This window comes from Pyrus communis, chromosome 11 (assembly GCF_963583255.1).
Source record: "Pyrus communis chromosome 11, drPyrComm1.1, whole genome shotgun sequence".
NCBI classification, from domain to species: domain Eukaryota; kingdom Viridiplantae; phylum Streptophyta; class Magnoliopsida; order Rosales; family Rosaceae; genus Pyrus; species Pyrus communis.
The window spans coordinates 14,763,483-14,831,775 of NC_084813.1; the positions used below are offsets into that span (position 1 = coordinate 14,763,483).

At 37.1% G+C, this 68,293-nt stretch overlaps 5 protein-coding genes and 1 pseudogene across 8 annotated transcripts; 1 reads left to right on the top strand and 5 right to left on the bottom strand.

Annotated features, from left to right (window-relative positions):
* Positions 1 to 4,253: 4,253 nt before the first annotated feature.
* Positions 4,254 to 10,382, top strand: LOC137708529 (uncharacterized). Its single transcript, XM_068447625.1, has 12 exons — positions 4,254 to 4,532; positions 4,648 to 4,750; positions 5,370 to 5,459; positions 5,960 to 6,073; positions 6,569 to 6,754; positions 7,562 to 7,690; positions 7,813 to 8,318; positions 8,802 to 8,901; positions 9,005 to 9,064; positions 9,212 to 9,304; positions 9,403 to 9,522; positions 9,632 to 10,382. The coding sequence occupies exons 1-12, from the start codon at positions 4,495 to 4,497 to the stop codon at positions 9,947 to 9,949; spliced, it is 1,857 nt and encodes a 618-aa protein (XP_068303726.1). The 5' UTR covers positions 4,254 to 4,494; the 3' UTR covers positions 9,950 to 10,382.
* A 9,973-nt stretch (positions 10,383 to 20,355) lies between these two features.
* On the bottom strand, positions 20,356 to 23,370 carry LOC137708530 (coniferyl alcohol acyltransferase-like). Its single transcript, XM_068447626.1, has 2 exons — positions 22,921 to 23,370; positions 20,356 to 21,490 (listed from the first exon to the last, which is right to left on the bottom strand). The coding sequence occupies exons 1-2, from the start codon at positions 23,326 to 23,328 to the stop codon at positions 20,522 to 20,524; spliced, it is 1,377 nt and encodes a 458-aa protein (XP_068303727.1). The 5' UTR covers positions 23,329 to 23,370; the 3' UTR covers positions 20,356 to 20,521.
* A 5,843-nt stretch (positions 23,371 to 29,213) lies between these two features.
* On the bottom strand, positions 29,214 to 31,609 carry LOC137708531 (uncharacterized). Of its 2 annotated transcripts, none has more exons than XM_068447629.1 (5): positions 31,469 to 31,609; positions 31,188 to 31,255; positions 30,853 to 30,975; positions 29,557 to 29,691; positions 29,214 to 29,355 (listed from the first exon to the last, which is right to left on the bottom strand). In XM_068447629.1, the coding sequence occupies exons 2-4, from the start codon at positions 31,196 to 31,198 to the stop codon at positions 29,595 to 29,597; spliced, it is 231 nt and encodes a 76-aa protein (XP_068303730.1). In that variant the 5' UTR covers positions 31,199 to 31,255; positions 31,469 to 31,609; the 3' UTR covers positions 29,214 to 29,355; positions 29,557 to 29,594. The 2 variants fall into 2 exon arrangements, with proteins under 2 accessions (XP_068303730.1, XP_068303728.1); XM_068447627.1 differs by having other exon boundaries at positions 29,236 to 29,370.
* Positions 31,610 to 34,352: 2,743 nt separating this feature from the next.
* On the bottom strand, positions 34,353 to 37,270 carry LOC137709446 (protein HIGH CHLOROPHYLL FLUORESCENCE PHENOTYPE 173, chloroplastic-like; annotated as a pseudogene).
* Positions 37,271 to 43,873: 6,603 nt separating this feature from the next.
* LOC137709434 (histone acetyltransferase HAC1-like) lies at positions 43,874 to 54,616 on the bottom strand. 2 transcript variants are annotated; one of them, XM_068448522.1, is made up of 17 exons: positions 54,308 to 54,616; positions 53,356 to 53,576; positions 52,697 to 52,805; positions 52,084 to 52,378; positions 51,513 to 51,995; positions 49,503 to 51,337; positions 48,212 to 48,508; positions 47,840 to 48,118; positions 47,536 to 47,664; positions 47,230 to 47,430; positions 46,979 to 47,121; positions 46,574 to 46,886; positions 46,135 to 46,274; positions 45,640 to 45,718; positions 45,139 to 45,531; positions 44,795 to 45,012; positions 43,874 to 44,664 (listed from the first exon to the last, which is right to left on the bottom strand). In XM_068448522.1, exons 2-17 carry the CDS (start codon positions 53,550 to 53,552, stop codon positions 44,550 to 44,552), a joined length of 5,226 nt encoding a protein of 1,741 aa, XP_068304623.1. In that variant the 5' UTR covers positions 53,553 to 53,576; positions 54,308 to 54,616; the 3' UTR covers positions 43,874 to 44,549. The 2 variants fall into 2 exon arrangements, with proteins under 2 accessions (XP_068304623.1, XP_068304622.1); XM_068448521.1 differs by having other exon boundaries at positions 53,356 to 53,667.
* A 4,988-nt stretch (positions 54,617 to 59,604) lies between these two features.
* On the bottom strand, positions 59,605 to 62,724 carry LOC137709435 (histone acetyltransferase HAC12). Of its 2 annotated transcripts, none has more exons than XM_068448523.1 (5): positions 62,320 to 62,724; positions 61,368 to 61,679; positions 60,749 to 60,857; positions 60,136 to 60,430; positions 59,605 to 60,047 (listed from the first exon to the last, which is right to left on the bottom strand). In XM_068448523.1, the coding sequence occupies exons 2-5, from the start codon at positions 61,562 to 61,564 to the stop codon at positions 59,989 to 59,991; spliced, it is 660 nt and encodes a 219-aa protein (XP_068304624.1). In that variant the 5' UTR covers positions 61,565 to 61,679; positions 62,320 to 62,724; the 3' UTR covers positions 59,605 to 59,988. The 2 variants fall into 2 exon arrangements, with proteins under 2 accessions (XP_068304624.1, XP_068304626.1); XM_068448525.1 differs by having other exon boundaries at positions 61,368 to 61,588; positions 62,320 to 62,723.
* Between the last annotated feature and the right edge of the window lie 5,569 nt (positions 62,725 to 68,293).

Consider the following 68,293-nt stretch of genomic DNA (forward strand, 5'->3'; position numbering starts at 1 on the left):
TTTTTTTTTAGTTTTTTAATTTTTGAATATTTAATTATTAAAAATATTTTTTATTATCTTTTTAATCCAGTTGGATTAGCGAGTGAGTCCTATCTTTGGCCACGTCAACATTTAACAAAGAAACTAACAGAAAAACTGACGGAAGTATGACATTGTCATTTTAAAAAGATGAGATATGAAAGTGTCGTAAGACCAATAGTTGAGGTAGTTTTTTTGTACTTTACCCAAAATAATATCTCAAAGGAAGGCAAAATAACCCAAATACATTGGGGAAACAGACACACAACAGCCCTGCCGAATCAAATAAACAAAAACAAAAGCCTTAATCACTAATCTCCAACTAGAAAAAGCAGCGCCTACCGCGGTCACCGCCACAAAAAGTCTTGCTAGTAGCCACTTAGGCAATTCCATTAGAGAAAACGACTGAGTGGTCAATTCGACCAAGACATCGCAGCACAACAGTAACAAACCTACAATCAAAAGCACTCACATCTAGATTTTGTCACCCAAAACGCATAACCAAGAGATAGTCACTGAATCCAAATCTCATTCACCAATCCCTGAAACATATACATAGTAATACATGGATAGAAGGTGAGGCTAAGGAGTTATGTAAAATAGCCTAACTTTGGCTGAAGCCACAAAACATTTGCCCTCGAGGGAATTCCGGCATGCCTGTAAAGGGAGGGAAAGTGAGGGAGGGTAATGAATCTAGCAACCATTTTCACTTGAGCCCGCAAATTAGAGCAAAGGATGAATGTGGGGATGGATTATGAGGAAGAAAGGCAAAAGGAAAAAGCACGAGGAGATGGATTTTTGGGTTTGGAAGGGTGAGAGGGAGGGAATGAGAGAAAGGACATGAGGCCCAAATCTAAGACAAGCTCAGGAGAAAATCTAAGACAAAGCTTAAGGAATCTGAGATAAAACTTAGGGAAAAATTGAAAAAAAGAAAAGGGGAAAAGGAGAAGGATGGAAAGAGTGAGAACAAAGAGGTGAGAGGGGGTAGCCACAGGCACCCAAGCCTAAGGCTAGGGCCGGTGGCAAGGGTGTTTGCAATGTTTAGAAAACCAAAGAGAGAGCGCTCTTGCGGCTAGGGTATTTCCTTGCCCAATTTGGTGGCTATTTTACACATGAAGACGCAATGATTAATACTATTTGGTGTCTTATATGAGCTGCCAAACGATGCTTAAGTCAAAACATATGGCAAATTTTTTTCGTGGTCCTTTTGGTGACACAACACCTTCAATGTGACCCTTGTGGTGAAAAAATTGTTAACTAAACTCCTGTAGTGAGTCTTCTTGGCGATTGAAGTCCAAACCCAAACTTCGGTTAGTCTTTTGCAAAACAAACTCACGTGACAAGTATGTAGAGGGGTCAAATTCATCATTCAATTCAAATTACATCTTATGTTTGATTTGGTGATTGATCCCGTGAAAATTTGGTTGATGACCTCTTTTTTCTCCTCCATCACCTGGCGATAGTTGCTTCCTTTTGTTCTTGAAGTTGAAATATTGAGTATTTAAATGGTGAATGTGTTTGTATCGAAAATGAAGGTGTCGTTTTATATTTTAGTAAAAGGAAGGTGTATTTCCTAAAAATAAAAAAATTTGCTACACCAATGAAACTTATTTTAATATTAAAAAAGAAAAAACTGAATTACATACATGTTTAAATCTAGGAGATACAATTGTCCTGTGGGATCCATCGCCAAGTGAAGGAGGAGAAGATATGGGTCGTCCACCAAATTTCTAAGGAATCAATCACCACATCAACATAAGATGTAATTAACCACAACAAGTGGTTTAATGGTAAGAGTGCATACTGCGACCTTCAATAAGCAAAAAAATATGGAAGGTTATGGATTTGATGCTTCGGGCTGGTGAGTTTGCTTAATTGTGGTCATCGGCATGGTGAAATTTCCCATAACATCTCTACACTCAGAATGGTAGATAATCATGGTTTGCCACTAGTTGTCCCCCTTTTGGTAAAAAAAAAAAAAAATGTAAATAGGATTGAAATGACGAATTTGATCCGTTCACGTTATAGTCAAGTCTTTTTGTTTAATAGAAGACTAACAAAAGTTTGTATTTGGGCTTCAGTTGCTAACCGAGCTCACCGTGAAAGTTTTTTCACCATAAAAGTCGTATTAAAAATGTTGTGTAAGAAAAAAAAACCACTAAAAATGGGGAATTGTTATTGACACTCTAAATTCCTTATTCTACACTTCAAATTTTCTATATTTCGAAAGAAAAATACACCTATGAAAGTGTAAAATGAGATTTTTGAAGTGCCAATAACACTTCCCCTTAAAAAAATTCAACCCTAAACTTTTAAATGAGAATTTTAATTACCCATTATGCCCATGCCTCCCTTTATTATGGGAAACTTTAACGAAAAACTTCCCGTATTGTTTACTTTAACGAAAAATCATATTTTTACATTAAAAAGTCAATTATAATATTATTCACTTTACCTTTTATTTTATAAAATTATATTTTTACATTAAAAAGTCAATCCTAATATTATTCACTTTATCTTTTATTTTATCTTTACCGTTAGAACTTAAAATTTCAAATTATTTTTCATTAGTTTTTTTTTTTTTTATTATATTCTTGGTGCCGTGGTAACTGTGACTGCAAATCTGTTACTGCTGTCAAGTATCAAACAAATGCTTTTACTTCACACATCTCCAGATACATGGAGGATGCGATTTCACTCAACACAACCAGCCCATGTACCCATGTGGCCAGTAACATAATCAGCATCGTTTTCTGGCAACTGGGTTTCTTCTGGAAATTTCAAATTTCAAAAGCACTTCTGAAAAAAGCAAATTTTTTGGAAGATCAAATTAAACCGAAGTGTCAAACCCTTGGCTCCACTGTTAGTCAAGGGGCAGCTACTATTTTAGTGCTTTGCTGTTTGGAGGTATTTTTCTCTGATCTCCAAACATTTTGTTTCTATATTTGCACAAAATCCTTGTTACTTATCAAGTCTTAATCTGCCCAGCCGCATCCTTGTCACTTTTGAGGTGCACAAAGCTTTGAGTTTCAGGAGGGAGAATTGGTTGAAGTTCTAGAGAGAGAGAGAGAGAGAGAGAGAGAGAGAGAGGGGTCTTTACAGTTGCAGGAAATTTGGGTCAGTTGGTGAAATCTTGCTCTAGGTTATATGTATGCATCTTTCTGCTTTTCTGCTTATTTTTTGAGCTAACAAGTAACAGGTAACAGCCCCTTTTAATTTCCGGTCCTATTTTTTGGTTTTTGATATCAATTTGCATCTGCATGTTCTTGTTTTGTTGTGCTTGTAATCTTACTGAGCACTCAGAAAAGGAGGGATCTTTTAATTTTTTATAGGTCGGTTGTGAAAAATTGAGAGGGTCTTTTGGGCTAATGGGGGACCACTGGGATCTGTCCTCTGGATTTGTATCTTGTGCTGCTTATTGCTTTGACTAATTTAGTTCATGACGTATAGATTGGAATCTTTTGCAAGGCAAAGTAAACACCTTCGCCTTTATTGACCTGCACTTTTGAATCTCAGTCAGACTATGATATAAGTGAAATCTCGCTGAGTTTGTTGTTGCATTATTAGTCTAGGATGTCACGGTAAAGATTTTTCTTTCATTACAGGGCTTCTATTAAAAAGATTTTTTATTATTTTTTAAAATTCCATGGAAATGAAGGTAATGGGGGCAAAAAGCAACCAATTTCCTCTCCAAAAAGAACTTTGGAAGACTCTCAGAGGGTTTGACGATTGCAGTCCTATTAATTCACCATGGAATTACTTTTGTCTCCCACGAGGGTTTAGGAAGTGCCCCCACTTTTGTTCTTTAGCAATTTTGTGTTTTTGCATTTGGTGTCCTACCACCACCCACTGTGCAAAAAACCCTTTACTCTGATGATCTAAAACCTAATCATTCTGCCTTTTCCTTTTTGTAGAATATCATACCGTCATGATTTTTCCAAATTGACTGCTATTTTTGGAAGCCCTGAATTTGATGGAATGTGAACAGTGAATTTGTAATTGATTGCTGTATGATGGAAGTGCAGAAGGTGGTTTACAAAATTTCCCTTTTATTATTGCAATGATTTGGGGTAGTTGTGTCTTAATTTGAAACCGAATTTGGGTTAACGCATCTGGTCCTGATAGTGTTTGTATGGTTGTGTTGAAAATGACTGGTAGCTGTGGCATTCATGAGTTTGTTTGTCCTCATATGGTTCACAGGTGCCCAGTGCCTTGTTTCTAATCTATACATCTCATTCGCGCTTGTTTCTGAGATATACTGAGGTTGTCTTCCACAAAACATCCTGAAACTCTTCATTAAAAATTGGAAAAAAAGACAGGTGTTTTACATTTGAAGTGGGATTTGCAGGATGTTGTGATACTTGTTTGTATGTGTGGGAACTGGGAAGGCATAGCTTCTATTACCAGAAACCAATCTGTTTTCGGTGATTTCAGGATGTGCTTTAAGTGGTAAAATCCAAACTCCATGATCGCAAGATGTGTGACTCACCGTTTGTGCAAACTGCCTTGAGCCAGTGAGTGTGCATTCATGTTCTTCGTTGTTACTCTACGGTTTTTTGGTATATGAAGTGGGTCTTTAAGATATTTCATTGATAATGATTTCTTGTTTTGTTTGGTTGCAATTTCCAGAAGCGTTTCGTTTTGTAAATATTCGCATTCTAGCATCACTAGTTATTCGGAAATTCAGTCATATTCTGCAAAAGAGCTTCAGAGTGAGAGCTCATTTTCACAGGTAAGAAAATCTTCCATAAACTTGATTTGTGTTTCAGCAAATTTAGACCTTTTCGAAAACTATATTAGTTGAATTATGCTCTATGGTTGAAGTCACTTGTTTCATATTCATGTTTCAATGATTGTTAAGAGTATAATTTTATGATCTTTATTGAATCTGTGAATTAAGTTCAATATTATGTTAGTAACGAAAATACTTAGGAACCAGCCCAACAGTAAACATTTAGACTAGGAGATGCTTGATTATGCAAGGAAAATATATTTTCGTCTCTTAAATTCATTTTCTAGATAGGTTTGATTGCAAATGCCTTCAAATTTATTGTTTTTCAGATCAAATGCTGCATTTTGGAATCAAATAGATTATTTCGTACATTTAGGAACAAAGTATCGAATTGCACAAATCCAGAGTTCATTATTTCCTACATTACAGTTCCCTCTCTTTAAGAATGATAACACTCCCAGGTTAGCTTTGTAATATAAATTGAAATCTTTGCACAAACAAAGTATATATTGAAATCTTTACAACTTATGAATTCATTCGGGTCAAAAAAGTCTGTTGTTTATGTGGTGGTTAAGTCACTTCCTATTGATTGTAATTTTGATAATTTGTTTATCTTTAGGTGACCAATCCCGATGAAGGTATTGGAAGATTTGGGTCGTGCTCTAAAAGTAGTGATACTTACCAGTACAGATTCCAGCTTGAACAGGATGTAAGTTTCCTTCTTACCTGAAAACAAGAAGCAACTATTTGTGTGTTTGTAATACTATACGTATGCATCTTCTTTCTTTCCAAAAGTTGGGGGATTGTAGTAGTTAACAAAAAATTTCCTTTCAACTTTCAATAAGATTTCTGACTTAGCAGCCATTGCTATAACATTGTCAACCAGAGAGCATGCTGTAAATTTGCTTGTCATTTCCTGGATGCTTCATCATCCATTCTCTATGTCCGTTTTGATCTCAAGGGATTTATTTTTAATCGCAGTAAATAGCATCTGTTCAAATCTTGCTAAATTCCTAGTTTGGGTTATGCTAGAGAACATGCCATAGTTCCAGTATAATGGTAAAGACATTTCCTGGGACATGCTAGGGACCATCTCATTGTTCAAAACTCTTGCAACAGAGTCTAAAGAGCTAATATATATGTTTATTAAAGGACATATTTGTCATTGTCACAAATTACAATTGACCTATGTAAGTGCTTCCACTACAGGTACAAAGGTTGCAACTGCAGCTGCGACAAGAAGTAGAGCTGCATACTATCCTGGAAAATGCAATTGAGAAAAATGCTGTTAAATTTTCCAGTCCGTCATGCCTCCCTTTCTATGTATGTTTCCTTTATCCTGTTTTGTTTATTTTGTTTTCATAATTAACTTCATCCCTTCATAAATCATTATCTGGGCATCCTTGTGATGGTTCTAAATTAACTTCTGTGAGACATTTCGATCATGGAGTTCAGGCTAGTTTAATGCAAACCACATTTCCTCTATTCTATATACTATTGATTTGTCTGCTGCCTAGTCGTGGCTCTGATAACTTCTATAAGGTCCCCAAGATTGTCACGAAAGCAGTGTATTGGAAAGGGGCAACATCAAACTCATATTCCATACTATGGCACGGCTTTTGTGCGTTTAGGATTTACACTGAATGTTTGAAAGATTGTAACCCATTAAGTTGAACCTTGCGTTTGTCTTCCCTTGAGTTCGAACACTTTTTTTAACTACTCTTTTCCATATTCCACCTCTGTTCCCATATTAAGTATCATCCAGGTTTCAAATTGGGATTTTAGGTAGTGATGTAGTCTTCTGTCCCATTTCTACAGGCTCAAGAGCTCCTGAGCAATATTTCTGCCCTGGAGGTTACAGTTTCAAAACTTGAACAAGAGTTGGTTGCTTTGCAATTCCAACTTAGTCAAGAAAGAAATGAACGAAGGCTTGCTGAATATCGTCTGAGGCATCCATCTCCTCAGTCCATGTCTCCTCACTCCTCTGACATTATGAAACTAATGGTATGCTGTTTTTGTCATTATTCCATGCCGTTGTTTTCTTTTGATGTCTTCTTAAATTGTTTCAATATTTTTTAGTGTCTTGAAAGTAGAGTGAAAACTGACAATGTTGCTGATGTCAATGTCTCGAAACGGTTTTTACTATTTTATAGATTTTGTTCTAATAACATAAGTAAAAGGTAGAGCTATTTCCAATTCCTGAAATGATGGTTTGAAAAGGTGAACTCTATGGGCCATTTGCAGGTTCATTTTTTTTAAGCACCAAAAATTTTTTCTACAAGATATATCTGTTGAGATTTGAGTAGTCTTTCATTGATGAACTCTTGGATTACGAAGGGAGCAACAGAATGCAGAGAGAGAGTGAAAAGCTAGAGTGAGAAATGGAATAATCCCTGCAACATTCTAACCGTTGCAGAATGATGCATTTCATTCAGATAGATCATTTTCTTACATCAGTCTTCACAGCCATTCAAATACATGAGCCATTGTGATTATGACACATGGCACTTACAAGGCATGTGAGCCATTGAAAATAAAAACTGATCTAAGACCCTACACTTGGCATATGAGCACAAGTTATCACAACAGAAAACAGTTATACAATAGGACAGAGGTAAATTGAATAAGTAAATCATTTACTAACAAGAAATTAGTAAGCAATTTACTTTTCAACAATATCTGGGTGATCGAACACCCTTTAGAAACTTTTTGTTTCAGGCAGTTGGAAACCTGCAGTAATAAGTGATGGCATAACATATCGTCTTTACCAAATTTGTTGTAGTGTATTTAACTTCGTTTAATCTCATCCAGATTTCATCTTCTTTGAGGACTTCAGAGCACTCCAATCGTAAATTACATCATTCCTCTGAAGATGACTCATATCAGGAGCCAAGGGATCAACAATCAGATGGCGGAACATCTTTACAGTCGGTAACTGAGGTATCTGTTAGTTTTTCATGCTCAGATTTTGCCCTCTCTTGATTGATTATTTGCGGAGTAATGTTCAGCAAGCTTAAGCTGTAACCCATGGGATAACATTTTTTCTTTTGACTCATTATCAGAATGTAGTGGACTCCATTGCAATTCACCATGATATGAAAATGTCTAGGAAGATGGATTCTGAATCTTTTCAACCTGCTGAGTTCGGGAAGCTTCCTAAAGGGATGCCCCCCAAGGGCCTTTGGGATCATCCAAACCAACTGTCAGAGGAGATGGTTAGATGTATGAAAAATATATTCATATCTTTGGCTGATGCAGCTACCCCATCAAAATCTTCAGCACAAGAGAACCAATGCTTGTCTATGTCTCCCCGTGGACATCTTTCCAATTCCTCTTGGTGGTCATCATCTGAACGGTCGATGATCTCATCATGGGTGCAGAGCCCACAGGTTGATATACAGAGTAACTCTGAAGTATTAGCTTCAGAGAATGCCTGTGATCCCTACAAAGTTCGTGGAAAACTGAGTTGGGCGGACATTGGGAACTATGGATTAGCGACTGAAGTTTCTTGGATGTCAGTTGGGAAGAAGCAATTAGAATATGCTGCAGGGGCCTTGAGGAGGTTCAGGTAATACTCTTGTTTTGTCTCTCTTTGGCAAACTATACTTGATGTTGTGCATCAAGAAAATTCTCTTGTGAAAAATATAAAATATACTACAAACAGTCTGAATTCAAAAAATCTTCTAGGAATTTTGCAGCCTTTAACTCATTGTGCCTTTTTCTTTACTTTGTTGTTTTCCCTTCGATTGGATAAAGTCTTAATTCGGAACAATACCGACATTGTTGATAGATTCCATATAACTCTCAAAAGAGTTTACATCTAAATATGAAGTAATAAATATGTTGGTTCGTAATTTCAAAAGAGTTTACTTGCACTTGATGTGGGCATCTAAGCCTATCATTTTGTAAAATAGGTCAGACAAGTATAAACTATCGTTGCACGTTTAAATTCTTACCGTTTGTCTTGGAATTTCTAAAATTGTTGTTTGAATATAAAGCTCATCACAAAACTTTTTCTTTTCTTCCTTTCTATTTTCCCGAAACTGAACAGAGTACTTGTCGAGCAATTGGCAAAAGTAAACCCTATCCATCTGAGTTACAATGAGAAGCTAGCTTTCTGGATTAACTTGTACAATGCACTGATTATGCATGTAAGTTTCCTTCATTTTTCTTAAACGTGTAGTATAGCATTGGTCAACTTTGCAAAGCATCCATGCAAAACTTGTGGAGTTAAATGTTTACTACTGTGAACAGGCTTACTTGGCTTATGGAGTCCCTAGAAGTGACTTGAAGCTCTTCTCTTTGATGCAAAAGGTCTGATTTCTTTGATAGTTCTCTCTATAATTTTGCATTTCTTAAGTTCTGGATGACAGTGGAAAAATAATGCTGAATTTTGGTTGCATTTACTACTTGACAAAGAATTACCAGCCAAGTGTATTGATTGGTGTTGTACTTTTGCAGGCAGCTTATACTGTCGGCGGTTATTCTTTCAGTGCAGCTGCTATTGAGTATGCAATTCTGAAGATGAAGCCACCACTCCATAGACCACAAATTGTATGAACTTTTGCCTAATGATAGCTGTGAAGTAATTTTGATTTTATTCCATTAATATATTTCATTCCCTGACTGACAATTGTAGTGAAAAATATCAGGCTTTGCTTCTTGCCCTTCACAAGCTGAAGGTGTCAGATGAGCAACGGAAGTCTGCAATCGATACCTATGAACCACTTGCAACATTTGCTTTGAGCTGTGGAATGTACTCTTCACCAGCGGTAATCTTTACACTTCTTCTGTGTGCTGAAGGATTAATTTTTGTTTCCTCTTGGAAGTTGAGGACTCGAGCTGTATTTTTATGTTTTGACATGAAGTATATAAATGCAGGTAAGAATCTACACTGCTAAAAATGTGAGGGAAGAGCTTCAGGAAGCCCAGCGTGATTTTGTTCGAGCTTCGGTTGGGGTTAGCAGCAGGGGGAGGTTGTTGGTGCCAAAAATGGTGCACTGCTTTGCCAAGGGCATTGTGGATGATTCAAATTTAGCTGTGTGGATATCAAATTACCTTCCGCCCCACCAAGCTGCCTTTGTTGAACAATGCATGTCACAGAGGCGACAAAAACTGCTTGGTTCACGCAACTGTGGGATTCTTCCATTTGATTCGCACTTCCGGTACCTCTTCCTGCCTGACAAAATTCCTTTATGATCTGGTTATACTCTACTGCTAGTTAAATACCTCGGATTATCTTGACGCCCTAAATGGTGTGATGGTATAAAAGATCGGATTAGTTGACAATACGGTGGCAGTTAGGGTCTTTCACCTCAGAGACCTCATATATACCCTCAATGGGGTGCTGTACATTTTGTTCATGGATAAGTTAACAGGAGTTGAGATACAACGTTTGTAGGCGACTGACGTCTGTATTTGCTTGTATTCTACGATTGCATAAATAAGAGATGGTTATAATCCGGTTCCCACGTTACATATGAATCATAAGCCTTGAGAGGGATTTTGGTTGTTCAAGTTCTTGTGTAGAGTTGGTTTACAATGTTATGTGATGCGTTAAGACACAACTTCCCAGGTTTGCTTAAGATGTTTGAGGATGGAAGCTAAGTTGGAATTTTGATAGGGTGATGATGATTCAAGGAGATGATTTCGGGCTGGTTTGGTATTGCTGTGCTTTGAAAAAAAGCTGATTCTGCTGTGCTGTGAGAATAAGCGGCTGTGAAATAAAGCAGCAGAGTGTTTGGTAAACTTTTTTGTAAAAGTGCTTTTGAAAAAAAAAAAAACAGTATTATAGTGTTTGGTAAACTTTTATATAAAACAGATGTGAAAAAAAGCCGATTTTTCAAAGCTGGGTTTTGCAGCTTCTTGTTTTTGACTTTTTTTCACCCAAAACTGTGAAAAAAAGCTGAAACTGAATGTTTACCAAACACAAAAACAGCTTCCAGTTTTTTTTGATACCAGCTTTTTTCAGAATCACTTCAGTACCAAACCAGGTCTTCATATGTTTTTTTCATGCCATTCTTATGCACATGTATTTGTCCGTCAAATAAGCTCCTCCGTCCTTCAGAAGAGGTTCGATGGGAGATGCAAACGAGATTTTATCATTAATAGCCAAAACTTGACCCCCCATTTTCATAAATGTCAGCTTTTTTAAAAAACTTCAAATATGACAGAACACTCATGCAAAAGTACCCAAATACCCTCAAAATTTGACCCTCAACTGCAGAAGCTGCTATCTGTGTTGTGTCATTGAATGCAAAGCCATTGTTCTAAGGGAAGAACTTCATGCGAAAAAAAAAAAACCCAGAACCTTGTAGGATTCATAATATTCTTATTTATTCTTAAGAACGGTTAAAATACAAACTACAGTTGAGCCAAAATTGTGAAAAGGATATGGATTTTTTATCAGATGAAAAGTTCTTCATGGGTGTTGCTCAAATCAAAATAGTGTTTGATGTCTTGAGATGAAATTGACTTTATAAAAGGAGAATCAATGATCTTGATTAAGAGTATATTATTAGTAAAAATAATTACAATTGAAAAAAAAAAAAAAGGAATTTTGAGAGAGAGAAGTTGAAGACAATTCAATAAATGTGAGCAAAGCATCGCTTGATAAAATTGTATCCATGGTAATTTCGAGAAGACGACCTTTGAATTTGGAAGTTTGCTTGGCAATTGGTGTGCGGCTCCACTGTTTTTTGCTCCCTCTTTGGGTTTTGGTTTTGGGTGTAATTGAGTTAAATTATGAGGGTGTTTGTGTCTATTTAAATGAATTTTTTGGTATATTAGAATGTTTTGATAAAAACTGACATTTTTGAAATTAAGTGTTAAATTTTGGCTATTAATGATAATAACTCGATGCAAGCGGTCTTGGGGAAGGCATTTTGTACTTTTTGTTGATCATAAATCTCTTTAATGGACAAGTTTTAAGGAGATGTGAAATGCCTATTTTGGACAGAAAATATAAATTAAAATTATAAAAAAGTTAATTTTGTTGTAGTTCTAATTTAATTAGGAATGTGATTGTATAAATTTTAAATTGTATATAGAATTGTGTTATAGACCTTTCCTAGTGGACCTTGTATTACTTGTAGGCAAGGAAGCATGCCATGTTTATTATAAGTAAAGATAAGAGTGGTGAGAAAGAACACCACGGAAATTTCTCAACTCTCTATGTGCCACACCTTCTCCCTATTTTCTTACTAAAATAGGCTTACAACATGTTATCAACATGCTCCTGATGTTGAGTTATAGATTTGGAGAAGGATCTTCTACAACCAAGCTCACAAGTAGGGCTGGAAAAAAAATCCTTAATTACCTGAACTCGACCGAAAAAATCTGGAGACTTCGGTATTGGAATTGGGAACTGGATCCCCTTCGGACTCAAAAAATCTGAGCCTAAGGATCAAATGATCCGGGCCATTGAAATTTGATCCAACGGCTACAAACAGGGGGCCCCTTTAAAAGTTATAATAATTGTAGCCGTTGGATCAAATTTCAATGGCCCGGATCATTTGATCTTTGGGCTCAGTTCCTTTAGATCCGGAGGGAATCTGGTTCCCGGGATTTGGGATTGGGGTTGCCAAATGTTCGGTAATCTCGAACTGATATATATAAATACACACACACACACACACACACACACACATATATTTGAATAAACCGTAAGCATTGAATTTGGTTGAGATTAAATCTCAACCGTTAGCTAAAAGACCTTTCTCTTATCTCTCAAATGACTATGTGCTATCTCTTTCTCTCTCTCTCACTCAGACAGACCTGCACTATCTCTAACCTCTCGAGTCTCTCTGCACTCTCTCATCTCCTCATTCGCTATCTCAACAGACTCGGACTCATCACTCTCTCTAATCCCTTGAATCTCTGCACTCTTTGCTCTCCCTCTCCTCCCTCTGTCAACAGATTCTACACGTCGACCGTCGAGCCTGAGTCATCGGCCACTACACCATATTCCAGATCCAGACTTCCACGATTCCACTCCAACGACCTCCAAATCGAAGCTTCTCTAATCTAAAGGTGCCAAACTTCATGAAATTATTGTCCTTTGATTTCGATTTGGATTCTGAAATTGTGGATTAGGGTTTTGAACTTTCAATTTGTGGATTTAGAATTAAAATTAGGATTTTTGTTTTGAAAATCCCCTAATTTCAGTTACTGCTTGATTTCTTTGTATTTTTCTGCTTTTCAATTTTGATCGACGACTTCTTTGATCCTTGACTGTTTGATTTTTTAGGGGTTGTCTGCAAATTTGGGATTAGGGGATTGGAAAATTTTTATTTGGGGACTGCATTCATTCAATCTTCTTAAATTAGGTTGATATCATCTGACTGCATCCATTCCCGATCCCGAATCGAAATACCAAAATAGTTTTGGGAATACCAAAATTTTGGTTTAGTTTCGGGTTTTAGAATCCTATCCCGAAGGGAGTTGGTTTGGGATTCGGGCTTTGTGTTTCGGTTTGGGATCCTGACCCGAACCAACCTTACTCAAAAGTCTTCCTAGTTTCATTAATCAAGTACATTCTAAAACATGATTTCAATTTCGATATTATAATCAGCCTTGATAGCATGCAACATTCACCATGATGCATAAATCTCAAATTTCCATGGTGAAACGAGATTCTCAATGAATATCCAACAGTTTTGAGTTTCAAACCCCCATTAACCCGCAATTGAACTATCCACACCCGCAGACGTTGACCACCCACCGCGTGAGACTTTACAGACCTTCGACGACCTGCATGTCGTTGATTTTGAAGCCACGACAGTCTAATTTGACGAATTTCGCAAAATTCGAATGAATCTCATAGGGTTTTGCCCCTTCCACTGTGACTCTGAGTCGAGAATTTTCACCGTCGTGATTCTATGGTTTTTTCTCAAACCTTAGCTTGCTCTCCGCCTGAGATCACCATCGCTAGTAGCAACGTTGTTGGATTTCCTAATGGAAACCCCCACCCAGCTTTGTTGGGTTGATCTTACCCCACTTGAGAACCCGTGGGTCTTCTTCTTTGCTCGACCCACATCAAACCTAGCCTAAATTTGGGCCTAGGGGTTCATTTGCTTCACAGTCAGTCATTGATTGGGTTTGGGCTGCCTACTGAACGTGCAGTCTGGAAACCTAGTTGGGCCAAGAGCCTCAATATGTTTTTGGCACAACCCACCTTATATTGTGACCCATTATTTTATTCTTTTTCTTTAGATCATGACATTTATTTAATAGTCATGTAGACTACTCAGACTAAGGTTTTGAAGTAACCCAAATTTACTACACTTGTTGCATACAACAACAAGAGCATCAAATGATTCAATTCAAACAGGTTCGTTCCCAAGTCAACCTTGATGATCTCTTCACGAAGTCACTGCTGAAGTCTACATTTCAGAAGCTTGTTCAAGGAATTGGTATGCGAAAATTGTTTGAGTTACAATGCTTGTAATTCTCATTGGGAGGTTTTGTCAAACTTAGGAGAAGTATCCCAAGTATACTCATGTGACCTGAATGTACTTTTTTTCCTATGATCAGGATTATTTCATCCTAGTGTTTTAAAAATCCCTGACTAGGGCCGTCTAGGTCCCAGCACTAGGTTACTAGCCACCGGCTCAATAAGTCTCTAGGCATTTGAAAAATATGAAAGTACGCCTATACCCGCTTAGGCGTCCGCCTAGCCCGCCTAAACCTGCCTAAGTCGCGACTTTCACTTACATAGAAGATGAATAATTTTCTTTTTGCATTTTATTTTGTCAATAAAATGTAAGAGACTTGTTGAATACTTGGATAAACACTCATTATTTACTTGTTCATCATATTTTCAATTTTTTCTAATCCTTTATAATCTTTATGTCATTTTATTTTGCAATTTATGTATGCCAATACACTTATGTGTTTTTAAGTATAAATAGGCACTTATTGATATAATATACAATAAATTTACGTAAATTCGCCTAGTCCGTCTAGGCCCCCCACCTACGTCCTGCCTAGCTGCTTAGGCGCTAAGCCCGCCGCTCGACTAGTACCTAACGTCTTTTAGAACCTTGTTTTGTCCCATTGGGTTTTTGTTGCCAGACGAGGTTTTGATGAGGCACTGATCATTCCAAGTTGTTCATACCTTTGTGTGTGTTCTACTTGCGTCCTGAAGGCATCAAGCGTTGACATATTGCATTACCTCACTTTTCGCCTTTACCCTTATGTGCGTTCCTATATGCATTCCCTATTTCAGACTTGCATTTACTGATTGTGTCGACTAGATGAGACAACTTCATCAACTGCTTCTGCATTATCCACGAAGACTTGATGCGCCAACTAATTGAGTACTTGCACACTCAAGGGGAGTTAGGAGTTTGATTGTGTACATCTTAGCAGATTGTATTTAGGATTGTGTTCTAGATCTTTTCAATTGGGGCCTTGTATTACTTATAGGGCAAAAAGGCTTGCTATGTTTACTATAAATAAAGACACAAAGTGTTGAGAGAGAACATCACGAAAATTGACCAACTCCCTCTCTCCCAAAATATCATAAAAATTGTCCAACTCTCTCTCTTCATGCATCGCACCTTCTCCCTATTCTCTCACAAGGGGCCTACAACAAATTTGCATTTTTGTTTTCAGAGTTTCTAGTTACACCAAACTTTTATCTCTTGACGCCCCACATACAAATTTTAATCATGCCCTCAAGACAATGAGGACAATACAAAAACTTCTGAACAGAAAGCTCTTCTCACCTAACACTCACACAAAAACCCTCATTTATTGGACAATAGTCATGACTCACTCCCTCCCTCCCTCCTTCCAAACCCTAAAAAACTCAATTCCATAATCTTTCACGTTCATCGACACATTGATACAAATTTCCAAAGAATGGATGATGAAAACCTCGTTTGGGAACATCCAAAGGAGACATAACGCCATTCTTTTCAAGATTTAATTGTCATTTCAATTTGGAAAATTTTATTTAAAACCATCTAACCTCTTTCTACACCAAACTTAAATTTTAAATGTTAATTGTCTATTTTACCCTATTGCATAATTACTATTAAGTGCAAAATGAAATTAATAATAAAACTCAAATTTATTAGTAGACCCACATACTATAATTAAACTCTAGCATCACCCTTTGTTTATCCTACGTTCATTTCGACTAAAACCCTAATAGCTCTGATAGAGAAAAACAAGCTTTTCTATTGAATGGATGGTGATTTTGAAGTTTTTGATCCTTCAACTAAGGTATGACTCGATTTATGGATATTTTGTTTGTTTGCTTTTTCTTTGGATTAAATTTCGTACTTTTTATATTATATTGTATTTGATTTTCTCTATTGTCTGTCTGCGCCCCAAAACACCATTGCAAAGACTTTTGATTAGTATTGCAAAGACATAAAACTTGATTCTTGGTGCAAATAAAGATGGCCCAACCTCATCAAACTTAACCGCTAACTAGCGGCTGGCATATCTTGCACCATTTTTAGTTGAAATAGCTCCAATTTGTTTATTTGTTTATTAACATAGCAGCAAAACACCCAACCTTATGTCTCACTTCAAAATTTCTTAAAAAGTACATGAAAATGCTCGATTTAAAAAGGACTGAACTGAAGCCTGCATAACATTCTCTTGGCAAATTCAAGTTTATAGAATTATCTCTTGGATCCCAAGTCCATGGATGGGTTGTGGTAGCAGAAAGAAAAAATGCAACCATGGAAATGCTAGTCCTATACGGCATATGCAATTATAAAGGGGCAAAGGACGCCTCTTTGAAAGAAAAAAAAAATTCAATTAGAGATGTTATTTTATAAAGGGAATGATTGTAAAGATACCTTTACATTTTAAATTGGATTTGAGAGAGTAGTTTAGGTAATAAATTTGGGTTTAAAGAGATATTAATTCTTTAATGAAAAACAATATGAGTGAAGAGAGTAAGTTTGGTGTAAAAAGAGATTAGATGAGTTCAAATAAAATTTTATGTTCAATTTTGAGAAGTTATGAGTTCGCGGAATGTTCGGCAAACCATTTTCCAAAAACTGCACAAATTAGAGCCCAATTAATGGTATTGAGACCCAAACTTGAACTGGAGTAGTGAAGTTGGTTGAAGCCTTCGATAAGAACTATGATATATTATGAATAAACGTAGGAAAACTTGTATAATTTTGAACAAATATAATTGTAGAAAAATATAGATAAGCTACATCCAATTGGATAAGATGGTCCACTTGTGTGTGTGTGACCAAACCAGCCTAATTTATTTATTTATTTTTTGAAATTATTAGTCTATGGTCAATAGTGTTGTCGTTACTACCACCACTGTACGTCTAATAGCATATTATTAGGTGAAAGTTTCTTCTATTTGGCGGATTGACACAACCATTAACAAATCATGGCGAGCGTGGAATAGTACCAGTGAAAGCTACTTAATTTCTTCTCCTAATTTACTAATCAAAATATAAGTTTTGTTTAATTATGTTCAATCCTCACAAGTATTGATCCAATTTAGTAACCTTAATTTTTTATTAGTACTCGCAAAGAATAATGCACCAATTCAGTAAAACTGTGAATTAGTTAAAGGTCTATAGAGTTGTTAACCTGATTAGATATGCTTATTGAACCCTTAGCCTGATTATATATGTTTATTTAACCCCTTCTGTTGGCTCCCTCAACAACATTAGCAACCAAACCCTCAAATCACCACCTTACAACTTTAGGGACTTCCTTTTTTCGTTTGTCTTCTTTCTTTTAAAATTTTTACTCTTGCTTGCTTCACCTTATGAGACAAATTGGGAAGGTGTTGTAAAATTAGGGTTTATTAGGTGAATTTAGTTTAGTACGTATAACTGATCTAATTAATGTAAGATGGGTTGGTCTTTCTAGTGTTACAAATGTCATACCAACTATGATAGCTTGGTGAACTACTTCATTAGCCCCTCCACGAAGTCCTATTTATCTTATTGGGTAGTACTACTTAGATTAAGCTTAGTACTTATTTGTTGATTGATTTCTTAATTTAGAAAAATAAAACCCAATATATAGTAAAGGTTGAACTACTTTGTACTTCTATCAAATCCCATTAATAAATCAATACAAAAATGGGGGTTTGGTGATATGATTGCATTCTAACCTTTCTTGAGTGCATGAATAATATATACCTTGATTTACACAAACAGTCCCATATTTCTTCTGCCACGTTCGTATAGCTCGGACCAACCCATAGGTTGCGACGGCCAAACTAAACATATAAAATCCAATAATTAAAGAACTCTCTTTTCCAATATTTTATTTTCTATCCATGCCAACCTTCTTGACAAACAGTATAGACATGCATGCATGAATATGTCAACTTCGGTCGTCATGGCACCATGACTAATGAACAATAGCATGAACAAAATTATATAATAATTAAGGTAGTGGACATTGCCCATTGGTATACAAAGTGTGTGAGCAAGGATCAAATTTTCACCATGAAAGTGATTGCATGTATTATTATTACTATATATAAGTCATTCCCATTTATCTCATGTGCGAATAATTCGTAAAATGATGCACAAACCCTCCATGCATGCAGTTGCTAAAAACTAGTAATACGTACGAAAGTGGCTCACCCGATCCCTCCCAACAGATTTACTGACTAGCTAATTTTTGTGTGGAAGCTTGTTTTCTTTTGATTTTCTTAGTAGTTACCCCTCTATATTGTTTTTCCAAAGCAATCTGTTTGCGCTTCTAGTTAAAGGCAAAAGACCATTGCATGAAAAAGTGGGGTAAAAATTATAATATTATTAGAAGTCACTACATAAAAACTTGACATATTAATTGACATTAGTTGTAGAAGATGGAGTGGGTAAACTCTTATCAGTGGCTAAGGATAGGTTTGCGGCCTTTACTCACATCATTAGCCACTTATGAGTCTTTACTCTTTACCCACCTCATTCTGCATAACTACCATTAGCGGCTTTATATTGTCAATCTTTTATGTAGTCAATCTAAGTTCATGCTATTTTTTTTTATAGACGATAATAGGGGTGGGTAAACTCTTATCAGTGGCTAAGGGTAGGTTTGCGGCCTTTACCCACCTCATTAGTCACTTATGAGTCTTTACTCTTTACCCCCCTTATTCTGCATAACCACAGTTAGCGGCTTTATATCGTCAATCTTTTATGTAGTCAGTCTAAGTTCATGCTATTTTTTTTTAATAGACGATAATAGTGGTGGGTAAACTCTTATCAGTGACTAAGGGTAGGTTTGCGGCCTTTACCCACCTCATTAGCCACTTATGAGTCCCTACTCTTTACCCACCTTATTCTGCATAACTACCATTAGTGGCTTTATATTGTCAATCTTTTATGTAGTCAGTCTAAGTTCATGCTATTTTTTTTTATAGACGATAATATATTTATACTAAGAGGTAGGGAAAGAAATTAATATTAAACTTGTTATCTAAGAGATTCAAATCTTAGATGCGAAGTTTGCAAATAAAAAAATAACACTAAACCGTAATACCAGGTAACAAGTTAGAGCTGAAATCAATAGAACATTACTCGGCAATTATTGCCACAGTGCATCATATATCTGAGTAAAGCTAGAGAGCTAACTGCAGTTTTAAAATATAAAATAAGATTAAATTCCTCGAAATCTTGCAATGTCATTCAGATATTGTTAACGTTTCAGAAGTCATTGTAACTTTGAAAAGGAGTTGACTTAAAGAACACATAATCCTAATTAAAACACTACATATAGTAAAAAAAAAAGGTATTATATAAGAAGCATTGCCATTGGCAAGTTTCCAACTACTATCGTGCAGAGCCAATAGACAAAGGAGACACACACACACACACACACACACACACACACACATATATATATATATATATATATACAGACACACATATACGATATATATGTCTACGAAAGTGCAAAAGTCGAAAGACATGCAATAACGAATTCAAATTCAACACGAAATCGACTTGACTCATATAATCCCTAATCCCCATCACAACCGTGTGGAGAATATATAACTTCATAAAAAGAGACAAGGAAAGTGACTATGAAATATTAATACATATATACGGCTCTATTCGTATTTTAAAAAATTGTACTAGAAATTAAAATTGAATCATTTGATAAAGAAAAGAAACTATTTGTGAATTTAAAAAAAAAAATTTATTGGAGAATATTGTACTAAATTTGTTATTTACGTGATTTAAATATAAAACTTCTCACTTTGAAGAAAAATACTACGACACCGTTCTACTAAGTAATGAAAAATATTAATATCTTTGCAACATTGACAGAAAAAATCCTTGCAATAAAGTGGCTTCGTAATCCCCTGTCCATAAAGTGGCCTTGTAGTAAATATCCAAAGGAATATAATTGGAAATAACACTACATAGACTGGTTTTCTGGATACATACATAAACTTACGTATACTCGTTTTTAACTTAAAAGTAATTTTTATATCCTGATTTGAGAGAGGATCTACAAAGTAGATAGTACACAGATATGGGAGATTAATTAACACTGTGATGTAAGATTGGACTGCGATAGATTGAGTTTGATATCAACCATAGATGACTAATATTGATACACTCGCTTCAAATATAAGTAGGTGACAAACTTGGGAAATTGTTTAACATATTAACCATAAATATATACAAACAAAGCAACAGTCTCTTGCATGCTTTTGATACAAACAAGATACAATATATTTGCAGCAAGAGCGCTAGATTACAAGTAAGGGATAATGACATAGCCATAGGCAATACTACTTGATTATATCTAAATTTAACTAAGATAATCAAAAGTCAAGGGCTTTAACACATCAGCAGCTTCCTTCTCTATCAACTCCACCTGCCCTTTCAACATGTGCATGTACACAATCCAGTCACCATTACCAACTGGACTTGGCATTGGCATCACATACCCGGCATTTCCTCCCCACGGGAAATGGTACGACCCGAAAACTGGCGAGCCCCACCCAAAGTCCATCTTCGAAGCGGGGAACCGCTGGCCAGACGACACAACGAAAGCTGGCCCCTCATCGCTTCCACTGCCGTATATTTTGGCCAAGCCTGGCACTGGCCTATGTGCCTCAACCCAATCTATCAACCCTAAAAAATGCTCCTTCGTCACAGCACATTCCAAAAAATTATGGACTTCCTCAGCTACCCAATTTAGCGGTTTCTCAGTTAGGTCTTCAACTTTTTCCCCACCAAAAGGAATAGACAGCACATTTCCAAAGTAGGTAGCCATTAATGTTGGATGGTCGTTTTGGTAATGTCCCTCACTTAATCTTGTCCGTCCATCAACCACAATGCCCATTTTACATAATTTTTGGGCACGATCATTACTAGTTTCACTTTTTGCTACCATTTTCCACAAGAATGCAGAGAAAGACTCGAGCTTGCTCCTTTTGCAGCCATTGGAGGTGGCTAGGTCTTGGAGATTTTCAAGCTGCTCGGATGTGACATAGTATATGCGGCTGATGAGATGGTCGTGATCATCAGTTGTACTGCCTTTACTGGGAGGTGGCAACGCTGTGACGGGCACGTACATGTTGTTTAGGGAGGGGTCGATGTGACCAGGACGACGAGGGTTAAGCAAAGAACGACGAAAAGTTGGTTGGATAGTGAGGGATTTGGACTGAGCCATCTCAGCCCATGACACCAGAAACATGTTGGTTGAGTAGGCATCTGCAATGCGATGATCAAATGTGCATGCCACCACTATCCCACCACACTTAAGCTCAGTTGCCTGCAATTTAATTTGTTTCCATAATGTTAGGAATTAGAAAATATTGTCCCTCTCACATTGTGGTTGAAAATATTTCTCAAAACAAACCATCCATACATAGGGGCCTCCGGAAGGGGTGGACAACTGTGGGTAGCCACTAGTTTGTCCCACTTTTAAAGAGAAAAAAAAAGGGAACTTTAACGAAAAGCTTCTGGTACTGTTCAATTTAACGAAAAACCACATTTTTACACTGAAAAGTCAATCCTAGTACTATTCACTTTACCCTTTATTTTGTCCTTATTGTTAAAACTCAAAGTTTTCAAGCCATTTTCATTAGTTTTCTAAAAAAAACAACCACCCATACATAGGGAATAAAAACTTGGTGGGTGCCCTGTAGATTAAGAGGCAGGCACTATTTGTTTAAAGGGAGACTTTAGATCCGATCCCTAGGTATGAATATTCTTTGACTAAAACCTTGTTGATTTTCAATTTATGTTCGAAGTCCCTAAAATTAATGTGATAATTTATTCTATGTATGTTACTATATTTTTAAAATTAAAAATTGAAATTTATAGTTGTTTATATTAATGAAATTTTAAATAAAAAAAGTCATAATTTGTGGTAAAAATATTAAACATAAATTATACTATTGTGTGTGTGTGTGTGTGTGTCTATATATATATATATATATATATATATATATGTAAACATGGGTGCATTCTTCAAAATCACAAAAAATTATTGTATCAAAATATGGGTACATTCTTCAAAAAAAAAAAAAAAAAAAAAAAAGATATTAGGCTTAATAACATTAGTAAATTTTTTTGATTAAACTTGACATAGATACATTCTCAAATCAAAGAAAAAAAGAATGTACCCATATAAGTTTAAAAATGGATTAGAAAAAATTGAATAGATTCTATATAAAAAAAAAAGGGTACATTTTACTTATAACAAAATGGTATATTTAAGAATGAGTACATTTTAAGATTAAAAATTTGAAAAATATACATGAATGGGTACATATAAGATTAAAAAATTGAAAACAACTTTTTTTAAAAGCTAATGGGTTCAAACTTTTCTAATTTTATTTATTTATTTTGGAAATGTTTTAAATTAAAAATTATAGTTAGGAGTTTAATAAAGGTGTGAGTATTAAAATTCTAAATCAATTATTAATTTTTATTTTAAAAAATTATGTAATTAACATGTAAATTTATTGTTACATTACTGCTAGGGACTTGGATCAAAATTTGAAAACTAATAAGGTTTCGGTAAATGAATATTAGTAATTAAGGACCGGATACTAATTTTTCCTTGTTTAAAATATGCCTCGTGTTACAAGTTCATATTCATACCTAGATTCCGTAACAGGTTACATATTTCAACTACACAGTACAAACGTTCGAAACGTGTAACATGTAAATGACATGAGATAATACGACACAGACCTGGACAGCCAATACGCCATGCTTCTTGTTCGGCACCAACTTACCCTCAATACTCTCATCAGGGTCATAAAGGTTGAGCTCCTTAAGCTCAACATCTGCAAAGGCTTCAGCGAAATCAACGCCGCGGTTGTTGCATAGAATCTCAGGCTCCCCGACAGAGTTCGGCACTACCTCACCGGCGAAGGCGTAGAAAGTCACAAGAGCTTGAGCCATGGCCTTCTTCAGAACCCCAACCATGGACCCAAAGCTCATGCTTTGCTTATTTTTGTAGCAAAAGAAAATTCCCACGTCCACAGGTGGCAAAAGCAAGTCAAGGTTGGAGAGTGGTAGCCAATGCTCTTGCAATGGCAGGGCAGCTGCCACCACTTCTTGCTTGCTCATAGTCACCTTGAACACTCCTCGCGCCATGTTTTTTATTAACTAGTTAACTTCTATATGGTTTAGGTTTTGTGAGCAAAAGACTAGAAGAGAAGTTCTAAATTTATAAGGAGGAGTTGGAGAGTAAAATGACGTTATAGCCAGTTGGATTAAGGGGACGTTTGGAAGGAAAAATAAGGGAGAGCTGGCTAGGTAGCGAAAGCCAACCACCCTCAACATTTTACTTTTGTTAGGGGGAAGTATAAAGACAAAAAAATAAAGTGAAATACGTGGAATCTTTTCGAGTAACATAAGTAGTCGAAATGGGAAAGGGATCCTCTCCGGATCCCTTCTCTCTAATGCATTAAGTTTGGGACCGTTGAATTTTGATTAAATGGTTACAAACAGGGGATCATTTTAAAAGTTATAATAACTTTAGTTGTTAGATTAAATTTCAATAACCTGGATCTCTGAATTTAATGGATTAGGAGAAATGGACCTTTTTGTCGAAATGGTTCAAGTTTCAAATGGGAGTCAACAACAATGACAAGGAAATTATTTTAGGGATTAGGATCTTCTCCTAAGAAAATGGTGAGGATCCTCCTAACAAGACCCATCGGGCCGTTCAAATTTTATCCAATGACTAAAAACAGAAGACCCCTCTAAAAGTTATCAAACAAGAGCCCTTCTAAAAATTATAATAATTGTAACCGTTAGATAAAATTTGAACTACCCGATGTACCTGATCAGGAGAATCCTCACCATTTACTTAGGAGAAGATCCTGATCCTTATTTTAGGATGATGCTTTGGATATTTTTTTTCTTGGAAGTAGAAAGATATTAACCAGGGTATTTTTTGGAAAAAAGTTTGACTGTAGCAAAGCTACAGACAAACTCCCTCAACTTTATTCACTAACAAACACAAAAGTACAAACTAACCACATGCCCAAGGAACAAATATACAAAACCAGAACTCGGCCGGCCCAAACCAAAAAAAAAAAAAAGAAAAAAAAAAAAGAAAAGAAAAAAAATACAAACAGACAGAGGGCCAAAAAACACACAACAGCCACAACATCCGAGAAACTTCTACAGAACGCTCCTCCACTGCCAGAGAGCAAGGCCAGCCAACTGAAACATCCTTCGCCACCGAGCACCGCCGCCGCAGACATCACCGCCAAACCCGAACAGCACCCAGATTCCAGCCAAGAACAAGAGATAGTCGGCACCAGAGGGATTAGCCAACTACCACGAAGAAGCTCGGGGAAACCCACGAGCAACACTGTCAAAACGACAGACTGCACGGAGATCCTGGTGGTGTTGGAAACACCCGAGCCAGGGAAAACGTCCCCGCTCTACACACGAACTCAAGAGCATAGAGAAAAGTGGTTGAAGATCGGACTGAGGGAAAGAGGGGGGAGGGATACCGACGGGAAGAGAAGAACAGGGCAGGGCAGAGGTAAAATTTGGGAGGAACATCAGGAGAAGCGAAAAGAAAAGAAGAAGAAGAAAAGAGGAGAGAAGGCACGCCAGAGAAGGGGAAAAGAGGAGAGAACAGAAGGAGGGGAAAAGGGGCAACCGACCCCAGCAGAAGCTAGAGTCGGCGCCGGAGAGTGTGGTCAAGCGGGAAACCCTCACCAAAAGAGGGAAAGAATCTCTCACAGAAGGAGAGAACTCTCTCACAGAAGGAGAGGAGGAAGAGAGGAAAGAAAAGGTTTGAACAAAGTGGATTTAGGTTTGTGAAGTTTTTTTTTTTTTTTTTTTTTTTTTTTGGGCTAAGATAAAGTGTAGATATTAACTAGGGTTTAGTCATTTTTGTTTTGTGATTTCGCTGAGTCATTTCTATACACGTGATTGACAAAAATGTATGAATCGCTACTTTCAGGAAAAGGACCTCAGCAATGTCGACAATACAGTTGGCTCTACGTACCCTTCTCTGGCAAAGCATGTACTAGTTTATTGGATCATCACAATAAAGTCATTTTTACTTACTGTGACAGGGTCTCCATACACTCTGCAATACTAGAAGACTGTTAATGAACTAACCCGCTCATTCTTAATAGGCAAAGAAATTCAATCTACACTAAAACTGAAAACACGCGGAAACACTGTTCATAATCACAGTGTTGTTCCGTTTTTCCCGCCCATTTAGTCTCTTCTATTTCATTTATGCCACTGACCCCTTTTGACATTTGTGATCGCACTCAGAGACTCACAACGGCTCCTTTCGTTTCTGCTCAGCTGCAATTAAATTTGCTCTCATCCCTAGAATCCAAAAAGAGAGATTTTTCAGTGTAACCGATACATAGGATAATACACCATGTGTCATTATATAAATGATTAGATATATGTGATGAAAAATTAATAACTTAAAAAATTAAATATTTCCCATTATATATATAAAAACATGTGATGTACCACTCGTATTCTGATCACAACGAAAAATTTCTCCCCTCGTACGTTGCTCCTCTCCATGCACGCCGCTTCCTTTTCATCTTGGCCTCTCCTGTAATCACGCCGCTTTCCCTGCTTCCGACATCGTCCTTTTTATTGGGTAAGCTTTGAAACCTTTCTAGAACTCATGCATGTTGTGTTGATTTCAAATTTTCGCTATCAAGATCCAATCACTCTCAATATTCCACAAAACAACATTTTCGGTTCACATATATGAGTAAATAATTTGATTACGTTTCTGATCAGAGTTGCATTTATATTCTGCATTTTCTTGAAGAATTTAGTGTCTAATTTGAAAAATATAGGAAGAATATTTGATTTCTTGCAGAATCCATCTACTAAAATATCCAGATTTCTTAATGGACTAAAGGAAAAAGATGGTAATTTGGCTTATCCATCCCTCCAAATTTTGATATTACTAGAAAACATGTCCGCATGTTGCTGTAGGAATTGAATATATTAGTTGCGACATACATGAATAACTTCCACACAGACTAACTTAAAAGACGGTGTAGTACCTAAGAACCATTAACTTTGCTTGCTATATACGGATATGCATATGCTATAAGAAAGCATTCATTTGTAGATCGTATTGTGCTGTCAGTATTATACTTATAGTTTCAAGTGCTCAGCAGTAATATGGGGAAAAAGACGGAAAAGGGAAAGCAGAAAAATAGAAGACATAATATTTGAGCATCTAGTAGGAATAGTAAGTTTATGAAAAAATTGCTAAACCATCTCACAAATTCAATCGTTAAACATTACATTGTGACCTAAGATAAAGATAAAGTATATCATTCGTTCACAAATCAAAACAAAGTGCGATCAAAGGAAAATGTTTAAGATGATGAAAATAAAAAACTGGACTCGGCAACCATATTTTCTATCAGTAACCAAACGAATAATTTAGAATGATACAAACCCAATTCTAGCTCATCTGGTTGCTCTCATCCTCAGCTCTGTATTTCCAAGGTTGAGTAGCCATGTTTGCAGAAGTTGCCAAATAATCACCATCTAAAGATTGAGAATAACATTGTTCACATCGCACAAAATTTGATAGAAACGGGGACAAATTAACATATTTAAAGTAAGCACTAAGATCTAAACATCTTCAAAGGCTGAGTAGCTGATTGGATTTGTTTCATTTTTCGAATCCAATGAAAATACAAAACAAAAAGGAATTAAAGAAAAGTTACCGTTTAAGTATTTCAAAATTAGTGACTAATCAATTAGTCAGTCAGTCTCAATGATCTATCAATACCATGGACATCATAAAGAAATTCAAGTAAACCCTATAAACTATCAACTCCATCACTCTTCCAACATTGTTTCTAATTTCCCTCTCCTTGGAGCTTTTTGATTACTAATTTATATACAGCAAATTGAACTATCCATTTCAAATCAAATATACATGGGTAAAAAAGCAAAACCTAAACTCCCGCCACATAAATTAATCAATAATCAAACAAAGAAAGATTCTTGGAGACCAAAACAAATCCAATTGGATTTTCATGCGAGTGGTTGTAACTGCCAAACAAAACACATATATTTAAGTGCCCAAAATTTAAGCTTTACATCATGATCTATTCTTGTAACAAAACAGTTTCTCAGCTGTTGGGTATTTTCTGTGGCTTTCGATAATAGTTGTACTTATATAGAAAAAAAATTAAAATAGTCAAACACAAATGAAAGAAAGACGGATCAAATTATTAAGAAATCTAAGTTAGAGTTGTTAAAATTCACTTTTATTTGTACGATTCAAACTTCAACACATTTATTCTAACATTTTACCAATCGTCAGACATTGCTAATTGCCAAGATAGCAAGATAATGAATTCCATGAACGAAAAAAAAAATCTCATATGTTACAGATTGCACCAACCAAATAAAGAATCTATTGATATGGTTTTCAACCTAACTATAAAGGAGTTTTATAACAGCGCAATCAACATCATTTGAACCCAACTAAAAAGAAACTGATTGTATGTTATAAATTCCATGGGTAATTTAATTTTACAGATTAAAAAGAGTCGAAGAATATTGAAAATTACTAAACCCCATCATAACATCGCATCAGGAAAGAATCAAATCCAAATGTAAACAGTAGAAGAGTGACAATTGCATAAAGAATATGATCATAGGAAGCATAAATGGGATATTGAGGATCTCAAGTAAATTCGCAACAACACAAAACCCAACCAGCAACAATTCGTTCATGACATCTCAAAACACCAAATTTCGTCCCGAAAACAGGACATTTAATGCAGAAAACTTAAAACGTTGCCTCCCAATACTAAGATCTGAGAGAGCGTTGCAATTCTTATCTTTAAAAGCATGAATGGTGAACTTAATAAAAGAATAAGAATCTGCAGTGAACTAAATAAAAACACAATTTCTACAAACATTATTTGCACAAAAATTAACTGTATTGAGAAACTCACCATCCCACCTCTCACGATGATGTATGATGATAAAACCAATTGGTGGGCCAACTGAAATATATTCACAGGCCCATTAAACGCACGAACATCATACAGTGAATTGCACATAAAGTACAACATTATCAAGTATACCTCGAGGTGGCATTGAATACGATCATTATAAAGTCTTCATCTCTGACACCAAGAGCACTCAGCATCTTAGAATTCCTTATCTCCCAACCATTATATAGCTGCTGCTGCTGCTCAAGCAGCACCCGTGTCTGCTCCTCAAGCAGCACCCGTGTCTGCTCATACGCACTGAAAAACATACCACGCATTCTTTATACATTTCTCTATTAACTAATCAACTAACTGAATTTAAAATTAGCTTCCAAACCAAAGAAGTTCTGAACTTTTAATTTTGCCATCACATTCAGTTCTTCATCTCTTACTGTAAATCCCAATTACAGAAAAATCTAAACATTACTTCAATTTAATATTGTTTTCCCCCAAAACAGCACAATCCCACAAAAAAAAGTTTATAAAGAAAAACACAACAGATCATGAATTAAATTAAACTTCTCACCTCCACCTCCAGCAGAGCTTTCACATTCCCAACCTATCACAAAAAAATCAAATCAAATTCAAGTTAAAAAAAGGAGATCTTCAACTTCCAAATTAATTGAAAGAACTATAAAATCAATTAAGGGTTTCTGCTGAAGTGAAAAGTAAGGGTTTTAGTCTTGTGAGGATCGACGTTTAAGGAGAGGATCTGTTCGTCTCCGGAAAGTAATGATCGAAAGCTCCCTCTACTGTCATTTTTTTCCTAAACTCCGTGCATCAATCGGAAACTAAAGAAAACTAAGAACTTGATTAATTGAGTGATTAAGAAAACATGGACTTGGTTAACTTGACATATGAAAGCTGAATTCATTGACAGATGCTTCACATACATCACGCATCCACTGTCTATTTCCAGAAAAAGGATACATTATCTGGATAACAGCACCTGGTAATGAATTGATACTCAAAAATCCCACAAAACCATCCACAAATACATATTTCACTATAAAGCATGAAAAGAGAAAGATTAAGGCTCAAGGGTACCTGTTGGGTGAAGTGCAGCAAATTCGAATGATGGCGCTAGGTAAGAGGACCTTGTTTCGGAAAGGAAGGATGCTGAGGCTAGTGGGAAGCTCCACCGATTCTGCCATATTTGCAACTTGTAGTGAGAGGAAAAAAGAAGAAACAGAAAGGAGAGTCGGAGGAGGAGCTAGAGAACACAGGCATTACCATATAAGTGCCCTCAACCAAAAACAAAAAAACTTAGCACAGAATCATGGATGTCGTTGGAGACCATTTTAAATGAAACAAATAAATATTGGGAAGCACTGATTGTCAAACTAACCTGACGAACTTCTCTTGCTGAAAATTCATGACTACAACTTATTTTCTAGAATCTCCAAACGGAAAGTTAACCTCTGAACGTTTGGATAACCCGAAGAACTTCCTCATGCACCACCATGTTCCCAAAAGCAGTCCCCTGACAATGATTCAAAGTGAAATGAATTACTCGGCTACGTGTTCATAAAAGGGGAAACTTTTTCTGAAGTCCAAGAGCAATATCAAAGTCCAATTTGCCCCAATTCAAGAAGCAGAAATCGCACTAATACTAAATATCCATACAAAAATATCTTCATTTGAGCAATATCCCCCTAAATTTAGCATCCACTGTTTTCATACATTCATAAATTCATTGCTAACAACAAAATGTAATAAATAAATAAAATATAAAATAAGGTCAAAAATGGACCAACGGGACCCCTGGGATTCAAATTTTTGAACCAAAAATCAAATAATTTCAACAAAAACGTGATATTTTGGATTTCCAATTTCACATCCTTTCAAGAAAAGATCAAAAAACTAAATTGTTAACATTCCCAAAAACTGAAAATCCAATCTTTGGGGGAAATCCATGAGAGCATGCAGTTGCATCAGTCAAAATATGTTCCTTACGTCAACTAATTGGATTAACCAACAGAGCTCATTTTTATGATAATTAGTTAATTACACATCTAGAGCTATCAGTTATAGGCTACAGCAAATCTTTTATCTCCCACCTTAAATATTACTCCCTTAATTAGGGCTTCTTTTCAGACCACAACATTGAATACGATTAATTAGGTGCTACATCGGTGGTGATTTGTGAGGACCACTATACTAATTAAATCGTACAATACAATTTCAAGATCTAATGGCAACAACTCGAAATCATAGCAAGACGATCAATGGACGCAAGAAAGAGACCTTAAGAGCGGGGATCATTTTTCCTTGAATATGAATCGGCATCATGTACCCAACTAAGTTATAAATCCCCATAAATCCATTTCTGGAAAGTACTAAACTACCCAAAAAAAAAAAAAAAAAATTATACACACACATACAGGCCCTTGAAGGGAAGAGATCCTCATTTTTCAAAAAAAATGGGGACACCCTCTTAACCATTAGATTTGACTTTAATGAAATTCTGTGGTTGAGATTAAATCATAGGCCACAGAATCTCAACCACATAATTTCATTAAATCCAAATCTAACGGTTAAGAGGATGTCCCCATTTTTTTTGAAAAATGAGGATCTCTTCCCTTAAAGGCTTCCTATATATCAGTAGGAATACAAGGGATTGGATGAGGAAGTCTAAATATACCAGTAATGGCGAGTGGTGAGGATGAGCTTGATACTGATGCCATGTTCTTGGGCTGCTTTCAGAACCTTCTCAGGTTCAACTGGATCCACAACCGCTGCTTTTTTGGTACTCTCGTCAATAATTCTAAACACCAATAACAATTGAATTTAGAACTGATCAATATTTAAGCATAATTAATTAATTAATAAAACCCTAATTAGGATAACCAGAAATTGAGATGAAAAGGGTGGATACAACCTTTCTTCTTTTAAAAACATGCTATAAATTTGTTCCACACTTAGAAATACAGGAAATTAGAGAATTTTAATCAAGTGTTCGCAAGCGTATAACATTACCTGCATCCCATTCATGAAACCAAGGCTTATACACCCAAACTAAAAGGCAAAGCCCTTGAACGCATCTCCTAGGGCTAAAACCAACAGAAAAAAGTTAATGCCTGATTATTCGCATTTATTTATATATATCATATACCAGCACGTTAAACTCATTACTGAATCGCCTATCTGGGAGAGAGAATCTAGCATTGACATCATAAGATTGCTATATAACAGTGAAAATATGCCTACATCCCCACCATTGAGTGCAACAAAATCTATGGTCTTGGGTGTGAACTTACCCTTCGCTAGTGTAGTGGGTGTTCTTGAGAAGTCGGAGCCTTTGGAATAGTTCGGGAGCTTCTCTGGGAGGCTGAAGCTTCAGCTGTCCAGGAAGCATGCTTGCAAAGGGTGTTTCAGAACCTCCTACATTAAATCGGTCGCAGGAAAACATTGCCAAGAAATGAAAATCAAATGAAATGGGCAACTCAGATGTTAAAAGAGAATACAATTATCTAAGATTCCCAAACTCCTTCAAACACATAAATTTTCTAGACTCTGAATATTTGAAATAAAAATCATCGAACCCTAAAATTTCCAACAATCTCAAAAATTCTAAAACGCATTAAAAACCTCTATTTGAAATAGTAACCCAAAGCAATATAATTGCATAGATTGTTAAAAGTGAAGGAAAACTGATCAGGAACAAACCCTACACAAACACACATATGCAAATAAGTAGATACGACACACACACACACACACACACACACACACACATATATGCACCTGCGGTTGGAGGAGATGGAAGGGGGTGAGTATCCCCTGTGAAAAATATGAAACCTTGTGAAAAGAGCGCATGTGGGAAAGAACGATATCAGCATAGAACGCATAGAAACTACAGCAGTAATAGCATTCAAAAAAGTTTTTGTTCTATACGACACAATAAAAGAAATAACAGTGAGCCATAAAAATTAAAAATAAAAAATTGGGAATTGTAAATTGTAATCTAATCACCTAATAAAATAAAATAAAATACAAAAGAAATTAAGCACAACAATATCAAAATTAAAAGGAAGGAATAATATGAAACCTTGTGCATAGAACGCTCGTGAGAACGAATCACACAAGAATCTAGGGTGGAAAAATCACAAAAGTGACAACTAAAGGGCACCTAACGGACACCCCCATCTCTCTCTCTGCAATGGACAACCCCATCTCTATCTCTCTGCAATTGCAGAAATCCCTCGGGTTTCAGGAAGCAAATGGAAAACGAAGTGCTTTTCCATCCCCAACCCATACCCATACCTCCCTTACTCGTTGCCCTTACCCTCGCAGAAAATCCTTCCATCTCTCTCTCTCTCACCCTTGTCCCATCTCTTTGTCTGCAAATTGCTGAAAAGAAACCCTAAACAAATCCATGAAACCCCTCGCCTAAATCCTCCCACACCTCTCTCGGACACCCCCTATCTATCTCTTTGCAAACCATAAACCAAATCTCCTAAATCCTATCTTGGACATCCCACAAACAGCCAAGAAGCCAAAGATATTAAAGCAATCTCTACATAATACTTTGGAACAATGAAGCAAACAGGTACTTACTTGTTCCTTGTCCAAAACCGTTGGTGCCGCCGTACATTGTTATCAATTGTGGGTTTATCAAATCCTTCATGGCTTAGATTGCATGAAGAATTAGAAACAAAAAGATGAATATATGTTGTAAATCATCATATAAATGTAACTGCATTTAAAAAAAGAAGGGAATGAAAAAATAGAATTCTATTTCATCAGTATGTAACTGCATGAAAAGTTACATTGAATGCAGACTCAATCAATTTCCCCAAAGTCATTGTTAACTGAAAATTAATACCAAACCCATAAATAACACCATTGAATTTGGCAAAACCCAAAAACAAAATACAAAAATTTACTCATATAATCACAGAAAAACATGAAATTTGAGCACCCATTTGGCCAAGTTAAAGGATAAAGGCACTCACATCATCGAAGTACTGTTTGAGAAGACCTAATACTGGTTCTTCCTTTTTCATGCTCTTCCTCAGAACTGCCATAAAAAAATCGGAGAAGCATACAAATTCAGAAAAGGAAAGGTCCAAAACTGCCATAAAAAATCCAAAAAGCATACAAATTTATTAGAAAGAAAGTTCAAATTACAAAAACCAACTGATGTGAGTGAATAGTGAGAGGTTGTGTTAGGCACCTGAAACACGTTTTGGTTTCAATTGAGAGGGCCAGAGCCTTATATGCGAGGAAGATTTTATTGAGAAGCAATGGAGAAGTTGGGGCATAACAAATTAGCATGTTCTTGTATAATTCTGAGAGCAGTATTTCTTTATAGGGTTGGATGGAATCTCAGATTTTCTTATCCATTCAGCATGTTTTTGTGAATCTGTGATATGGGGTCCTTGGCCAAGAGTTGCTTTCCTCTGTTGGCTTGACGCGTCACCTATGCTAACCTCCAGATATATGTTTATGTGGGTTTATTCTTGGATGTAACCGGAGTACATATATTTTTGTATTCATGACCTAGTCACGTGCGACAGATAAAGAGATGTTTGTATTCGATTGTACGGCAGAATCTCTTGTCCACCATGTGAGAAACTTGCACCGACTCACAGGCTCATTTTGGGGTGTTTTGATTTTGGGATCAATTACCATTGAAATTTATCGTCGTCCACGTAAACCCTAAACACACTTAAACCTTGTATTTCCATTTTTCACGTATAAGGGCGTTTCAAATCCAGTATTTTCGAACACACTTTTTATTTTGCATTGAAAGAAGGGTATCAAGAAGTTGCGCCTGTCTAAATCAGAAACTGAGCTTTGTAATTAAGCATGTAATTGTAGTGCTTGTTATATACACTTTCGACCCGATTCATGGCAACGAACAATTTAAACCCATCTGGGCATCTACACATGAATTTACAGGACGAAAATGTTGGCATGCGATCGTGTATCTGGGTTGCGAAGATAAAATGACAGGCTCTATATGCTGCTGTACAAATGTACTCTTATCTTACGAACATTAGATCATCCGTGCTCCGCGTGATCAGGTATTCTTCTCTAGAGCGGATAGCGCCGGTGTCAGATAGTTATTGGCTTTGTCAGGCTAATGCGCCACCTGGAGAGAGAATTCGGAGAATCAAGGTGGTTACAAGCTTATATTTGTGATACATATTTGTTTTTGATATACACAATCTGTTGAGAATGAGTCCCACATTGATGGGAGGAGGGATTTTGCATAGGCTTATAAGAGGTTGGGTTACTCCTCATATTGCCAATTAGTTTTATGGGTGAACCCCAACTTTCTTCAGAATCTAATGAATTCACTTTACTTGGTCCTTACCAGCTCGTAAAGTTCCTTTCCTTGATCGGCAATGTATTCATAACATACCTGGAAAATTTCAATATCTGCTTAGCATTATGTCAGTTGAGAGTAATATGGTAACAGCAAAAAGATTTCACCCACATCAAAGCTTTTGTTCCTTGTAGTCGAATCATGCAACGCCTTCACGCAGATATCAGCTACATCTGCACAGCTGATCCCCTGATTCACAGATGCGAGTTTAAGTTAGATGTTCAATGACGTCACATAGAAACCAAAAGATAAATCCCTGCTTTCGTCTAGTGAAAAGGGATTGACATGATTTCAATTGGTAGCTGTAGCAAAACTTTTTATAAGACGATCATTCTAACCTGAGAAATCCTTTTTCCTTGTTCAAATACGAGCGCATTGTCCACCTGGTTCTTCCTGTATAAACCAAACCGAATCTCATCAGATAGAGGGAAAACCAAATTCCTGTATAAACTAAAAGTCGTTAATTTTAGAGTAAGCACTCCACCTTCAGGGGACCAGGACGAACGATTGTGTATCCAAGCCCTGATTTTCGCAATGACTCTTCCCCAGCCTGGAGAAATTTCAACGGTAAAAGAATTAGCTAAGTTAGAAATGAAAAAAGGGAACCTGTTCGCAGAGTGACAGAGAGAAAGAGAGCTAACCCTCTTGGCTTTAAGAACCTGCTCCCTTCTATTAGGTTATACTCCTGATCCCGTACATGAAACTAATATGAAGTCCGTTTCTTGCCCAGTCTGCAGAAGGTTCCATTATCACATTCATTTAAGACAAAATACTATGCAATCCTAGTCTCTGTATAAAACTCATACACATGCACATGATCGTTACTCTACATATGTCAACACTAACTAAACCATCCATTCCATCTCACTAACCACACTTAATTGATAGTTACATAGCTTATCGATGCGAAAATCCAGAGCACGTCAGTATTATTTTTAAGCAAGCAATTGATGTAAAAGGATTTATAGAAACAGTTATTTCACTTCAAGGTCAGAATGGTAGTTGTTAATAAAATGATTCACTTTGAAAATTTCTTCCGACTGTCAGAAAATGGGTTCATTGGAAGAACGATCAGCTTTGAAAGGGTTTGACTTTTGGTTTATAACTCATTGATCAAAACATTGGCTCTCATAGTAGAAATGTGAAAACGGGACACCATTAGCAAGAATCACAAGCATACTCAAGAGACTATGAGTTCTATGTAGATATTCACTCTGTTAGGGTTAAAGCCTGAAAGCATTGAGCAAATTTTTCAGTATTGAGATTTTCAAGTGAAAGCTGCATACATTTTTGGAAAAGACATGTATGCGAGTCTACCTGATCGTCAAGAGTGAAAAAGAGAAATTCTTGGTAACTCAACAACATAACCTAAAACAACTAGAAATATAGAACATAACTGATATAACAATCAGCACAACTCAAATTAAAGACTTACTGGCAAAGCTTTTATGTATTCTAGTATAAGTGTAAAGCTTCTTGGGTCTTGCTGCTTCACTCCTGTGCGGACTTCAACTGCTTTCTGTGCGAAGAAATAATAAGTAGATTCAGCAAAGATGCAAAGAAATGTATTTCATCAAAATAACAGAAAAATAATAATTTATATTGTTTTTGGATTTGAAGAAAACATATGAAAGAGATTCACCAACTTATCTCACACACACAGAAAGCAGAAAATGTACAAACCTGTCTTCTGGGCTCAAAACGTATGGTTAATGTATGTACAAGGAATGGGTCTAGTGGTGGATCATCTGGTTTCACTGGGCGGAATGATGAAAACGGTACTCTGACCTGCCAATTACAGAGTAATAGAATTAGGGACAGCAACTATTGCAACCATTCCATAAAAGAATCACAGAGGAGAAAAGAGATCCTTACCCTACAAAATCCTGCTTTTGTGTTGAATCTAGAAAAATATAATTTACTTTGAGATGTATCCGCTGAAGGACCAGCTTCAAGAATTAATATGTAAGATCTTCCATTCCCACCAACAGAAAGAACTAGACCTTCATACCTGTACATTGAAAATATAGATTACAAAAATTGATAAGCCTTCGCAGTTTAGGCGATGGATGTTCCGATAAAAAAAAATCTATCATAGCCAGGTCTTAAAAAGCTCCATTTGAGAATGCAAATGTGGCATACCTGTCGAGGGTCCGACCCAAGGGAAGTGAAAGCTTTTTTGACAGTTCAACATACCCTCCTCTGGTGAAAACATATCCTACAATGCAGCAAGAAATAGAGTAAAAGGAACAATAATTGGTTTCCATTTAGAATCTCAAAACCCCACTTTAGTCTTTCTCTTAATGGAGAAAACAGCATCGCCAGTGAAAGTGAATTCGAACTTGGCATCCATTCCTCCATCATACTTAGAAGCAACCACGTCCTGAAAGTAAGTCCCCTGACGAACTGCCCATCCATCCACTGACTCCGGAGTCTTGAACTTTACAATAGTAAGTTTGCTCTTGCTGCTCTTTCCTGCTCGTAATTGCGCCATTTTGTTGTTATAGTCCTGCAATGGAAACAGTCAAAAGCTTCACTCGGAGGGCAAAATTTAAATCCAACATTGAACCAGCCCATGGACTTATAGACATCGAAACCGAAACAGATTACTAAATGTCAAAAGGAGCATTTGAAGGATATGGCAACAAGGATCACACCTGAAATGCATTAGTAAGATTGTAGACCCCTCTTTGATCAACCCTGTAGAGATCTCCGCTGGCAGTAGCACAATAGATAATCTTGTTACAGCCCTGTACCGCAGCGTAAAGGGTAGCAGGATCACCCACATCCCCAGTTACAATCTCCACCGATCTTGGCAACAACTCCACCACTTCCTGATCAGCATTCCTCACCAGTGCCTAATTCACCATCACACAACACATTCCACACAAAATAAAACCCAAATCGCTTGTAGCTCAGCTGGTAAGAGCGTTAAACCCTTTAACCGAAGTTCCGAGTTTGATTCCCCTTCCCCAATATAACTATCAAAACATAACAAAACCCGAAAACTCCAAAACCAAATAAACAAACCCTAAAAGGTCGAGAATTTCAAAAAATTGGATACAAATGAACACCTTTACAGTGTAGCCTCTGACCATGAGCTTGCGGACGACTATCCGGCCGATAATCGAGGTGGCGCCGACGACCAAGACGGTGGTGTTCTGGTCGCCGGGACGAACTCGCACATGGTGAAGAGAAAGTTACCACAGTAAATTGTAGTGATAATAACCACAAGTCAAATGTTTGTTAGGTTGTTCCTCAGTTTGTTAGGAAAGTTACCTTTGTATAGTTTTTACTTTTACCTCTTTTACTTTTTTAAAGTGTAAGTATAAATACCCTCATGTAACTTATCATTATTCAATCAATGAAATATCAGCATTCTCAATATGGTACTCATCGCCTAAGTCCACCGACCTTCGATCCTGTTTTCCTAAAAAATACTTTCCAGCTTTCTCACCAATCAAACACTACACCTTCCGCTTTAATCTTGTTCATCCATGGCAACAAATTCTTCCTCTCCAACAACTGCAAACCCTGCTCCTTCGCCGGTGTTTGCGAATCCCTCTTCTCAGCTACATAATAATACATCTTCTCCGATGAACACAAACCCTAATTTCTCTTTTCAAGCGTCAGTTTACTCCTTCTCCATCCAAAACATTGGTAGTATAGTTCAGACGAAGCTTAAACGTCACAATTACCTTGTTTGGAGCTTTCTATTCAATCTGCTTTTTCGCCATTACAAAGTAACTGGCATCGTTGATGGATCAGAACCGCCACCGCCTCAATTTCTTGCTAATGATTTTGGAAATCTGACCTCGATTCCAAATCCAGCTTTTGATTCTTGGTATGAGAAGGATCAGAACATTATAATCTAGCTAAACTCCACACTTTCTGAAGATCTTATTCTATGTATGCTTTCTCTAATGCTTCTTCTCCTTCACCATGGCTCTTAGACTCTGGAGCAAGCTCTCACATAACTAAGAATATTCAGAACCTTCAAAATCTTCAGCCTTACACAGGGCCAGAGAAAGTTTACATTGGCGACGGTCAAGGTTTGCCAATTCTTCATACTAGATCTACTTTTCTTAAAACACCATCTGCAACTTTTACATTAAAGAATGTGTTACATGTTCCTCATCTCAATTATGATTTTTTTTCTACAAATATGTTCTTGCATGATAATTGGTGTTCTTTGACTCTAAATCTATTTGACTTCAATGCCAAGGATCTTACTATGGGGAGGATGCTTTTTAGAGCACCTGTTCGTTGTGGTATCCATCCATTCTTTGCATCTTCTTCAATTGCAACACAGTATTCTGCTAATACTGCAATAAAGACCTTCTCTGCTATATGGCATCAATGTTTGGCGCATCCAATGTTCAAGACTTTTCGATCTCTTTTGTCAAAGTCTAGTTTGCCTATTTCTAATTTTGTTCAGCAGCTGTTTTGCTCGAATTGTGTTTTAGGCAAGTGTGCTAAATTGCCATTTCAGAATTCTATATGTACTACCTCTAGAATCTTAGAACTTGTTCATGCAGATGTTTGGGGTCCAGCTCCTATATGTTATATCAGTGGCTATAGATTTTATGTCATCTTTGTCAATGACTTTACAAAATATACATGGTTGTATCCACTGAAACATAAATCAAATGTCTTTCATGTTTTTGTCTAATTTCAAGCTCTTGTTGAGAATCTTTCTAGTCACAAAATTGGTACGCTACGATCTGATTCAGGGGGTGAGTTTATCAGTTCTCGGTTCAGAAATCATCTTTCCTCTCATGGTATTCAACAACATCTAAGTTGTCCATACACACCTCAGCAAAATGGCTGTGCTGAGAGCAAGCACAGGCATATTGTGGAAACTGCGAGGACTCTTTTGATTGCCTCCAAGGTTCCTTATTAGTTTTGGGTGGAGGCCTTCCTCACTGCAGTCTACCTTATTAATAGATTGCCTCCATCTCATAAAGCATCTCCATGGGAACAAATTTTTCACAAAGCTCCTGATTTTACAACTTTAAAGGTGTTTGGTTGTAGATGCTTTCCCTGGCTCAAACCCTATTCTACTTCGAAATTGGAACCTAAGAGTAAATTGTGTGTATTCATTGGTTATAGCTTGGTTCGCAAAGGTTACAGGTGTTTAGATCCTTCTACAAACATGGTATGTGTCTTTCGACATGTTCATTTTGATGAACACACTTTTCCTTTCCATGATATCACCAAGCCCCAACCATCCACTATTTCGAATACCACACCTTCACTAACTTCTTCTTTCTCTCCAATATTCCCAAATCTTTATCCTTCACCCTCTCATCCTATCAACTCCACACCAACTATTAATCCCAATCCCACTGGGTCATTATCAAATTCACTACCAAATTCACCTTCAATCTCACCTTCTATATCAACCTCACTACCAAATTCACCTTTAATCTCAACCTCACCTACTATTTCAGCTCCTATTTCTCAATCTCTACCTATCATCTCAATTCATCCTATGCAAACAAGGTCCAAATCAGGTATTTTCGAACCAAAGGCCTTCACAACAACCAAACACCATGTGTTTTCTCACTTGGACAGTGAGTTTGTTCCTTCTACATATCTTCAGGCATCAAAATATCCTCATTGGTGAGCTGCAATGTAGGATAAGTTCAATGCTTTACAAAATACTGGAACTTGGAACCTTGTTTCTCCTACATCTACACATAATTTGGTTGGTTGCAAATGGGTGTTCCAGATCAAAAGAATGCTGAATGGCTCTGTGGATAGGTATAAGGCCCGTCTTGTTGCCAAGGGCTACAACCAACAAGAGGGTATTGACAATAGTGATATCTTCAATCCAGTTGCCAAACTTATGACTATAAGGATATTGCTTACTCTTGCAGTGCAATCTAATTGGTTCTTACATCAGTTAGATGTAAGCAATGCCTTTTTACATGGCTATCTGAAAGAAAATGTTTATATGGTTCAACCTCCAGGATTTGTTCATCAAGACAATCCTCATCATGTTTTCCATCTTCAAAAGTCTCTTTAAGGTCTCAAACAAGCTCTCTAAGCTTGATATGAAAAGCTTCAATCAACACTGTTTTCTATTGGATTTCAAGCATCTCACTGTGATCACAATCTGTTCATTCTTCACAAACCTGTTCTTGTTCTAGTACTGGTTTTTGTTGATGATATTATAGTAACAGAACCTTCTTCCACTGCCTATTAAGCTGTTATCGATCAACTCAGTGCTTAATTTCCTGTCAATGACCTAGGAGACTTGCATTACTTTCTTGGATTGGAAGTGAATAGATCATCTTCAGGGATATTCATCAGTCAATCTAAATATGTCATGGATCTTCTCAAAAGGTCAAGCATGGATGGTGCAAAGCCATGTTCTACTCCACTTGGTTTTGCCAAAGTGGATCTCACAGGTTCTTTGATGTCCAATCCAGAGGAATATCGCTCTATTGTTGGAGCATTATAATACTTAACTTGGACTAGACCAAAATTTGTCCTATGCAGTTAATTGGGCATGTCAATTTCTGCATTCTCCTCGAGAACCTCATTTTCAGGCAGTAAAACGCATACTCAGATATCTCAAGGGCACACTTGACCATGGTCTCTGGTTTCCAAAAACCACAGCTCGTCTTACACTTTAGGTCTTTTTGGATGCTGATTGGGTTGGTTATTCTTGGGGTCTTTTTGGATGCTGATTGGGTTGGTTGTTTTTGGGATAGACGATCTACGGGTGGTTTCTGTATCTTTCTTGGTATTCGGAGCTCTGCTGAAGTTGAATATAGATCCTTGGCTCACACTGTTGTTGAAATAACCTGGATTTGCCAACTTTTCACTAATATAGGCTTTAAGTTGCCTTCTCTGCCTCAGATTTGGTGTGATAATGTTATCGTTATTGCATTAGCCTCTAATCCAGTGTTTCATGCTAGAACAAAACACGTCGAAATTGATTATCATTATATCCGGGAATTGGTTCTAGCTAAATTTCTCAAAGTCCAATTTGTATGCAGTCAGGATCAATTGGCAGATATCTATACAAAGTCTCTTCCCAGACAACGTTGTCTTCTTCTCATATCCAAGCTTTCACTTCAACCTTCTCCGTTTAGCTCGAGAGGGTGTGAAGAGAAAGTTACTACAATAAATTTTAGTGATAATAACCACAAGTCAAATGTTAGTTAGGTTGTTACTCAGTTTGTTAGGAAAGTTACCATTGTATAGTTTTTACTTTTACCTCTTTTACTTTTCTAAAGTGTAAGTATAAATACCCTTTTGTAACTTATCATTATTCAATCGATGAAATATTAGCATTCTCAATACATGGGACCTTCCCTAATGTGCTAAGTGTCAAGTGCGTCACCTTTGTCGGGAAGACTGGTTCTTGAGATCTGCCCGAGCCCAAAAAACTTGTGCCACACTTCATCAAAGTGCTGGCGTGACCTCCGGCCAAGTCCCACCGGGTTCACGTCTTCCAAATCCAATCCCAACTGCTTCTGTTTCTGCTTTTGCTCTTGCTGCTATTGGATTTGATTAATAAGGGAATCACTTTTCTCCTCAGCAGAAGTAGAACCAACCGTTTTATTCTTGGTTTTGGTTTTCTTGCTGCAGATGCCATTGTTGGTGGGTTCGGAGGAAGGTCCAGTGACCCTGGGAATCAGCAACGAGCGATTTGCGGTGGCGATTGTGAAGTTTTGGGAGTTGGGTTTTGGGATTGGGAGGGAAATGGGCCTCCAGCACCTTTGGCTCCGCCATTGGTAATGGTGGGTAATGCTAGTATTGCCATTGCCGCTGCTACTGTTACTCAAACTGGCGCTACTGACGGCTTTAGTGACGGTCATCGTGGTTTTAGCACCAAGAAAAATAGTCACAACAAACAGAGCCGTTAGTTTGTGAATATTTAGAATCTGGTTTTGCTGTTAATTAAATTCTATTTTGTTAGTGGATAGTTGATTTTTTAAATTTGGTGTGAAAAGAAATGAATAAATAGTTGGAAAATGGGAAAATGAATGGTGGGAGTGTTGAGTTTGACATAGCAGACATACCACATAGGGGAAAAGGATTCGGAGAGGATCCCATAATATCCACAACACGTAATTTGAGGTTTGAAAAGAGAGTGACAATCATGAGACGAAGCGTGCCACGTAAAGGACCATTGCCCCCTTCATTAGACCATCTCCAACACTTAAACTAAAACCCAAAATTTTTAGCCTGGAGAATTTAGGTTTTAGCCCAGAAACAGCTTTTCTGCTCCAACTCTTTTGGTCTAAATTTTTTAGCCTAAGATTATTAAAGAATTATTAAAGAATAAATTTAGGCTAATTTTTTCTTTTAAAGTAATTCTTTAAAAAAAAAAATTATGTACATTATCATAATTTAATTTTATGAACATTTTAACCTAAACATATTTAAATTCCGATAAGTATTGAAAAATCAATAAATTTGGGTGAATTTTGAGTTAAATAATTTTTTTTTTTAATTATTTTAACCGTTGGATTTAAATTTGGGCCGTTAGATTTGATTATATTTGATCTCAGCCGTTGGATTCAATAAATCCTATGAGACATGCCCATGTGGGTAGGGTCCCGCTGGTGGTAGGGTCCCGCTAGTGGTGCCCACACCATTTTCTGGGCTAAATTATGGGGGGAATTTGGCTTTTATTTGGCTTTTAACTTTTAACCCACACATTTAGCATGAGTTGGGCTGGTTTTTTTTTTTTTTTTTTTTTTGGCCCGGAGGGGGGGGTGGGGGGGGGGGGAGATAAAACCTAAAAAATAGCATTTAGCACATGATTGGATTTGGTCATAGTGTACTATTTGTCCCCTAGGTTAGTGTAATCAAATGTGTTTTAACTTTTTCGTTCAAAAATGTTGATGTTGTGTTTCACTGTCACACAAATTCATTTTACAATTTCATTTTCACATCTAGCAATATAGATAGTGTGTTTTAACTTTTAAGTGTCCCACACACTAATGCATGGTTAATTTAAAATACGATGACACTCATAATGCACAAGCCGAATAGGCTTTGAGCAATTTGTGAGAAGCCAAAATGTCAAAGCAAACCCTATGTCCTCCAATCTTTTGCTTGTTTTCGTTGATTTATTTTATCATCTGACTAAAACCAAGAGAGAAAGTGCAAAAGAATATAAATACCTTTAATCTATTTAACCATTTGACTAAAAGCACAAGGAGTGCAAGAGAACGGAGAGAACCAAGTGAATTCGTTTTTTGTAGAGAGAAATGTGATATATATAGAGAGTAATGCTAGGAAGACAAAATTTATAGATAAAATTTGCAAACTAAATAATATATCACCAATAAAAAAAATAAGCACGTTAATCAATGCTTAAATAATAATTCAACCATTAACTTTCATGTTACAAAATTTTGTTTGCAAATTTACTCTTCCTAGCATGCAACACCGATGCAAGTGAGAGTAAAGACTATTAAAAAAATAGAGATAACTTAAAATCCTTCCATTGATAAGAAAACAAATGTACAAAAAGAAAGATCCATAAACAAAAGGAAGGGAAGGGGCAAAAAGCTAGGATCTGAAACCGTCTCCCCTCCCACATTCCTTTGTAATAAACCGTTTTAGTTAAGATTACACTACACTAGCCACTTGACAGTTTACAGGAGGATAAAATCAAAGAATCACCAAATCGAGCCGGAATCAGACACGCATCAGTATCTACTTCACTCGCACGGGGGCACGGTTAGCAGCTGTCGAATAGGGTAGGCAAGCAGGCGCTCGTTGACGAACTTCACCTTTCTCCCTCTTCGGGAGAGTTCAGTTGTGAAGATCAGTGCCAAAAAATTGTTCCCAGAAAAAGTGAATTATAAACCAATATGCTGTACTGTAAAATGCAATCCCCTTTTAACCATCTAACGCCGCTTTTGCTGTCACCACCTGGTTCCCAGTAGTGTGGTAGCTGAGCAGCAGAAAACTATTGTCCCCTTCGGTATTTTCCCCTTGCCAAAGCAACTGTTTATATATGTACAATTTGGTCACCCAGAACTGTTGTGTAGCTCGGCAGCCCTCTGTCTCATCATCTCCATCACAGCAGCTCTTCTTCTTGAATCAGACTGCTGCTGTAGTCTCCTCAAATGCTCCTTTAAATCTCTGAAAACATACATTTATAAAATAGAATCAACGATATTACACTTGAAGAGAGGGAGTGTGTGTGTGTGTGTTGGGGAGGGGGGAATTAAGAGAATCGTATCTCATAATACAAGACAATTAACCTACGAACCTGCAACGCGGCACATGGCACTCGGATATTTTGCAAGCTCGAGCATGAAGTTGAAGAAGATACCACATTTTCTTGCAAAGAACACATCCTCCAGATGCACGGACTTTGCATTGAATTCCATGGCGGAAAAGTCCCTTCACCTTACGGCAATTGGGGTATTGACATTGTGCAGAACGACATTGTGATGCATGCACCAGAAGATCAAGCATTTTCCGAAGCTGCAAAATTGAAAACAGTGTTATAAAAATTTGACTCTCCATAAACATTGAAATCCAAGCCTTTCCTCCACTAATACATCGATGTTAACATCAATCTTCAAGTATGTAAACACAAATATAAAGCACCTGTACAACTCGCATTTGCCTAGCTTCTTTGTTTTGTGCATCGCGATCAGCAATGGATGGATGATTTGTCAACTTATGATGATGATCTACACCGCCTTCCTTCTGATAACAGTTATTGCACACATCGTATTCAGGGCAAACTTCACAACGCCAACCTTGCCCTGTTTCAATGTCAAGATGACATATATTGCATGGTGTCACAAACGCAGGAGCAGTTGGGTTATGAAGATGGTAAAGGACCATGATAGAGGAATGTTTAGCCCGCCGTAAAGTATCATACTGATAATGATTCCCTTGACAAAGACTGAGAAATGCCTGTCTAGTGTCAAAGAATTCACTCTCAAGAATTTCATCTCTGTCCTTTGTCTCCATAGGTACATCAGTAATTTGAAACTGCAACATATAATGATGTCAGTACTAAGCAGAAATTTTATGAAAAAAGAAGGAAGAGATTGCAGAGCCATGAGAATTGAAGCTAGAACTAAGGACAAATTCACATACAGTACGCAATTCATGTTTTTCCCTCAGATTGATAGGGTGCCTGTCTCTTTCTTCCCGTTTTTGCTCTGCTTCATAACACCTGTTGTCCCATGTGAAGTAATTAAAACAAAACAAATTGGCAAACCTTATTCCAACTGCAATTTAAAAACAGTTCAAAAAAAAAAAAGCAAAAAGTTGATTATTCAACATTCAGTAAGAAACTTCGAGTGTATAAAAATGCAAGAAAATTTCAGCTTTTCAAAAGAATCAGAACTGAGGATATTTATCTGATCAAAACCGCAAATTCTAACAGAACCTTGAACTCAATTAGCAACAATACCAGAACCCTCGTCCCTTCTTCTCCAAACAAACTATAAGCACAATCTAGTGATATATGAACAAGCAATAAAGCACTATACGCAGTAAAATAGGTAATACAAACCAAAATTAATGTAGTATTAGGAAGCTGTGCAGGGGAGGGAGGTAACAGATAAATGCAGAAGTTCAGTATCTTACTTATCACAAAGCTGAAAATTTCTGCATTGAGTGCACGACCAACGGTTTCCTGATACCATTAGTATACAACAGTGAGAGCATGCGTACTGCAAATGAACCATGATGAAATCCTCCTTCATTGGTGAAATGGTTTCTCCAAGCTGGGTGAACATAAAATAAATACAAAAGTCAGCAAAAAAGAAGAAAAAGATTATCTCAAATTCTTTTTTATAATAAATTGTACAAAAGTGTAATTAAGTCTAATAATAATCATCCCATTGAACAGCTTTCATATATTAATTTACAAGAAGACTTCAAAGACTAATTCCTTCATAAGAAGACTGACAACTACAAAAATAAATTGAAACCCTTCAGCTTATTAGTGCTAAAACTCTGAATATCTAACAGAAAATCTACAAAGACTGAAAACAATAATGCAGTTCGAAGACGGTAAGATTACTTTGTGCATTAGTAGCAGATCCTTTGACGCGTTAGCAGAAAGATCAGTCTGACCAGAAGCTTTTAGAGCCCTTTTTGTTATAGTCTTTTTGGTTGATCCTTTCTTATTCTGTTTTCTCCCGTCCTCTTCTTGACGCATCTGATTAATCAGATCCTCGGCTGCACCAGGCCAGTAGTCACCATCAAAATAGGGCAACCTAGCTGCAGTGACTTTGGCCTTGCATTCAGCAGTAGTTACAAAGAAATGGTCATATAGATTAGTGAGTTCAACAACAATGCCTTCCTTGGCAGCTTTCCTAAGCATTGCCAAATACCTGAAACAAAACAGAGATAATAAAATGTAAGAAACGGGATAGTTGATGCTAGAAATAACTGCAACACAATTCACAAAATTGTATAAGCTCACCATTCACGAAGCTTATCAGATTTTGGTGTTTTCTGAATCTCCGGATGACAATATAGAATATAATCTTCACCCTTCAACGGAGGACAAGCCCATATATAGCAGCTTGTAAACCCTCGTAGCTTGCAATATTCAAGGTATCCAATCTGAAAATGGGAACCACTAACTAAGGACGATGGCTCCAAGGGAACATATCGAATTAAAGAAAACACAGATAACATGAATAACAAGATCAATGAAAGCCTAAGACTCACCAAAATTTCATGGTAAACATATGTGCGGAGAGCCTCACCCGTGACCGCTTTAACCTCAGGCCTGAAATACTTAACAGAATCCAAGTACGATAGATAAACACGGCGCTGATTTGGAAACTGGCTTTCAGCTCCAAATTCTTGAACATACATGCCAAATAGGCATACTTCTACACCTTCAATTTTCTGAAACAACAATACAACCTAGAGGGATATATGTAATCAGCATATCGGAACCTTTCCCTTTTAAGCTAAAACAATACAGTTTAAACATTTTTATTATCAGTTAAACCTTAAATATCTTCCTACCTTAGATTTATATGGGAACTCTGTTGGATAATTTTCTTCCTGAAAAATTTCAAGGAACCGCTGCTTTACTTCCAATTTTTTGTCAACCGATGAAACAACCCTGATTACAAGCGATTCTGCCCCAGGAACCTGGTGGAACCAGTACACGGAAAGGAAAAAAATCAGCCAATAATCACATTCAGAGAAAAAGCTTTTCCAGTTTACCATTTTCGAAAGTCACAATACTCGTAAAAGCACCACGAAAAGCATCATGTGGTACTCTATCCCTCATACCACTTCAAATACATAATATTATATAAATCACCTCATCATAATTCTTTCCCTGCTGCCTCGCCCTCTCTTGTCTTTCAACCTTCAGTTTCTTAAATAACCGTTGCTCTATGTGGTCACTCAGTATTGTCCTTGGCAAATCTTTGGCCCCCAGAACAGCATTCTGTGGTAAAGGCTTACGCTCTCCCCTTTCAACCTCTTGTATATAACAATTAGGGCAAGTGTATTCGGCTTGCCCACCATCATTCCTTCGGCCATTAAACAAAGCACAAATTTGATGTTGCCAAGCTTCGCATTTGTCACATTGGACCCACTGCATATAAGGAGGTGAAAAGCATAAGATTGACTACCTAGAACAATCAAACTATCGAACCCAAAAAGAATTGTTCCAGAAAAAAGAACATACCCACTCTTCAGTCTCTTCGTCATTTTTCTTCTTCTCTAGCCTTGCCTTTGGAATGTTAGTCCCATCAACAACTATCATGTCTCCACGAGCCTCATTATAGCATGGAATACAGAAATAATGTCGTGTGTCACCAGCCCCCATTGTATAGTACATTGCATTGCGCTTGATACGAACACCGCAAGGTGTGCAATATATCGGCGGTGGCTCAAATGTAAGCTTCTCAACTGCACACAACTGACAGGAGTTCTCACTCATTGAATGCTCCATTGCTTGATTCTTCTCTGCCTTTGCCTTGCTCTGTGAAAAGAAAAGAAATAAATTAGTCTAAATTCTAAAATCAAACTTCTGGTGAAGCATTCAAACCAGAATCTGTTTTCCTTGAAAATTATACATGCAAAAAAAGGTAAACACCAACAAGAAGAAAATTGTTAGAAACATACATTATGACTTATCAGCAGATAAACAAACCTTTAAAAGGGATACTAAAGAATTCTCTTATACTATCAAGAGAGCGAGAAAGAGACCATGTAACCATAAAGTTAAATTAGCAAGCAGCAAACTCTGACTCTAAATTTTAAAAGTAGATGATGTAATTAAACTACCTGCAATGTTTGTAAACAATTTCAACCACCACGTCAAGATAAAAAAGGATAAAAGTTACTTTCCAAAAAAGTGAAGAATCACACAATAGGCATGAGGAAACTAACAGTTAAAGACATGATGCTTGTGCCACGAAAACACACGGCAAGAGTACAGAACACACAATAGGCATGAGGAAACTTCCTAAACAGAAAAAGACTTGAGGAAGGGAAAGGAAGAACAGGCTAGAAAGAAACGAAGGGAAAATCTTTACTCAAATCAAAGTATCCAGATCTATGCATGTGAGAACTTGTCCTCTTCAGGAGTACTACTATATACTGATTTGTGTATCTTGTCCTCTTCAGGCTCTTTACAAAGGACTTGTTTCTTCTATAAATTTATTTTGCCAAGATGCAAAACTTTTATAAACAGCAGAAGGATTTATTACAGGTGGATATGAAACCCACCATCTAAAATACTAGCCAAGACCTGAACCCAAACTCATTTTGCAGCTACTAATACATGGAATGAGAATAATACCTAAACTCGTTCGAGATTGATTATCCTCAACCGAATTAGACATGTCCAACAAAGTTTCAATTGCGTCATAAATTGACATGTTGATTTACCTACAATAGTGAACTAATAGAACACAGAGAAAGAAACTAACAGAATACAGAGAAAGGTTGAAGGAGTTCATCCATTGACTAACCTGGCCAACCCACTGCCTGAGACCTGTAATGTGGGCCCTAACCTGCTCTGGAGTGAACAGTTCAGTCATTGATACCCCCTTTATTTTAGGCTTCCCAGACTTTGTTCCAGCTGCATTTTCCACACTATGCATAGCATTTTCTTGTTTAGCTGGATAAGTTTCATTCTCAAGTTTGATGTTTTCTTGCTTAGCTAAACCAGCGGGCTCATTATATGAGACAGGTTCACCTTCATGCCTTTGATTGCAGTTATCCTCAACAATATCCTTCATCTCATCAACAATCCCTTGTCCAGAACTTGAAGGAACCTCCATTTTCACTTTTGCAACCTCAGACTTGACTGGCATAGAAATCTCACCATGTTGGTAATCCTGAATCTGTATATCCTGGGGCACATGGGGTTCAATAATCGCAGAAACTTTTACTGCAGAACTAACACTATCAGAAAGAACAGGTTGAGAGGACTGCTCTATTTTCATGCGTTTTATAGAAAGTTGCATATCTTCAGAAGTTTCAACAGCCGGATTTGTCTTCAAAACCAATCTAGCTGAAGCGTCTTCACTATCATAGGCTTTACAAGATCCATTTATTGAATTCTGCAAACCAGAATCAGAAACTAGATGATTGTGTGCCTTATTCGGATGTCTCAGCAGATAATTCCTGACAGGCGGGCAAACAGGGCAAGCTGGGTCCTTGCAAGTCTTGTTATGATGAACCAATTTCTTGGTAACATGACAACGAGGATGTGGGCATTGAGGTAAATTGCATGTTACCATGTGCTTTAACAATTGTTGAACAGTTACACAATTACGTTCGCGACATTTGCCTTCATGGGCTGAACAACGCCGAGCATGGCGCAAGAACAAAAGCCATCTCTGTTGATTTTTGAACTGTTTCTCCTGATTGCCATTAGAAGATCCAAAAACAGCACTAGATGAATTGGGGGGACAAGATGTGCTTCTAGATGAAATTGTTTGAACAGCAATTGGTCCTTCTGAAGACAAATTATTACAATGGGCTTCATCTTTCCCAGATATCCTCTGACGGAAATCTTCCTGGAGATGCTGCTCATGGGACATGTTGACCTGTCTGTGACTCCCATCTTGTGATTGAGGATGCCATTGATCTTGAGCTCCAGCAGAAAGAGGGCTGAAATCATTTTGAGACTCTGCAACCAGTTGGTGAGGATGCAATATCTGTTGCATTGGCTGAGAAGCTTGAGACAACGAAGAGGAGATACCATGTTGCCGGGATGGGATATGCTGCGCATTCCTCAACCGATCATCAACAGGGTGCTGATGGAATTGGTTATGCATCTCTGATAATTGGAACTGTTCTGTACCTTGTTGGTGCATAACTTCACTATGGTGGTCCACACCACGATTTGCTTGACTACTTACATCAGGTGTGATCCGAGAATGACCAAAAGCATCGTTGTTTAACAAATGCTGGGGCTGCTGATTTTGCTGCTTCTGTTGACGTTGTTGGTAACCTAAATGCTGTTGTTGTTGATACTGGTTAGGTTGCTGTTGATACTGATTAGGTTGCTGTTGAAATTGTTGTTGATGAGAATGGAAAATATTCTCTCTTGAAGATAGAGGAGTTTGGAAATTCATCTTTTCCAATTGATCAGGTTGTTGAGGCTTCGCATGAACACTTTGCTGTGCACCATGCATATTTGACTGACTATTTACAAGGGGAGAGATGGCCTTGGACACGGGTGTCGAACTGACTGAATTCAAATTCTGAGGATTCAACATTGACCCAACAGAGGTCGCAGCACCATAGTAGTTTCCAGGCCCAAAAGAATCAGCACTGCTCATTCCATAGCTATCACCTAGTAAATACATGATTCATTGGTCAAACATTTACCTATTTTATGATATACTACTCAAATAAAGTCATAACCTTCAAGTGCATAGATAGAGTGATAGAAAAACAGTAGATTCATGACATGAATATATACTAGACATGAACATATGTGCATGCACACCAAAAAAGCTAGAGCATACCTTGCATTACTGGCCGCTGATGTTGGTCAAAGTGCTGTTGTAATGGTTTGGAAGAGTTAGCATAGGGTGTTGAGGTCAGATAGCCCTCAGAAGTGCCAGACTCATTAACCACTGGTAAACTGTTCCCAAATCCCAACCCGCCATTTAGAGCCCCATTTGGCAACCCATAAGACTTCTGCTGCATGCCAGACCTTATTCCAGTATTTATTTGGCTGCCAAGGCTATGAAGTATACGGCTATTTTGACCACCAATATGCTGCTGTTGCTGTTGTGGTTGAGTTACCATTAAAGAATCAACAGTACAGAACCCACCTCCACTATTAGAAGAATCCAAATTCATGTAAGACTGATTATTACTGCTATTAAACCCAGGGGTAGGAATCATTTGGCTAACCATTCTTTGCACACCCATTGATGATGTGTTCCCTCCAGCACCAACGGACAAACTGGCAGGAGACTGCTGATAACCATTAGATATAGAACCTACAAAAAAAATATTGTAACAGTGGTTTGAAGAATCAGTTTGAGTAATTTAAGGAAAAGAAGATACAACTCAGTAGTCTCGGTTTACCATCAGATCTATTGAACGAGCCGCCATGTAAGGCACCAGTGGGCACCAAGTTTCCTGTGTTGACTGTCATAGGCGCTATGCCAGTACTTCCTCTAGTCGTGTTCATAGAAGCATCCATAGAAGAAGTAACCATCATATTTGAATTCCCACTGTGTGACATACCAGGAGTTGGTATCATCATACCAGCAGGAGAGGAAGAATTAACAGCCTGTTGAAACTGTTGGCTTTGATTTGGGGGTCGCTTAATCAAATTGTGCAAACGACTCTCTAACGTTTCTGGGTTCATATAGTCGTCCTGAAATAGGATTTGCACACAACAGAATCATAAGCCTATTAAGACGATATCCATTTCATACACAATAAGAATAAGATCAAGTAAGATCATTATCACTATATACATGTATAGTGAGCTTCAATAGCTGCTAAGAAATCAAAAGGTTAACCAGCATACTTGAATTCAGAATTAATGTCAAAAAATAATAATTTAATAAACACAACATAAAAATTTTAGCCATTTCAAGAACACTGAGAAAAGAGAGAGAGAAAAAAAATCTGCCTAAATAGGCTAAAGGGGAAAGTGAATAGAGACAATAAAAAAATTAAAATGAGAAACCTTGTCCTGAGCGCTTTTCAATAAACCCTCATCCAATTTTTTAACAATCTCCCTAAACCTCCTGTCATTCATTGCCTGGGGAAGTTGTCGCTGCCCTAAAATTTGGCATCTGAAAAAAACAATGGTAGCATCAGTATTTAGGTAAACAATTGCTCAAACATAAAAAGAAGAATCCTATATATGAATTAACAAAAGTACATGCTAGAACAACCATATCATGTTTAAAAAAAAAAGGTAGTGCTATTCACACACCCCTTTTTGCCTCCCACACACCCTTGTTAAATTTTGTCCATTGATCTCCTTCAATTCTTTCGATCCCCAATGGCCAGAAATTGAGAGGGGTGTGTTAAAGGTAATGGGTGTCTGGATAGCACCACCCTAAAAATATATATATAAAAAGAGAACCAAAACGCAAAAAGCAAAAGAATAGTTTCTTCATATAAATAAAAAAGTTAATGTCAGTTGATTTTAAAACATGTCTTTTGATTCCATACGCAGGTGGAGATAAACCAATATCAATTCTATATAGCAACAATTAATAAGGAATAACATACTTTGCAAAAAACGAACAAATAACAAACAAGTCAGCTGAGACATGCTAAAAAGCAACTTACTGCCCATAAAATAATGATAGAACACCGAAAGGAAATGCATCTTACATTCTATCCTGCACAATTTGGCGTGCACTGAGAAGTTCAGGATCCATGTTGGACATAACACGAGCAGGCCCACCTAAATTTTGCATTTGGGGAGCAAGGGCATTTCCATTATGCTGGGAGAGCACAGGCCTCTGAGATCCTGCCTGATTGGGCACTTGCCCCGATATCGATCCTGAAGTGTGTGTCTGCACATTCATCTCCTTTATCCTTCACCACGCTGACTGTAACTAGCAAGTACCGCATAACTTAAAAACAAAACCTTTAGAACTGCACTGCCAACTCATGCTTTAGCCATAATAAACTCCTTCCATACTGTACATACAGTGAGAAAACAAAAAAAAAATCATGAGTCTACTTAAGTAGGAGAAATAGCACAGACAAAAACACTAGTTGCGGGGAGGAAAAAACATAATTACAACATGATGAGCACATTTTTGTATCAATAAGAAACCATTCAAAAATGCAAGTGATTTAACGAGAATCGCTTGCATTTTCGCTTGCATTTTTCACTTAAACTTTTACTAATTGAGGATTTTAGTAGCAGGAAACCAAGTAAAAAAATTAAATTGGGCGAGTGCGAATCCAATGGAAAAGAATTCAGAAAAATGTGAATCAAATTAGTAAACCAATAACAAATCTTTGAAAATGATATTGAGTTTAAGCAAAATCGACCGCCATTTTCACGCAATCATTGCGAATTTCGCTTACTACAATTGAACATCCTAAAGCAGTCAGATAATGAACTTGTAAGAAATGAATAATACAATCAATCAGCCAAGGGGGCAATTGGGGCCAGGGAAGATTGCAACCTAAACATATGCAATCAAAGGGGCAATTGAGTAATTCAACAATCAACAAATACAAGTTGAATTCCCAATTTCACAATAATCAACCCAATCATACTCAATCAAATCAAATCAAAAATCGAAGCAAACCCTAGCTGCAAGCGAACCTGAAAGATAAGCGATCGGAGATCAAAATTGATAGAGGGCTTTAATAAAGCACGACCAGTACAATCGGCGATGCGAGATAAAGAGAGAAAGAGCGACCAATAAGGATTGGGTTTGAGAGAGAGAGAGAGAGAGAGTCGGTTCGCACCGTCGCCCCCAAATTATATACCGCACGTGCGAATTGACACGAAGCCGAAAAGGGGTCGAAATCGAATGCGAAATTACGACGACAGAGGAAGGAGGAGGAGAAGAAGGAAGAAGAAAGCGAGAGGCACTCGAAATTTTGGGCCTTTTTGGGGCTCAAATCTCAATTGCTCAATTGCTCAATTGCTCAATTGGGGGGGTTAATTTGCCGAGAAATTATTCTAATTCTAAAATTTAATTCACCAAAAATATATGTTTATGAATTAATTACCAAAATAATTGAATTAAATGACATAAACAAGGACGACAAGAGGGACGCAGATAGATTTTTTTTTTTTTAATACATCGATATTTTTACATTATAAGAGAGAGTTCAATAAATTTACATAATAAGCTGCCTAATTTGGTATCAAATTTGCTATCCACCAAATTCGAACTTAAGACTTCTCATTTCTAAATGAAGAAGAATATCACCAGACCGTAATACTAAAACGCAAATAAATTTAGATAAAGAGAGGAAATGGGTGTTTTTCGAGTGTACTCCATCGAACAAAGCTTTGATTGCCATAAGTGCCCCTTTTTTCATCCACATTTTCATAAAAAAATAATACGTTATCCTTTCATTTTTATCTCTTTTATGGTCTCTCGGTCAATATATAGTGATATTTTTCTTCTCAATATGAGGAGGTGGTCCTCATTCTTCCCGCTTCTAAAACTATGAGTATAAGAAATTTTCTTTTTTAGGAAACAAAACAAATTCAAAAAGCAATTGAAATTTTAAAAGACAATTTATAACCATAACTGCATGCTTAGCACGTGTAATCGTGTACTTAAGCGCACAGTTATGCGCCTGTAAGCCCAGGAGGTTAGTAAGTATAACAATAAATAATAAGTTTATATACTTGGAAAGAGGGACTCATTTCAATTGTGATAATAACGATATGTTTATCTATACTAGAATGTGTACTGAAATGATTATGAATGCTTACTTCCATTGTGTTTAATTTTAGTTCTTGCTTCCATTGTGTTAATAATATTGTTATAATTATTATGATTCCTAACTTATTGCTTCCATTGTGTTAATAATATGATGAGGCTGGCAACTTCAACAAAAGAGAGGTTCTCTCAAAGATTCAACTGGAAGATATCGAATAATATAGACCCTACTTTGAAAGGAGTCTACCAATCAGAGTGTCTTGCTTTGGCAGAGATGTAATGAAAGACATGCCCTGGTTAACAAAAATGTACCAATCAGAGTGCCTTACTTCAGCAAAAACCTACAGAATCACACTCCCAGTTTTAGTTGGGATGTATCAAACTTGATCTTTCTAAGGAAAGGTACCAAACAAACCCTCCAATTTTGGCTAGAGTTTTCCAAACTCTATTTGGTTTGTCCCCCTTTTGATTTTGGAATGTGCTTGAAGTTCACACATACTTGTGTCCCGATACTTAGGCCTGAAAACTCAAATATACTCAATGACAAGTCTGGAAGACTACCCACAGTTTGAAGTTTTCTTTACGTGCTTTCATATAATGTTTCAATGTTACATCCGTTTTATATTTTATATTGCATATGTACCTGTGTGTACCATTTAGGGCCATCTTGTAGAATTTGTGACACACCCCGACCGAGATCAGGGCGTGCTGGCCGTCACACGAAGGTGACGTAGCCATGTGCACGTGCGGAAGCTAATAAAGTAGTAATATAAAAGTACGAATAATTAAAAACTAGCATACAAAGTACTAAAATAAGTGCTAGCGTAAGTGAAATACAAATTCAGAGCAAGACTAAAGCAGTCCAAAAGAAAAGTTGCGACAAAAGTACACCCGAATGTGACCCTACGCTGGTGAGTATCTGTCAGAAAAGCCGGGAGAATCCTCTGGGAAACCACCGAAACTGCTGATCAACTAGAACATGGAGGGGCGCAAAACAAAAGCGTGAGTGGGCAAAAACAAAGCTCTTTTCTAAAACCATTTAGCAAAATACATTCTAACCCCTCGCCGTAAAACTTGTATACTTCCCAGAAAATAAACATATACGTATGTATAAATATGCCAATCATGCTCAAGAATATGCCATGTCAAAGCCTCATAATGATATGCAAGTGCTCAGGTATAAATCACATCAATAGCATAACATCTGGCAGCCGGAGTCACCTAACGTGACCTGTACGGCTGCATATAGAGCTCAAATCTCACAATCAATAACTGAACCTGCCCACGAGTCGGAACCACCTAAAGTGGTCTGTACGACAGGCCTGGGTGTAATACATATGTACGCTCTAGTGCTACGATCATGTGAAGACTGTGCGAATAATCGCGGGTCACCTACGAGTCGGAACCACCTATAGTGGTCTGTATGAAAGGACTGTGCACCTAACTTGGATCCAAGCTGAGCGTGTGGTGCGGGAGGTGAACATCACGTGACGGACTGTGCCCTACTCTGGGCGGGAGCACTAACACCGGGGGTGCAAGTTATGAGCTCTCTAAGCATCTCAAACTACTGCTGAATGTAAATATGAATACCACTTACCTGGCACTTACCTGTGCGTCCACAGCACCCAATATGCATATGTATATGTATGCCACTACTAATGCATGTGATGATGCATAACGATAATAATATGGTGCATGGCATAAATCAAATAATCCTTTTTAATCAATTTCTGGGAATATAAATGTATATAGGTATATACGGAAAACAAAAGCCCACTCACTGGTACGTGGAAGGGTCGTAGCCCCCCTGTCTCGAGTGACCACGCTCATCCTCGGGGTACGTGTCACCTATATGCGAAATAACTATAAAAACGTTAACTTTAAAGCACATAACCAACTTCTCGTAATAACTTCTCATACATTGCTCAAAATGGACAATTGAATATACCAACGTGCTCTACACAACCTCAGGATCACAACCATATTTTTAGAAAAAATTTCCTCCGCCGCACGCGCCCCCACGCGCCGGCCACACGCAGGCACGTGCGGCGTACACGGACGGCGTCAACTGACGCCGTTAGGAATATTCCGTCAGTTTTGACAGATTCCGTTAACGGCGTCAGGAATATTCCGTCAACTCTGACGGAATATTCCGTCACCTTCTCCGTTCAATCTCCGGCGCCGTCGCCACCGCCGGAAAACTGGGAAACCTGCAACTCGAGTTTTCTCACTCGTTTCTCAATCGTTTTTCATGATTTTAACACCCAAATGAAGCCCTAAACTAGTAGAACATGTCCCAACAAGTTTTAAGGGCTAAAACTTACGCGATCTTACCTGAGCAAACAACCAAAACCGGCCAACTCCGAGCAGGACGATCCCGACGTCCAAATTCGTCCAACGAAGCACTCTGAGGCTCCTTGGGACCTCACTAAGACACCTATGAGCTTCAAAAACCCAAAAACATACTAGATTAATCTTGCATGAATAGTACCCAAGTCGGACCACTTCGAATCGAAGTGAAAACGATGCATTTCTTACCTGAAAATGGTACGATCGTGCTCCTCTCAGCCTCACGAGTTCAATGGTGTCCTTGGTTTCCTTGATCTGTAATGGTTTGGATGAGTTTGGTGTTTGTCCGTACGTTTACAGTGGAAATGGGAGCTCGGGGGAGAGAGAGACAGACAGGGAAAAGAGACAGAGAGAGACAGGGAGTGTGAGTGTGTGTGTGTGTGGCCCAGCACATGCCACAACACACAAAACAACCAATAATGTCAAAGAACGAACTAGGGGTAATTTAGTCATTTCACACGTGCGTTTCGATATTTCCGGGACCGGATGTCACAATTTGGGAGTCACGTGCGAGAATTTTAAATGGGGCCTTCTTTAATATAATCGTTTGAGAAAATACTAATTTTTGTTTTAGACACTATACAAGGGAAATGATAAACACACACCTTTTTAGCTTCTCATTCACCTACGTTTAATCTTGTCCGTTGTTTTTGTTTGATTTATTCAATTCGATGCCCAAAAAATAAAAATAGCATCCGATAAGCTAAAAACGGTATGTGAAAATCACCTGCAAATAAACAAATCTATTATTAAAACTAACGTAAACTTTAAAACTAAAGCTCATCATCAATTAAGAAACAGTCAAGTCAAATTCATAATACTAAAAAACATAAAACATCTAAATTTACTTTGCCAATTCAATCAACAATCACATTATAATATATGTTAAATGCCTTACATGAATCAAATTGTTAGCACTTAAAATCCAAGTAATTGAATGATCTCATTTACTTGAGGATTTACTTAAAGCGGTATTATGAGTTATGGACATATGAGAGGAACTAATCCAATATTCTTTTCCCTACTAGATTATTTTCTATTTATTTGTTATTGAAGAAATTTTATATCATAATATCTATGAGTTGAAAAAAACATTGGTGGCTTGTTCAATTGGGCCCTGTGCAATGGCTCATATTGCTCATCCTCAAAGCTGACACTGATTCCCTTATGGTTGTTATAAATACATGTTGAGTGAACATGTGGTTCAAGAAACCAAAATTTTCGAGCATGCCATTGAAAAACCTGGGGTTTTTCTAAAGAAGCGCACCAACCATGTTGAGAACTTTTGATCTCCATGTTGTAGATCTATTAAACAAACTATGCCCCTAGAAGTTATAGTTCTAGTTATAATGCTTGTGAATTCTATTCAAATCACTAATTCATGTTTTGGTTATGTACAAAATGTTGAACATTGCTAAACTCGATTTTATCGCTTTGGAGGTATCTGGAAGAAACTACCTCAAGTGGATTCATGATGTGAAACTCGACCATATTGCAAAGGATATTAAAGCAACCATCTAAGCTGAGAACGAGACAATTGAAGTTGAGAAGGCGACTGCAACGATCTTTGTCCGCTGCCACATGCATGTTGCATTACAAATTAATACATGGCAAAAGAAGCCCCTCAAACTCAAACTCTCTGGCAAGCATTAGCTAATCGTTTGGTCACTAGAAGTTGATCACTTTGCCTGAAGCTAGGCACGATTGGATTATTCTGAGATATAGGATTATAAGTCTATGAATGATTATAACTCTGAAATATACATAATCTAATCATTGCTCAAGTATTGTGAAATTGAGTTTACTGAAGAGAATATTATGGAAAAGACCTACTCAACCTTCAATTTTTCAAATATTGTTTTGTAACAACAATATTGAGCACAAACGTTTACTAAATTCTCGAATATCATATGTCTTGTTGACTGCTAAAAAGAACAATCAACTGCTAATGAAGAATCATCAAGTCTGACCCACTGGCACTAGAGTTGATCCTGAAGCACATGCAATTACTTTATATAATTATAAATGCCATCAAAGGCAGAGAGGACATAGCAAGGACCTTAAAACCAAGCTTGGGGAGACATAACTTTGGCTAGAAGAGACGAGATGATCGTAGGCATGATTCCTTTGCTCTCAAAGCCCAAAACCTTCAAACGTAAACCTAAAACTGCCAAAAATCCTCCTGACCTTGACATGTGCTACCATTATAGGTTGTCGTACCACTGCGCTCATGTGTGTCGTGCTCTTAAGAAGGTCATGGAGGACTATCACACAAACTGGCAGGAGACTGCTGATAACCATTAGAAATAGAACCTACAAAAAAAATATTGTAACAGTGGTTTAAAGAATCAGTTTGAGTAATTTAGGGAAAAGATGATACAACTCAGTAGTCTCGGTTTACCATCAGATCTATTGAACGAGCCGCCATTTAAGGCACCAGTGGGCACCAAGTTTCCTGTGTTGACTGTCATAGGCGCTATGCCAGTACTTCCTCTAGTCGTGTTCATAGAAGCATCCATAGAAGAAGTAACCATCATATTTGAATTCCCACTGTGTGACATACCAGGAGTTGGTATCATCACACCAGCAGGAGAGGAAGAATTAACAGCCTGTTGAAACTGTTGGATTTGATTTGGGGGTCGCTTAATCAAATTGTGCAAACGACTCTCTAACGTTTCCAGGTTCATATAGTCGTCCTGAAATAGGATTTGCACGCAACAGAATCATAAGCCTACTAAGACGATATCCATTTCATACACAATAAGAATAAGATCAAGTAAGATCATTATCGCTATATACATGTATAGTGAGCTTCAATAGCTGCTAAGAAATCAAAAGGTTAACCAGCATACTTGAATTCAGAATTAATGTCAAAAAATAATAATTTAATAAACACAACATAAAAATTTTAGCCATTTCAAGAACACTGAGAAAAGAGAGAGAGAAAAAAAATCTGCCTAAATAGGCTAAAGGGGAAAGTGAATAGAGACAATAAAAAAATTAAAATGAGAAACCTTGTCCTGAGCGCTTCTCAATAAACCCTCATCCAATTTTTTAACAATCTCCCTAAACTTCCTGTCATTCATTGCCTGGGGAAGTTGTCGCTGCCCTATAATTTGGCATCTGAAAAAAACAATGGTAGCATCAGTATTTAGGTAAACAATTGCTCAAACATAAAAAGAAGAATCCTATATATGAATTAACAAAAGTACATGCTAGAACAACCATATCATGTTTAAAAAAAAAAGGTAGTGCTATTCACACACCCTTGTTAAATTTTGTCCATTGATCTCCTTCAATTCTTTCGATCCCCAATGGCCAGAAATTGAGAGGGGTGTGTGGATAGCACCACCCTAAAAATATATATATAAAAAGAGAACCAAAACGCAAAAAGCAAAAGAATAGTTTCTTCATATAAATAAAAAAGTTAATGTCAGTTGATTTTAAAACATGTCTTTTGATTCCATACGCAGGTGGAGATAACCAATATCAATTCTATATAGCAACAATTAATAAGGAATAACATACTTTGCAAAAAACGAACAAATAACAAACAAGTCAGCTGAGACATGCTAAAAAGCAACTTACTGCCCATAAAATAATGATAGAACACCGAAAGGAAATGCATCTTACATTCTTTCCTGCACAATTTGGCGTGCACTGAGAAGTTCAGGATCCATGTTGGACATAACACGAGCAGGCCCACCTAAATTTTGCATTTGGGGAGCAAGGGCATTTCCATTATGCTGGGAGAGCACAGGCATCTGAGATCCTGCCTGATTGGGCACTTGCCCCGACATCGGTCCTGAAGTGTGTGTCTGCACATTCATCTCCTTTATCCTTCACCACGCTGACTGTAACTAGCAAGTACCGCATAACTTAAAAACAAAACCTTTAGAACTGCATTGCCAACTCATGCTTTAGCCATAATAAACTCCTTCCATACTGTACATACAGTGAGAAAACAAAAAAAAAATCATGAGTCTACTTAAGTAGGAGAAATAGCACAGACAAAAACACTAGTTGCGGGGAGGAAAAAACATAATTACAACATGATGAGCACATTTTTGTATCAATAAGAAACCATTCAAAAATGCAAGTGATTTAACGAGAATCGCTTGCATTTTCGCTTGCATTTTTCACTTAAACTTTTACTAATTGAGGATTTTAGTAGCAGGAAACCAAGTAAAAAAATTAAATTGGGCGAGTGCGAATCCAATGGAAAAGAATTCAGAAAAATGTGAATCAAATTAGTAAACCAATAACAAATCTTTGAAAATGATATTGAGTTTAAGCAAAATCGACCGCCATTTTCACGCAATCATTGCGAATTTCGCTTACTACAATTGAACATCCTAAAGCAGTCAGATAATGAACTTGTAAGAAATGAATAATACAATCAATCAGCCAAGGGGGCAATTGGGGCCAGGGAAGATTGCAACCTAAACATATGCAATCAAAGGGGCAATTGAGTAATTCAACAATCAACAAATACAAGCTGAATTCCCAATTTCACAATAATCAACCCAATCATACTCAATCAAATCAAATCAAAAATCGAAGAAAACCCTAGCTGCAAGCGAACCTGAAAGATAAGCGATCGGAGATCAAAATTGATAGAGGGCTTTAATAAAGCACGACCAGTACAATCGGCGATGCGAGATAAAGAGAGAAAGAGCGACCAATAGGGATTGGGTTTGAGAGAGAGAGAGAGAGAGAGTCGGTTCGCACCGTCGCCCCCAAATTATATACCGCACGTGCGAATTGACACGAAGCCGAAAAGGGGTCGAAATCGAATGCGAAATTACGACGAAAGAGGAAGAAGGAGGAGGAGAAGAAGGAAGAAGAAAGCGAGAGGCACTCGAAATTTTGGGCCTTTTTGGGGCTCAAATCTCAATTGCTCAATTGCTCAATTGGGGGGGTTAATTTGCCGAGAAATTATTCTAATTCTAAAATTTAATTCACCAAAAATATATGTTTATGATTTAATTACCAAAATAATTGAATTAAATGACATAAACAAGGACGACAAGAGGGACGCAGATAGTTTTTTTTTTTTTTTTTTTAATACATCGATATTTTTACATTATAAGAGAGAGTTCAATAAATTTACATAATAAGCTGCCTAATTTGGTATCAAATTTGCTATCCACCAAATTCGAACTTAAAACTTCTCATTTCTAAGTGAAGAAGAATACCACCAGACCGTAATACTAAAACGCAAATAAATTTAGATAAAGAGAGGAAATGGGTGTTTTTCGAGTGTACTCCATCGAACAAAGCTTTGATTGACATAAGTGCCCCTTTTTTCATCCACATTTTCATAAAAAATAATATGTTATCCTTTCATTTTTATCTCTTTTATGGTCTCTCGGTCAATATATAGTGATATTTTTCTTCTCAATATGAGGAGGTGGTCCTCATTCTTCCCGCTTCTAAAACTATGAGTATAAGAAATTTTCTTTTTTAGGAAACAAAACAAATTCAAAAAGCAACTGAAATTTTAAAAGACAGTTTATAAGCATAACTGTATGCTTAGCACGTGTAATCGTGTACTTAAGCGCACAGTTATGCGCGTGTAAGCCCAGGAGGTTAGTAAGTATAACAATAAATAATAAGTTTATATACTTGGAAAGATTTGAATTCATTCACAATAATAATTCAATCTCACATTTCTTCCTCATAAAAAGAGGAACTCATTTCAATTGTGATAATAACGATATGTTTATCTATACTAGAACGTGTACTGAAATGATTATGAATGCTTACTTCCATTGTGTTTAATTTTAGTTCTTGCTTCCATTGTGTTAATAATATTGTTATAATTATTATGATTCCTAACTTATTGCTTCCATTGTGTTAATAATATGATGAGGCTGGCAACTTCAATCAGAGTGTCTTGCTTTAGCAGAGATGTAATGAAAGACATGCCCTGGTTAACAAAGATGTACCAATCAGAGTGCCTTGCTTCAGCAAAAACCTACCGAATCACACTCCCAGTTTCAGTTGGGATGTATCAAACTTGATCTTTCTAAGGAAAGGTACCAAACAAACCCTCCAATTTTGGCTAGAATTTTCCGAACTCTATTTGGTTTGTCCCCCTTTTGATTTTGGAATGTGCTTGAAGTTCACACATACTTGTGTCCCGATACTTAGGCCTGAAAGCTCAAATATACTCAATGACGAGTCTGGAAGACTACCCACAATTTGAAGTTTTCTTTACGTGCTTTTATATAATGTTTCAATGTTACATCCGTTTTATGTTTTATATTGCATATGTACCTGCGTGTACCATTTAGGGCCATCTCATAGAATTTGGGAGTCACGTGCGAGAATTTTAAATGGGGCCTTCTTTAATATATTCTTTTGAAGAAATACTAATTTTTGTTTTAGACACTATACAAGGGAAATGATAAACACACACCCTTTTAGCTTCTCATACACCTACGTTTAATCTTGTCCGCTGTTTTTGTTTGATTTATTCAATTCGATGCCCAAAAAATAAAAATAGCATCCGATAAGCTAAAAACAGTGTGTGAAAATCACCTGCAAATGAACAAATCTATTATTAAAACTAACGTAAACTTTAAAACTAAAGCTCATCATCAATTAAGAAACCGTCAAGTCAAATTCATAATACTAAAAAACATAAAACATCTAAATTTACTTTGCCAATTCAATCAACAATCACATTATAATATATGTTAAATGCCTTACATGAATCAAATTGTTAGCACTTAAATCCAAGTAATTGAATGATCTCATTTACTTGAGGATTTACTTAAAGCGGTATTATGAGTTATGGACATATGAGAGGAACTAATCCAATATTCTTTTCCCTATTAGATTATTTTCTATTTATTTATTATTGAAGAAATTTTATATCATAATATCTATGAGTTGAAAAAAACATTGGTGGCTTGTTCAATTGGGGCCTGTGCAATGGCTCATATTGCTCATCCTCAAAGCTGACACTGATTCCCATATGGTTGTTATAAATACATGTTGAGTGAACATGTGGTTCATTCCAATCTTGAAACCAAAATTTTCGAGCATGCCATTGAAAAACCTGGGGGTTTTCTAAAGAAGCGCACCAACCATGTTGAGAACTTTTGATCTCCATGTTGTAGATCTATTAAACAAACTATGCCCCTAGAAGTTATAGTTCTAGTTATAATGCTTGTGAATTCTATTCAAATCACTAATTCATGTTTTGGTTATGTACTAAATGTTGAACATTGCTAAACTCGATTTCATCGCTTTGGAGGTATCTGGAAGAAACTACCTCAAGTGGATTCATGATGTGAAACTCGACCATATTGCAAAGGATATTAAAGCAACCATCTAAGCTGAGAACGAGACAATTGAAGTTGAGAAGGCGACTGCAACGATCTTTGTCCGCTGCCACATGCATGTTGCATTACAAATTAATACATGGCAAAAGAAGACCCTCAAACTCAAACTCTCTGGCAAGCATTAGCTAATCGTTTGGTCACTAGAAGTTGATCACTTTGCCTGAAGCTAGGCACGATTGGATTATTCTGAGATATAGGATTATAAGTCTATGAATGATTATAACTCTGAAATATACAGAATCTAATCATTGTTCAAGTATTGTGAAATTGAGTTTACTGAAGAGAATATTATGGAAAAGACCTACTCAACCTTCAATTTTTCAAATATTGTTTTGTAACAACAATATCGAGCACAAACGTTTACTAAATTCTCGAATATCATATATGTCTTGTTGACTGCTGAAAAGAACAATCAACTGCTAATGAAGAATCATCAAGTCTGACCCACTGGCACTAGAGTTGATCCTGAAGCACATGCAATTACTTTATATAATTATAAATGCCATCAAAGGCAGAGACGACATGGCAAGGACCTCAAAACCAAGCTTGGGGAGACATAACTTTGGCTAGAAGAGACGAGATGATCGTAGGCATGATTCCTTTGCTCTCAAAGCCCAAAACCTTCAAAAGTAAACCTAAAACTGCCAAAAATCCTCCTGACCTTGACATGTGCTACCATTATATTGTCGTACCACTGGGCTCTTGTGTGTCGTGCTCTTAAGAAGGTCATGGAGGACTATCACACAAAGAAGAAAGATAGAATGACTAACTTCACAAAAGACAAACTATGCCCAAGTCGAGAATCATGCAAATACAACATTGAAGACATCTGACATCTTAGTTTAGTAGGGAGTGCTCGATGTTACGTAGTTAGGGCATAGAGCTAGGGCCCTTTTTGGTTTAATTTGTGAACAAGTTTATGTTTTTGGATTTTGATTTGGTGATTGTTTCATTTGGTTTTAAGTTTGGATATATGAATGAATGAATGTTTTCTCAAATATGTGATTGACTGAATATCAAGTTTTAATTTCTTGTTCATGTGACAAATTCAATTAATTTATCTTTAGATGTGTGTTTAGGCAAGTTTGTTATTTGGTTGATAGTCTACGACGCGTACTATAGTGCCTAAGCGTAAGTACTTTACTAACTTTATACCTAAGTTGACACATTTGACAATGCTCTTAGGTTCATCTAACTTGATTGAGGGACATGACACTGTGCTCCTAAGGTTGTCCAATGGTATTTAATTCACCATTAAAGAGGTCTTATATTTTCCTCGTTCTAGTAGAACGTTGTAGAGCTTTAAGGATATTCGAGATAATGATTATCATGCTAAAACCACTAACGAGAATGGAGTGGATTATCTTTGCATAACTTTCTTTGAATATGGCAGTAAGTATATTCTACATAAGATGGAATGCCTTCCGAACAACCATTTAGGTTATAGAGGGCCACTATGTGGCCGGCTTGTCCCAATTACTATGTTTCCTAGTCTTTACTCTCTTTGGCATGATCGTTAGGACACTTAAGTTATAGTATGATATGTCGTATACTTGGTTCTTCACATGGGCATCTCTTTATTTAAAATAAGGACCTTGTGCTTTCAAGCACACCATGCCAAAGCTTGCTTTTTGGGAAAATTAAATTCTAGATAATCCCCTACAAAGATTACTACTAATCTTTCATCTTTTCTGCAAAGAATACAAGGGGAATTTGTGGACTAATCCAACCACCCTGCCAACCATTTAGATACTTTATGGTTTTGGTTGATGCATCGACAAGATGACCACATATTTTCTTGTTGTCCACAAGAAACACTACATTGCCAAGCTCCTAGTGCAAAGTATCAAACTGCAGGCTCACAAATCCATTTTACCCCCACAATAGGCTTTCCACTTAGTCTATTCACCAGTTTCCAAGTGCTATTCTTTTCAATCATTGAGATTTCTCTTGCATTGCTTTATTCCAAGCTTGATCTTGTGAGGCATCTTTGTAGCTTTCTGGATCAATCACATTGAGTTTACATTGAGTGAACACATCTTCCAATTTTCTTCACTTCTTTGGAGTGCATTCATAAGTTTCAGTGAGTTTTTTTTTTTTTTTTTTGCTTTTTAAGACTTGTCCCAAAATGACGTCGTTGATTTCACTTGAACTTCTTGCATTTGCAAGACTTGGCTCGCTTTCAGTATCCACAGAGTGAGAGGTCACACCAGACACATTTGCACTTGAACTTTCTCCTATAAAGTTGATCCGATTGGATAACACTGAAAAGTTTACGTCGAAAACTTTCGACGACTATTGCATTTCTCTGGGTATTGAAGTTGAACATCTAGTTCCCCTTGTTCACACCCAAAATGGTCTAGCATGAGCTTTCGTTAAGCGTTTCCAAAAGTTGCAAGGTTCTTGGTCATGCGCACCAAGCTACATGTTTATGCTTAGGGCTATACAATCTTACATGCAACCATGTTAGTTCGCTTGCAACTCATTGCCACCCAACCTTATTCTGCGTTATAGTTGGTTACTGCTTGATATCTCGCACTTAGACAGTTCTAAAGGACGTCAAGTTAACGTCGAGCAAGGATGTGCCAACCTTAAAAGACAGTTGGCCACCTCTACAAGGCCACTAGTACCTCGACAGTAGCTAATCACACGTACCTACCTTGAAGCGTGGGAGACCCATTTTGTTCAAAGGATTCACATCCTAGGAAGGGGAAACAAACAATACAGACTAGTCAAACTAGTTCAAAATCATATCACTATCTCATCTGGTCCATCACATGAGGATATTCTAGATTATGGTAGTATCTTAGATGATACACAGCCACCTCCCGAGAATCAAGAGATTTCGGTCCATTTTGCTAGCTTGGATGTGTTTGGATTAGAATGAGGTTACCGTTGACGATGCCTTTGCATTTACAATGGCTACCAAGATTCTGATTAGCGATGGCATCAAACCTTATTTCGTTGACGAATGTCGATGTAGAACCAATTGGCCAAAATGGAAGAAAGCAATTCAAGTTAAACTTGATTCCTTAGTGAAGCATAAAGTTTTTGGACATGTTCTAACTCCACCTAATGTGAAGCATGTTAGTTATAAGTGGGTGCGGATGAGAATAATAAAATAGTGTGTTACAAAGTACGCCTTGTGGCGCAAGGCTTCTCTTAACGCCCTAGAATTTACTATGGGTATACTAATTATCTTGT

Bases quoted from the DNA above. Each gene is read 5' to 3' on its own strand.
- LOC137708529 (XM_068447625.1), top strand. From the start codon at position 4,495: ATGTGTGACTCACCGTTTGTGCAAACTGCCTTGAGCCA. The intron at 8,319-8,801 runs GTAATACTCTTG...GAAACTGAACAG, and splicing joins GGGGCCTTGAGGAGGTTCAG to AGTACTTGTCGAGCAATTGG. The intron at 9,305-9,402 runs GTATGAACTTTT...GAAAAATATCAG, and splicing joins CACTCCATAGACCACAAATT to GCTTTGCTTCTTGCCCTTCA.
- LOC137708530 (XM_068447626.1), bottom strand. From the start codon at position 23,328: ATGGCGCGAGGAGTGTTCAAGGTGACTATGAGCAAGCAAGAAGTGGTG. The intron at 21,491-22,920 runs GTCTGTGTCGTA...ATTAAATTGCAG, and splicing joins ATGGCGTATTGGCTGTCCAG to GCAACTGAGCTTAAGTGTGG.
- LOC137708531 (XM_068447629.1), bottom strand. The intron at 29,692-30,852 runs GTATATTTAGAC...AATCATTGTCAG, and splicing joins CTCACCACTCGCCATTACTG to GGGACTGCTTTTGGGAACAT.
- LOC137709434 (XM_068448522.1), bottom strand. From the start codon at position 53,552: ATGAATGTGCAGACACACACTTCAGGATCGATATCGGGGCAAGTGCCC. The intron at 51,996-52,083 runs GTAAACCGAGAC...TTTTTTTTGTAG, and splicing joins CTCGTTCAATAGATCTGATG to GTTCTATATCTAATGGTTAT. The intron at 51,338-51,512 runs GTATGCTCTAGC...TGTATTTACTAG, and splicing joins TCAGCGGCCAGTAATGCAAG to GTGATAGCTATGGAATGAGC.
- LOC137709435 (XM_068448523.1), bottom strand. From the start codon at position 61,564: ATGAATGTGCAGACACACACTTCAGGACCGATGTCGGGGCAAGTGCCC. The intron at 60,858-61,367 runs GTAAGATGCATT...TGTTTTTTTCAG, and splicing joins CAAATTGTGCAGGAAAGAAT to ATGCCAAATTATAGGGCAGC. The intron at 60,431-60,748 runs GTTTCTCATTTT...ATCCTATTTCAG, and splicing joins TGAGAAGCGCTCAGGACAAG to GACGACTATATGAACCTGGA.